The sequence below is a fragment of the Ursus maritimus genome, unplaced genomic scaffold (assembly GCF_017311325.1).
Source record: "Ursus maritimus isolate PB19 unplaced genomic scaffold, ASM1731132v1 scaffold_4, whole genome shotgun sequence".
In the NCBI taxonomy this organism is placed as follows: domain Eukaryota; kingdom Metazoa; phylum Chordata; class Mammalia; order Carnivora; family Ursidae; genus Ursus; species Ursus maritimus.
This window is the reverse complement of record NW_024426552.1, coordinates 17,124,242-17,196,330: the sequence shown is the minus strand read 5'-3', so window position 1 is coordinate 17,196,330 and position 72,089 is coordinate 17,124,242. Positions and strand designations below refer to the sequence as shown.

Here is a 72,089-nt window from a genome sequence, read left to right as displayed (position 1 = left end):
GTTTTGCAACTTTTTTGACTCCATCCTAGGAGAGTATCTGCCATAATAGCAGCTTTCTTGTTTCTTGTACAGCTTTCCATTCCTTTTGTCTTAGCTCATTTAATCAGAGAATGTTGTCCAAAATATGTGGCATATTTCCTCTTTGGCCAGCACAGGTTGGCTTAATTTATCCTTTTTTTTCCTATAAAACCAATTCTGATGGACCAGCTTATACTTCCAAGTATGCATGATGAATCAATATATAAAGTGTTATCCCACGAAATACAGAGCTTTATGAAAATCTATAGTTTTTAAAGATGTTTTTATGAGAGTTTATGGAGCACTGAGTCAATGGGAACTTCACATAAATCTAGAAAGTTTGTTTGTTGAAATAATACATTTGTTATAATTTAGGATTGGCATTTTTAGAGAGTCTTGAAGTAACAACATCTAGGTATTAGGATTTTTCCTGTGTTTATAAATAGAATGCCTGAAAATGTCTTCTATTCAGGTCTTCTCTGTTATTTGGGTTTATAAAAAAGGTTCTGTAGGCATTATTCCTGACAACATTTTATGTGTATCTAGTAAGTCAATGAAACATTTGTTGAATGCTTTCATGTGTTAGGTGTTCTACTAAGCACAGAGAATACAAAGATGAATCAGCCAGTGTTCCCAAACTCAAAGAGCAGAATCTGCCTTCTAGAAAGAAAGGCATACAAAGGAATAGAACGTTGTAGTATAGAATGCTAGTGTGTATGCTATGATATAAAGAGCTGGGGCGTGTTGGAGGGGTCACAGAGTGACAAATGGGGTCATGAAGGAGGGGTAGCTCTCCTACGCCCAGAGGGCAGGGGAGTGGGAGTCAGTTAGATGACATGAGGGCAGGGAGGGCACTGCAGGTAGAGGAGTAGCTGGTGTCCCAGCCCGGAGATGAGATGATTGTTCTGGGAAGGCCTGTACGTAGCTCAATATACTTGTGGCATGGAGTGATGAGGGAGGAAGCTGGAAAGATAAGTAGAGCCATGTCACGATAACCTTGCCTTTTTAATTGAGAAGTTACAGCTCCCTTTGTTCCAGGAGAGTTTTCAAGTGCCTTGAAGGGCTGTGAACACCACACTAAGACATTTGGAGCTTTTTGTAAGATGTTGGCCGGCCTTGGGAGAGCAACATGATAACATTTGCCCTTTAGGAAGAAAACGCTGTCTTTTTAGAGGAGAAGGAGCCATAAGGAATGAAGACAGAGGCAGAGGAGCTAGTGAGGCAGTTGCTGAAGTGAGTCAGGTGAGAAATGCATCGTGAGGGGTCGAATTAAAGCAGAGGCTTTGCCCATGGAAAGAAGTAGGAGACATAAAATCTGCACAAACCACTTGGTTTGCTAGTAAATATTTTCTCACTGAATGAATTGTGACTAATTAGATGTGTGGGGTGAGGAGGAGGGAAAAGTCAAGGATGAGTTAAAGGTTTATTTAGGCTTGCGAAACTAAGTGGGTGACATGAAAAGTCACCACTGGGAGAATGAACACCTTCCTCCTGAGGTCTTTGTGTGCCTGGGAACAGTAACTGTTGCATGGGGAACAATCTCAACTATACAGCAACCCCCCTGAGCATAAGTCAGTGTCTTCCATTTTTCTTGTCATTTTTCCAGCACCAAGAACATTACTGATTACACAAAATGTGGCCATAAGCCAACGACTCCAGTATATGTGTTACCCACCTAAGAATGAGTGACAGGTCTTAACTGAATATTGTTACTTGGGATTCATTGGTTACAGGCAGTAGAAACTGACTCTAATGTGAACCAGGCAGGAAAAAAAAAAACAGATGCAGAGAAACAAGCAAGAAGCCCAAGAAGTGTTCTATAACTTGAAGGCTCTAGTCAGGAAGCCTAGGTGGAAACAGAAGAACCACAACTTTCTGTCCCCGTGTCCCTGTGCTCAAGATTCCAATTCCAGAGGGCTCCGAGTTATTGCCCCCACCTGGAGGGACATCTCCATTGCTTAACTACGAGAGGTTTGATCCCCTAATCATAGTCCCACAAGAGAGGAAGAGGGGAATTCCTCTAATATTTGGAAATCATGGTGTTCTTGAGAAGAAGAAGGCTAGCCAGGCAAATAAAGACAATGCTGATTCTCGCCTTTATTGTTTTCTGTTTCAAAAAAATTTTAAAAACAAAAATGAAGCTTGTGACATATGGGCATGAGTAATTCGTCTTCTCGCTAAAAGGAACTTGGATGTTTTTCAACATGGCCACGCTCTTTGACAACCAAGTTAATCTCTTATTTCGTCTGTGGAAAGTAAAATGAACGTTTAGAAAATAAAATACAAGCACTACACTCAGGAGACACAATAGGAAATTCTAGACTTCGAAGGAAATATATAGATTTTGCAGGAGAAAATTGAAACAGGGAGGCGGTGCGGTGGAAAAGAAAACATGCGAGGGAAGGGAAGAGCACCCACAGAAGAAAAATATCCAGCCTGATTTGGATCAACTTCAGAACAACATTCAAACCAAATCTCTAACCCTTCAGTGTCTGGAGGAAACACCCGCCACTAATTACAGGACGCAGATATGGAAGAAGCCACTTCAGGGCTGTGGGGCCCGAACCATCATCCTGATGGAGGCTTTTAAGATGCTGCTGTGGTTGTTTGTTTGGTGGTGGGAGAGAGTTTAAATTTGCTTCCACTGGCCTTGGGAGATGTTGATATTTCTTCCATCTCTAATCTCACTCCAGAGCTAGGGAGATACCTGTGCCAGCTGTGGCGTGGTCTGCTATGCCGGACCGTCCCGGTGCTGCTGCTGAACCGCCGGGGAGGATGCTTATGTCAAAGTGGGAAGCAGGACCATAGTCCTATTGGAAGCTTTGCTTGGAGATCACTAGGAGGCGCCTAACCCCATCTCTTCTGTTGATAGAGCTGCTTTTATGGTTGTTTCCAAAAACTATGGAAGGATTTGAAACCACAATTTTGATGATGTTTGTATTTTCTTTCATTTCTAATACATTCTTTCAGATATCAACAATTGGTCTCTTTCTGCAACAGGGATGAGCTCAACCTTGAAAAAGCCTGAATTCCTTTATAGGGTCAAATGGAGATGACACGAGTAACAGTGTTTGAAAAATACTTTTGAAAACCTAATTATCATTTTCTGAGACCAACATGGCAGTATTAGACTGTTATATAGATGGGCTTAATACATCTGCACAGTTAATGTTAGTTTTTTAAAGGATTGATTGATTGATTGATTTATCAGACAGGGAGAGAGCAAGCACAAACAAGGGGAGTGGCAGGCAGAGGGAGAAGCAGGCTCCCCACTGAGCAGGGAGCCCCATGTGGGACTCGATCCCAGGATACTGGGATCACGATCTGAGCCAAAGGCAGACACTTCACCGACTAAGCCACCCAGGCATCCCTGCACAGTTGGCATTATAACTGACTCTAGCACTTTTCAGCTTCTCCTCCCCAAGCTACAGGGATGTCTTAGAAAATATATAATGAATGATAGTTCATTTATTTACATTTATTATTTTACTTCTCGTGATGTGAGTGAAACAGCAGATGGGAGGGGGTCATTCTTCAAAATTTGGAAATCAGAGAGCAGAACTGCCTAAGGAGTAGCTAAATTATTTTAATTGTCACACAGGGGAAAAAAAAACCCAAAACATACCCTTTCTGCTTCAGAAATGTTTTCCTATCCCTACTGCTAGGAGAATTATTAATACACTGTCAGGGTTGATATTGAACACATTAAACACTGATTTGTGAGTTGGACAAGGGAGCCTCTTAAATTCCAGAGATGAATATTTATGTTGCTCTTGTGGTCAAGGAAGTGATCCAGACCGCCTGGATCTGAATATCAGCTCTCAACTATGGAATGAATCAGCTACCATCTGTGAGTTACAAACAAGTGGCCTTTCGTAGAGGTGCAACTATACATACTAGTTGATGCAGAAAGTCCTGGAAATTTCACTTTATCAGTTGTTTTCACATTTGATTGTTCTGGAGATTGTTAAATGAGTTTAACTCATTTAACTGTGTGTGCCTGTGTGTTTTTGTCTACACACACATATGTATGATGCTATATGATGTATACGTATATGCATGTATGTGTACACGTAAATATGTATTTAATGAATTTTATGTACGTGTCACTAATAAAAAACTGACAGCTCTGATGAAGACAGATGTGGATACCACTAAGCTATCCTAAGAGGAATACTTGACTGATTATTATTATTTTTTAAAGATTTTATTTATTTATTTGGCAGAGAGAGAGAGAGAGAGCACAAGCTGGGGTTGGGGGGAGAGAGAGGAAGAAGTGGGCTCCCTACTGAGCAGAGAGCCTGATGTGGGGCTTGATCCAAGTACCCTGGGATCATGACCTGAGCTGAAGGCAGATGCTTAACCAACTGAGCCACCCAGGTGCCCCTTGACTGATTCTTGTAATACTGCTTTTCCAACCCATTTCACGTAGAATATGGTTGTAGCAGGGTTAAGCCACTTTGCACTAGCTCCTTTGCCTAGCACCGTCTACTTTTTTATAATACAGGTGAGACAAGTAGGTAGGTGGAGATCAAATGGAATCCAAGATAGATCCTTCTCTGTCTTGTGAGCTCCTTTTCAATCTGGGAGGGAGAGTATGATTGTTGTGATTGTTGAGATATTGTCCCATAACTAGCAATCAAGATAGCTTCTGATATGGAATATGGAGAAGCGTGTTGGGAATGAAAACCCAGTAAATCATGGTCAATTTTTTCCTAGAATTTCCTTAGTTATCTCTACCGTCCTTTCAGGTCATCATTTATTGAGAGTGATGAAACACGTATGATAATTTGGAGAAATTCCTTGAACTAAATTAATTTAGACTACTATTGGCAACAATATTGTGAGACTATCTGTTCACTTGGGGGACTATTTCAAGAGAGGTTTGAAATGGAAGTTACTGGCCCTGAGGCCATTTTGAGCTATCTATCCAAATAAAAAATTGTATTCCCTGAGAAATGCCTCCAAAATTGCATTGTATTCATGACTATATCTCTTGATCATTTTTCATGGATAGGAGGTGTCCTTGATTTTATAACATAAGAATAAATTCCCAACTATAAAAAGTTTCAAATCCAGTTGTGTTCCAGTGTGCAGTAAGTTGACTTCACATGATTCTCTCCTTCCTGCCCTGGGGGTGGGAGGAGGAGTGAAAGGGGAAGTGGGAGAAGGAATCATAATAAGTTATTATAAGAGAGTTTCAGGGGCACCTGAGTGGCTCAGTTGGTTGAGTGTCCCACTCTTGGTTTCAGCTCAGGTCATGATCTCATGGGTAGTAAGATCCAGCCCTGTCCTGTGTTGGGCACTGTGTTCAATGGGGAGTCTGATTCTTTCCTTCTGCCCCTTTCCTTCCTCCCCCCCATAAATAAATCTTTGGAAAAAAAGAGAAAGCTTTAATATTGGCCTTATTTTTAGAATTTACATTTCCTGTGTTGTTGTGTCTTGATTTGGGTAGGATAATACTAGTAGTATTTATTTGGAGTCTGAGAAGTTTACACCAAAATTTTCAGTGATACTTACATCAGAACTATTTAGAACTCTACATTCTTCTCATGGGTAGATCACAGTGAGCATATGATTAATATATGGCAACACATCTGGAAACTGAGTGGCAAGGTCAAGTTGAAATCATGGGTCATTTCAGAGAGCCCCAAATTCTAAATAAAAGCAGCTTAACTCAGAATGCTCTCCAGTAAGTGCTGGTTTTTTTGGGTTTTGCAATAGCCTCACTGATAATCCTCCAAGAAGCTTTCAATAAGTGCATTTTCTAAACATTTGCCTTCCTGAAAGAGTTGTAAGAATTTCACTGATATAAGCAATAGATAGAGATAACCATTAAATTCAGTGTTTTTCAGACAGTCTCACATTGTCATTATATTTGGTTCTAGTGCTACTTTGTCCAACATAGTAGCCGTTAGCTACAGGTGGTCATCGAACACTTGAAATACAGCTAGTGAGAAGAATTGGATCTTCAATTTAATTGAATTTTTAATTAATTTAAATTTAAAAGCTGAATATAAAATATGTCATCATATTTTTATATTGCCTGTATGTGAAGATGGTGACTTTTTGACATGTTGGGTTAAATACAGTATATTTTTAATAATAATGTTACCCATTGCTTTATACTTTTTTGTTAATGCAACTACCAAAAAATTAAAATTACTGTGTGGCTTGTATTATATTTCTATTGGACAGCCCAGTTTTGCCTTGTAATAGGTAGTGGGTCAAAAATGTCTAAATTACTTAAATGCATAATCTCTCCCCATTTTTCCCCCATAAAATGATAGCTATATATCTGTTTTTCATTAATTGATTTCATTGCTGGTTTAAGGAGAAATGACTTTGATTCTTCCATGTGATTTCCCAGTTCTGTGGAGAGTATCTTGTCTTTTCTGAGCAGTGTTATCAGATACGCAAAGTTATCTAGTGTTCTATAGTATCTTCCTTGGTCCCCTTAATTCTCTAGGCTAACTTATGCCAACAGCCATGAGCATGGCATTACAAATATTTTTTGCTTATATTTTGGATTCGGTATTGTCTACAAGATCTCTTAATTCTGTCTGCTTCAGTCCCACTAATATGTTGATTCTTGCAGCTTTTTGAACTTGGCCTTAAACCTCTGCTCTCTGGGGTGCTTGTCACATCCCAGATGCACTTGTTAATCCTGTTCTAAATGACTTTTCATGGCTTTCCTCAGAATGCTGCTTCCTAAGTAGTATCTTCCCACTTCCACACCCCAACTCTAGGGACCCAGACCAGTGCCACGCTGGGGGCAAAGTCGTTGCTGTTTTGGACGCCGCTAGGTATTGATACAGCACTGTTCAGGATGGCCTGGCTTGTGACCTCCTGTGACCCACAGTCTAGTGGGAGAGGCACAAAAACAAATACTTGTGGGTTTTGTGCCAGGTTGCTGGAACCCACCTTGCCAGCAAGCACAGAGAGGGCGAAATGCCTGCGAATTTTGTTTTCCTTAGAAACAGCTCTTAGCCAATGGCTGATGCATGAAGGAATCTAAATACTCTGTCCCCTAAGGAGCCAACTCTGAGGTGAGACCTATATGGAGGGCAGGGCATCTTTGACTTATTGACACTCTGTGGGGCTTTGCTGCTACCCCACACTTTTTTGTCCTCCTTCCTTTTCTGGTCCATATCCTTACTTTTTTACTTCCTTCCTAGACATATTTGAAATGCAGCACTTTCTCAAATATCCTCATCTCAGTATTTGCTTCTGGGGAATCCAACCCTCTGCCAGTAATCCTAGGTACTGTAAGTGGTTCTGGGAAGCTGACTCAGAATGAGAGTCAAGAATTGGATCACGCAAGCGCCAGATGGCAGTACTTTTGTGATAAAATAAAGGGGTGATAACCTCTGGCCTCTTGGTTGGATTCTGTTGATACTTTAACCTGTGGTGAATTGGGATGGGATGCAAATAGAAAGGGGTATACTGGATTGTATGACCTCTGTATAAGTTGATAGTTATGATAATGAAAAGAAAGATGGAGCTGTTTGGTTGCTGCAAATTGATGTACTATGGAAAGAAAATACTATACTTTGGCCAATTACCACTTCATGGGTAGGAGGAGATTGAGAATTCTGTTTCTGTTTTATAGATGCTGAGTTCGTATCCAAGGAAGATTTCAAGGAGGTGTTAATGTGTCTGCAGATGGAATCAAAGCTAGGAATATACATTTTCAGATCATCACTATATGCATGGTATTTGACACAATTTGTATAAATCAGAGTGCTTAGTAGCAAACAAAAATGAACAGGAACCATTTCAAGAAGAAAAGAATATTGAATGGATGTTGAGTAACTCATGGGATTGCCAGAAAAGCTGAGAACAAGGCTCAGGAAATTGTCATGAGCAAAGGAAGCTGGGAGACAGCCATAACTGCACAGACAAGGATAGTGGCCTAGATGGTGTCTCAGTTTATACAACTCCATTTCCAAATCAGACTTCCGGATGACACCAAAGGCACCACTGCTACTGGTGCTCTGGAAAATAGATGTGGTTGAAGCCAGCACTAGAATGGATTCCCTACAATCTCTGTTTCTCTATCTCGCAAGCTCCAAATCTGAAGACTGGTGGATTTTTCTGAATGGACAAGTGTAGGCCATGTGTCCATGTCTCATGCACCCGTTATGAGTATGGTATGTACCTTCTGAAACCCAGGAGAATATTTTTGACCTTCATCCGTGTTGTCGTGTGCATCATGTAAGTTCATTGCTTTCTGTTGTTGAATCCATTGTATGGGTATACAACCATTTGTTTCTATCTTTTTTTTTTTTTTTTTAAAGATTTTATTTATTTACTTGACAGAGACAGCCAGTGAGAGAGGGAACACAAACAGGGGGAGTGGGAGAGGAAGAAGCAGGCTCCCAGCAGAGGAGCCCGATGTGGGACTCGATCCCGGAACGCCGGGATCACGCCCTGAGTCGAAGGCAGACGCTTTAACGACTGCGCTACCCAGGCGCCCCATTTGTTTCTATCTTAAAACATCCTTGTCTTCATCAAGTTCTTAAAGGCTTTTTCCTATGTTTTCTTTTGGAACGTTTGTAGCTTTAGATTTTATGTTTAGGTTGATGATCCATTTGAGAAAATTGTCTCTATGGTAGTAAGTGTTGGCATTCTTTTTCGCTATATAGGTATCCAGTTGTTCTACAATCATTTGTTGAATAAACTCCTTTCCCCACTGTATTTCCTTAGCATATACATTCAAAATCAAATGATCATAGATGTGGGGAACTATTTCTAAGATTTTTATCATATTCCCTTGAGTGAAACATCTATGCATTTTGAAATACCACCTTGTCTTGATTACTGCAGCTTTATGGAAAATTTTTGACCATTCTTTCTTTATTTTTCTTTTAATCTGCCTTTTAACTTCCTTTTTTTCTGTCAGTTAAGTTGTTCCACAGGTAACGGAGGTTCAGTTTATTTATTTTCAATCTTTTTCCTTTTAGCACTTAGTTTGCATTCCCACTGCTATGTCTTCAAGTTCATTAATCTTTCACTGTCCAGTCTCTAATCTGCTATTAAGTCCATCCTGTTAATTTTTCCTCTCAGATATTATGCTTGTCAACTCTATAAATTACATTAAAAAAAAATCTTCCACTTCTTTTGTCATTATGTTTTTATTTTCATTTAAGTCTTTGAGAATATTTATGATAAATGTTTAAATATGCTTGTCTGCTAATTCCATCATCTGTCATTTCTCAGTTTATTTTTATTAACCAACTTTTCTTTTGATTATGATCTACATTTTCCTGCTTCTTTTTCTGTTCAGTATTTTTTTTAAGATTTTATTTATTTATTTATTTATTTATTTATTTATTTATTTATTTGACAGAGTGAGAGAGCACAAGCAGGGGGAGCAGTAGAAGGAGAGGGAGAAGCAGGCTCCCCCCTGAGCAGGGATCCTGATGTGGGGCTCTATCCCAGGACCCTGGGATCATGACCTGAGTTGAAGGCAGACACTTAACCAACTGAGCCACCCAGGCGCCCCTATTCAGTACTTATTTATATGATTATAGAGATTGCATATGGTATGGTGACAAGTGTATGGATTTTGCAGTCTTCATTTCAAGAGTTTTGAAGTCTATTTTGGCAGGGAATGTAGATAACTGTGGATTATTTTGAGCTTATCTTTCAGCTTGTTTGGGGTGACATGGAGTAGCCCTGCCATAAAGATTTTTCTGGGATGTCTATTGAATGCCTCAGGCACTCAGCAAGGTTTCTCCAGATTGAGTGGTCAGACAAAATAGTCTCCCACCCTTGTGTGAGTTCGGGATTTATTCAGTTTATTTTTCCCTTGTTCTTTTTTATCTCTGCCCAGTCTTACTGCATTTTACTCTACACCATGTTTAGTTTTACCCTCTGCACGTATTACTTACTGTTCAGTTAAGGTCTCAAGGGGTCCCATGCAGATTTCTAGAGCTATTTCTCTGAGCTTCCTCATCATCAGTAGTCTGCCTTCAGATCCACTGGCCTTCATCTCCAAATTCTAATCCTTGCCTCATCAACTCAGTCAGACTGCCACGCCTTGCTTGGGCTCCCCTACCCTGCTTTGAAATTGAGCAAGTGCTTCCAGGAGGAAAATTTCAGTGATCACACAGCTCCCCTCACGTGTTTCCCTTCTCTCCATTAACACTCCTAGACTATCAGCTGTCCAATGCCTGAAAATAATTGTTTTGCATATATATATATATATATATATATATATATATTTTTTTTTTTTTTTTTTTAGTTTTCTTGTTTATAATGGGAAGGCAAGTCCAGTTCCTATGACTGGGTTGCAGGGAGAAGGGACAGTCCTTTGCTAAAATTGTAATCTCCTTTTTGAAATTTACATCTGTGTCAAAACAATAATTTGTGATTGTATACTTTAAAAATTCGCATTTGTCATACACACTGGTCTTCAGTGAAAGTAGTCTTAGAAGATTTTATTATGGAATTTCTTAGATATCTCTGTCTGAATCATATGACTTCAATTTTGATGATGGCATCCAGATTAAAACCTTTTAACAAATCAATCCCCAAAAGCAGCCTCAAAGCAGCCAAATATTGTTTGTTTCTTTCAGTTTTTCATTTACAAGTTTCAGAGTAAAATTCATGTTTAGAATGAATTAGTACTACTGTAAGATTTTCATTCCTTTATCTTATTTTGCATATTAGAATCATACTCTTGCATTAAGTTCCAAAGCAAAGAAGTGAAAAGACAAAAAAAAAAAAAAAAAAAAAAGAGAGAGAGAGAGAGAGAGAGAATATCAGCATACACACACATAAAATCTTGTATTGAATGCAAACTTCTTTGTTTTCTTTTCTTAGATTCTTTTGCCATGCAAATGAACACTCACAAAAGAGACAAGGAAACATTAGCGCCCCCTGGCGTATAATATTTAAAGATGAACTTCAGTGTTTCTCTTTGGAAGTTTTAGATAGTATTCTGTCCCCAAACAGGACTTTAAAGAGGCTCCTTTCTGTTCATAGTCATTTCTACCCAATGCTTCCAACTCTGGTTACATCTCACTTTGATCCCCTTATCTACTCTCCCTTCTTATGTCCTGTCTGCTCTTGCTCTACATCAGACTGACACATCACAGAGGCAGCACAGGGCTTTGTAAGTGGGACTACTCCAGGTTCCTAGCGAGGACCACAAGTCCTGTGTACTTCCAGAATCCAAAAGAGGTCCTGGTTTGGGTCAGTGTTTTTGGTGGAGTGGTGAAAAATGAGAGAGTTACCATGCTTGCCATGGAAGAGCATCCTGAAGTGACATGGAAATATGAGGTGTTTGAGGACATGGATGTGGACCTGATCCTTTTGAGTCAATAGGTGAAAGGATGTTGTTAACAGCATTGGCAGGTAATTTGAGTTCTAGTTATGAATTATTGATCTCTTCTGTAAAAAAGCAAAAGGGCAGGTGACCACACATTTTCTTGTTAGTTTTGGCATCATCAGCTTCTGGTCATCTCTCTGTGTACGTGTTTTCTTTCACAGGTAAATAAACCAACCCCAGCTGCACTGGTGTGTCAACTCATCCAACAAGCTTGGCCCCTAGCTCTGATTTGGCTGCGCATAAACCTAGTACTGTCTCCAACCTAACATTTACTTTGACGTCTCATTCCCAGGTCCGTAACACTCATGAGAGTTTCTCGCATGATTTCTATATATTTTAATCCAATGAAGCAAGCCTTGAGTCAGCACCCATCTGGAATCAGTCAAAATATGATGCAGTATTTGAAAGCGATTATAAAACAATACACAGTACTGCTTTATGTATAAGGAATTATTATCATTTATCTAGTAGCTGGGGGTTTTAGAAGGATCTTGAGGCATTTAGAAAGTGTTAGGTGTCAGCATGACAGGATCGGGACGCACATGCTGATCGTCACCTCAGGTCTGCTCACATCCTTGAAACAAAATTCAGTAAAATTAACAATACGTAGTCGTAGGTCGAGTCAAGATGCAAAACTGTGATTTAGAGGATGGAAATGTGACCATTTTCAAGGTGTTTCCACTTATTCCACTTACAAGATGTTATTTCTTTGGTTTTTTTTTTTTCTTCTAATTTTCCTATTGGTATTAAATTATTCATCTTGGTTCCAAGCTAACCTTTTGGTACATTTTGAAAGGTAAAAAGAAAGATGCAAAAAAATTAAATGAAAACAAAAATTAAATGAAAGTGTTTAACGTGTGACCCAAAACTAAGGGAGTGAATGTAGTTGAGGGGTGGAAACTTCTCAGAAGTAAGAAAGTTTAGATCCCCGCCCCCCATTTTGTTTGCCGTTCTGGGTAAGGCTTTGCTATCATGAGGCTCTCCACTCACCTGGATATGTCTAGTTAGTATTTAAATTCAGTTAACTGTGATCTCATGTTCATTTTGTGACTTTTAACATTTATGTTATCAGTAAATTTATCAATATTTTGATGTCGTAGTTACAGAATAGATCTACATGAAAATAAAATAAGAATTTATCTACTTAAATTAGTTCTCTCAGACATTCACATATTCATATTAAATGTAGGGAAAACTATATTTTTTTAAGTTTTTATTACAGGACTCCAGAGTGAACATTCATTCTCTCTCCCAACTTTTCCTTCTCACATTCTTTCTGTTTTACTCAGTGTCTCTCTGCCTTTCTCTATTTTTACTCGTGGCTTGATTTTGTTGGTATATTCAGTCTGTCATTCATTCATTAAATGTGACTGGAAGCAAAGTTTCAGTAGAGGTCTAGCACAAACATAACTGGTTTATTTCAGTGTAAGTCCATCAACCAAAGGTGGAAAAAATTCCAAAAAATTCTATTGCTGGAAAATTTGCTAATAAGCTGTTGGTTACTCAAAGGCTTGCTCACAATGTGGGATCTGAGGGTGGGGGGCCTGGGTGGAGAGAAGACAAAATATAATAAACACAACAGAAATTCACTGGCCTCAAACTGATTGGAGTGCATTAAGAAAACAAGTTAGGAGAGAACTATGAAAACCGGCTTTGTACTTTGGAAAAGTGGAACGTTTCAGAGATGCCGATTATAAAGACTGAAACTAATAGCAGTGCCCCAAATCAAGGTTTCTGTTTCAGGCCTGTGTATGCACATTTTATTCTTCATTCATGAAGAAATCCTAGTTTGCAAACGGGATGTATACCAGACCCCTCAAGGATCTAAGAATTTCATCTACATAAAAGAATTAAGGTAAATACAGGCTCTTCTTTTAGAATGACAAAAGGTCAAGCTAAAATGAAACAAATGGTGTTTCTTTTTTTCAGGCATATTTGTTTTCTATTCCATTTGTTGACTCTACTGTGAATTTAAATAAGTTCTTGGTGTGTTCTTGGTTTATTTGACTTTTGATTTTAAAGGCAAAGGGTGAATTTCAGGCTCTAAATTTGGAAGAATTCATTTGGAGGGAGGTTCTCCTAGCTTCCTGGAGGAAGTGGCAGTTAAATTGGCCCTTAGAAAAAGAGCACAATTTCAGGAACAAAATGATGGGGTACAGTCCTCCCCTACGGAAGGGATGGGATCCTTGAATGCTAGGACACAGGTGGGGGGCCAACTTTATTAGACGAGTGAGGGTGATCTTATGGTACAGGACAAAGGCAGAGGGAGAGAAAAAGTGGGAAAATTAAGCTTGTATATGCCCCGGACTATCAACACCAGGAGTTTTGTTTGAATAATTGGCACTTGGTAGACACCAACAAGTTTAAGTAGAGCTCCATGAAGGGAAAGTGAGTACACTAGGAAAGAGAAATCAAGAATGACCAATGTTTATGGAGCTATTCCTCTGTGCTATGCATTATCTAGGCATGCCAAATTCCCCATTACACAGATAGGGCAAGTAGGGCTGAGAGGTTGAAAACTGGCCCAGAGCTGTACATTGAACATTCAGAACCAGGTTTTTTGAATGAACCAAACCTAAGCTTCAGTGGGGACAAGGCGGAAGAATGCTTCAGGACCAGAAATCTGGCATAAGGCATAGACACCAGGGTCAGGGGTCCTAGAAGGGATCCAGGTAGGGTTCCTCAACTGGTATCTAATGTTACAGAGTGTAGGCCAAACACCAGACTTCTAGCGTTATTACTTTTCTCTGATTATCGAAGTTAGTAAGATTTCTGGATTAGCACACTAGGCATGCTTAATGATATACCTCTTTTTAACTTCCCATTCAAATACATGTAATGCTACACGGAGTAGCATGATCAGACACGATAGTCAGATGTGTGGCGGGAAAAGTTGGTTGGGATTTAAATGCTCTGAGTACCCACCATCCATCATCTCCTAGATTCCAGGGCCAGGCCCTCTAAGGTGAAGAATGGACCTGTAAATATTCTTCAAAGTGTGGAGTCCCCACAAACGAGAACCCACTGTATTCCAAAAGGCAACAGCGCTTTGGAAGTTTGAGGGTCTGGCCTGGTAAACTTAGCCAAGAAGAGTTAGTTAAACATCCAGGAAAACATGCTGCTTCCAGCATTTGGCTTTGAGCTGACAACAGGAATTAGTCACCCCCTGTATAGCACATGCACAGTGACTCAGAACCAAGGTAATATGTTGCTAGGATGGTTCTCAGTTCTGAGGACTTGTGCGAGCACACCAGTCACTGTGTATCAGGTTTTGAATTGAGCCAAGATTGGCCGTTATGATTGAAAATCATTTCTGTGAGAGAAAAACAAAGCACATCAAAGAGCAATCGTTTTTCAAAAGGTACACTCGCTGCTAGAGATGTAGCGTCCTTGGCCTTGACTTGAAAGCTGTGGTGTTGAGTCTTTTAGGAGGTGGAAGGTAATGGCTTTAGACAGCAGAAATAAACGCGAACCTCAGGAATCTTTCTGGTTTGGCCGATGGAATCCAGTGGCAAGTACGCTGTATATATCTGGAAATGAATAATAGCCTCACGAAAATGTAAGCAGAATTTCATAGTGTGTCCACCCTCCCAATGCCCCGATCTTACCTGCTTTTAACCACAATGCTTGTGACCTTCTCTCTGCCCCAGCCCCACTCTGTCTCACATTCTTCTTCGTCTTTATGTGTATTGTGGTTTCTTTTTGGTTTTGAACAAATTTCCAGCTTTTGTATTGCTGGTGATTTCTTTTCAAAATTAGGAAATTGTGGTTTAAAAAAAAGAAAAAGAAAACAAAACCCCATTTTCTCCCCTCTTTGGTCAATTATAATAGCATTAGGGCTCTTCTAAACAGTCAAACTTGAGAATATATATTTTGGCATAAATCTTCCTATACAAGTCTTTATACAACTTTCATCCTTAAAAAAGATTCTTTAAAAACCCCAGTATCTAGGGGCGCCTGGGTGGTTCAGTTGTTTAAGCGTCTGCCTTCAGCTCAGGTCATGATCCCAGGGTGCTGGGATCGTGCCCCCTTCGGGCTCCCTGCTCAGTGGGGAGCCTGCTTCTCTCTGTCCCTCTGCTGCTCTCCCCCCTCTGCTGGCGCTCCATCTGTCAAATAAATAAATAAAATCTTAAAAACAAACAAAAAACCCAATATCTATAGACAGTGGCTCACATCGAAAACTGAATTGGGATTGTCTATTGTATTATTGTGTTTTTGTATTTCCTAAAGTTTTCATACTTCGAACATTCCCTAGAAACCAAGACATGCTCATTTATAGCCTCACTATTTAAAAATAGATACTATTTGCACTTAAAGTAAAATATTGTGTAAAAATACCCTTGAAGGAACAAAACTTTCATTCTTCTCAATTCTTTTCATTTGGCTATATGGAAAATATTCCACTTAGCTCATTCAGAAAATGTGCAAACCTGGCTTTGGGCACAAGACTAATTTTCTGAAATGGACAGGCCAGGGCTGGTTTCTGTACATTTCTTGCAATCAGTTGCATGTGGCTGGAAGTAAGACTAACAGTGATTTATAGCAACTGCCTGTCATCAGTCCATGCCATATTCACCTGCATAATCCATCGATTGTCCCGACAATGCCCAGGCTCCTAACCTACCTGAGATTATTTGGTTCTTACGTGACGAAATACACACCAAGTGTTCCAAGAATGAAGCACGGACCCCCAGCCCCTGCTGCTCCAACTTCCATAGCATCAAGGAGAAAAGAGTCACAGGCGTGTTGACTCCCATCTTGCTAGTAGGTAAGAAGTAGTCCTCTGAGAATGTGGATCGCACAGGCAGAGTGAGATGGGAGGGATCCACGAAAGCAGTGTGTTTCAGCCTCAACACCACCGACGTTTTGGATGGGATGATTCTTTGTCGTGGGGGGGGGGGCTATCCTGTACATTGCAGCATCCCTTGATTCTATTCACTAGAAGCCAGTAGCATCTCCCCTCCCCCCACTGTGACAATCAAAATATCTCCAAATGTTGCCAAATAACCTATGGGGGGGCAAAATTTCCCCTGAATGAGAAGCACTGTACTTGGGGAAAAGTAGAACTAAGCTTTCACAACTGGCAACATCGCATACTGAATGAATGCAAGAAGTGTACAGCAATCTATAGGACGAAAGAGATTAAGGCAAATGTCTATTAAACATATTTAAAAATAATACACCCACAAGCAGACACTGACACTTTCAGAACACTTTCATGGGGGTAGGGGAGAGGTAAAAATGAACCTTCACAGTTATGGTACTTCTGAATCAACTGTGTTTGGAAGAAAAGTTAGGGTGTAAGAATGGTAGAGACGTTTTCCTACACTGCTCCTTATTTTGACCAACTCAGTGGTTTTAAATCTACCCTCCTGGTTATATAAAATAATCATAATTTTTCCTCCCCATGATTAGCTTGTAAACTATTTGAAAATATATACTATGTTGTTCTAACGTCCCTTTCCAACTTTTTTCATCATACAAAAGAGAACATCATTTTAAGTTCCTCCATCTTTCCCATTTCTTTTCCATAACGGAGTTTCAGTCTGCTGATATAATTCCTAAATTAGGATTTCCAGGATTAAAATGAGAACTCAAATCAAGTAAAAATGCTTTTGTCTGCAAGAAAAAGAAAATCTAGTAAGGACTTGAAATCTTAAAAAAGTTCCCATTGAACAAGAATTTCACAGACGGTTGACAGTTGGCTTTGGATGAGCTGCTCAAGGACCCAGTCTCTCCCTGGCCATCTGGCCCCCCTGTGGTTAATATGGACACAGGAAGGAGGGTGGAACGGATGTTAGCGTTAGCAGTGTCTGCAACATGCAGAAGACGAAGAGGATCACTGCATAAAGTTCTAGCAATGCACTTCAGGGTCCAGCTCCTCTCTTGGCGACTATATGACATGAATGACACTGGTTTTTTTGTTTGTTTGTTTGCTTTGTTTTGTTTTTAAGATTTTACTTATTTATTTAACAGAGAGAGCACAAGGAGGAGGAGTGGCAGGCAGAGGCAGAAGCAGGCTCCTCACTGAGCAAGGAATCCAATGCAGGACTCAAACCCATCACGACCTGAGCTGAAGGTAGTTGCTTAACCCACTGAGCCACCCAGGTGTCCCAAATGACACTGTTTTTAACTGTATCATAGAACCGATTCTACTACAATATGATTTCTTTCTTTTTTTTTTTTTTAAAGATTTTATTTATTCATTCAACAGAGACAGCCAGCGAGAGAGGGAACACAAGCAGGGGGAGTGGGAGAGGAAGAAGCAGGCTCCCAGCGGAGGAGCCTGATGTGGGGCTTGATCCCAGAACGCCGGGATCACGCCCTGAGCCGAAGGCAGACGCTTAACCGCTGTGCCACCCAGGCGCCCCTACAATATGATTTCTTTGTCACCTACATACACGTCCCCCTGGTTTTACGTCCTTGAATCTTGGAACTCTGTGTTATTTGCTATCATACTCCAATATTATTGCAGACCATATTATATTAGTGATCAGTACCTATGCTTTCAAAAATTATCAATGTGTACTAAATACACTCTAAACTTCACAAAATTTTCACTTGCAAGTTGTTTATTAGAAAATTGTCATTTAGAACATATTTATTTTTCTTTCTGTTACATTGGAATTACTTTTTAGCTTCTGGAGGTCCATGAACTCTCTAGAAATTGTACATAATATTTTGTGTGCATATGCATTTATTAAGTGAACCTCAGATTTAATCAGGTTCTTAAAGTGTTATTTGGTTCAAGAAATTTAAGCTTCTTATACAATATAGATTTGTCCAAAACAAAAGGATAAATGGAAGATCAAAGGAGAAGTACTTTGAGAGGAGGATTATTTTCAGGAAAATAGGACAATCAGGAAGGATCCTTTGTTGGAGATTTCTGTTTCTTTCTATGATCCTAAAGCTAAAAAACAAACAAACAAAAACACCTTCAGTGGCAGGCCTGGATTTCATGTCAAATTCTGTGACTGAGCTCACGTACTAAAGACTAGTTAATGCTGAAATTTAAAAAAAACTTTTTTTAGGAATCTATCTTTATTGGATTATGGGCACAAAATATTGGGCTCCAGAAACACTCTACTCCAATATTAAAATGGTTTTGTTCTTTCACTAGGAGAAAGATGAAATATACAAGAGTCTAAAAGCTCCTGATCCATCTTCAACAGTGCACACCTTTCAAAATCTGTGTCGAGGCATATATATATTGATTCATCCATCCTATGACTGGCCCCCTGTAGGACCAATGGCAGAAGAGCTGGTAGGATTAGAAGCAAAGTCCATCACTTTAAAGGACTTGGAACTTGACTATTACATTAAATAGAGTTTTATTAGGTGTTATTTGTATCTCTTCAATGACACATTTTCTGAGTCCTCATCCTTTTAAGGTAGAGGGGTTTTACTTGTTTGTGAAATGACTTGTAGCTGATGGAACAATTTATTATGCTATTATATACATCTGGCTTAATATGTTTTGGAAAATAAAGATTTATTATGTGTTCAACTCCACATAGACAATTGATACCAAAACCTTTCTTTACAACATTAAATTTGGGGCCTTCTAAAGTCAGGCACTTATGGTCGACAGAATGGCAACAATTTTTAGACATGTTGAAATGTTATTTTAGGGAAAGGCAAGCAGATTGTGAAAACAAAATCAAAACAAAAAACAATAAAAATCAATTCATCTTCCCCATCCACTAGGGAGACTCCCCAGAGTCAGGGCTGGTACACCAAGTTAATTACAAGACTGTGTGACTAATTGTCTGTAGCTTGCTTGTTTTATACAAAAATAAATATAAAGGGTAATGATTTCCACTTAATTGTTAACTATTATGCCTTTGCAATTCTAAACAGTGTTGTTTCTGAAATGAAAACCTCTACTTTTATGTGTGTTGAAATGACATGTTAGCAAGAAAAATTAACTTTAAAAGTTTGATTAACCAAACTACAAAAAAAATGGCATATTGTATGGTATCAACTTTTGGAAGAACCAAGAAAAGATCTTTGAGTGTGGCCAGTTCACACATGATGAAATTCTTAATTAGTTGTGTTAAAACAGAAAGTTCTGAGACTTCCAGGTCTCAGCCATGAGAAACCCTGTAGGTTCACTTGGTTCTCTGGAAACACCTGCTCTTGCAACCCAGAGCCACCTTGTAAGAAAACTAATTATAACTTGGTGATGACAGCACAGGAAAAGACCTGAGATTAGATAAAAAGGGAAGGGCGGGGCTGACACTGGCCTTCTGACTGTCCCTGCCAATACGCGAGGCATGGGAGTGAACCAATCTTGGCCCCTCCATTCCAGTTCAGCCACCAGATGCTTCTCACCGAATGACCCTGGTTGACCTGTGGAGGAGACATGTTGTTCAACGGAGCCCTAACTCACAGAATCATGAGGTTCAATAAACCGTTGTCTTAAGCCACTAAGTTTTGGGATGGTTTGTTAATAGCAATATAGAATCAAAACATCCTTGTTAAATTTTTAACTTATTTGACGAAAACCTCTCATTTATTTTTTGCAGCAAAGGATTTGTTAGCTGCATTTTGGACAACATTGTTGCAGGTGATAGATTTTCCCATCCATCAGCTTCTGTCCCTTTTCAGCCTGTTTTTTTTGCTTGTTCTTAACACTGTGATTCTCACTTCACACCCAGCTTTTCACTAATCGTGTCCTTGAGTCCGTGTGTGCATACGGATCTCTCGTCTGGCAGCCCAAGTGACTCCATGTCAAAGTTAGTCATGTCTTCGTGCCAGTTCTAGTAACTCAGATTCTGTGTTTGTCTTAGGTTCCCCCCCTTGTCCTGTAGCCCCAATAACTGGGTCTTAATCTTGTTCATTCTGCTTAAGGGTCTAATCTGATAACCTTTCTAATATTCCATTCTAGATTGGGATCCTTCCTTGTTTTCACCTGCGTTTTCATTTTCTGTAGGTACCATAAAAATTACCACACATTTAGCAGCTTAAAACAACACCACTTTATTATTTCCCAGTTTTATAGATGTCCAGGCTCAGCATGGCTCCAGTGAGGCTCTGCTCTGGGTATCACCAGGTTGGAATTAATGTATCGCAGGGATATACCCCTTTCTGGGGGCTCTGGGGATGAATCTGATTGCAAGCTCCTTTATGTTGTTGCTCAAATCCCACGCCCCGCAGCTGTAGAATTGAGGTCCCTGTATCCTCCCTGGCTGTCAGCTGGGGCTGTTCTCAGCTTCTAGACTCTGCATTTCCTTGATTGATTGACACCTTTCTCCATCTTCAAAGCCAGCAATGGCACAGGGAATCTTTCGCATCCTTGGAATTTGTCTGACTTCCCTTTTGTTTTTCTCTTCTACTTTTAAGAATTTATGTAATTACAGCAGGCCCCCCAGTGAATCCAGAATAATCGCCTGATTTTGAGGTTTGTGGGTGGGTAACATTAATTGTGTCTGCAAAATACTTTCACATCCGTACCTGCATTAGTGTTTGATTGAATAAACAAGGTATGGGAATTGGGATATCTTTAGTAGTCTTCCCTCTACAACCTATCATCTCAGGAATTTAGGATCTGTCTTGGAATCAAGAAGCTGAGTTCTTACCACCTGCCCATCTACCTTGGCTTCTCTGCTTCCCTGGTCAAAATTGGCTTGCCTTTTGTCTATAACGTCAGTGTGACCTATTTAAAATATTTCCATTACCATATTTTGCCCCCTTACTTAGGCTCCACTGACACTTTCCTGCACCCTCGTGATCATGATTATTTGCCTGGATTGCCATCCATTCATTCATCCATTCTTCATTCATCCATTCAACAAAGACTTATTGAGTACTTATTATATGCCAAGCATCTTCCTCGAAGCTGGTGATATGGCAGTGAAAAGAACAAAAAAGTGGCCTCAAAGTATATACACATACAAATGTATGCATAATAACACCAGACATACACAATGATTACATAAGGCAATTTCAAGTGTTGATAAAGGCCATAAGGAAAAACGAAGGTGGAATGGTTCTATTTGATTTAGGGTAGTCAGGGATGGCCTCTCCGAGAGATAACATTTAAGCAGAGACTTGAAGGGAAGGAAGAAACAAGTGTCTATCTGGGGCAGAATGTTCTGGGCAAAAGGTTCTGGATGGGGTTCATGCTTGGTACGGTGAGGGTTGGCAGCTGGAGCGGTGCACCAGGGTGAGGAACTAGGAGGGGAAGTCAGGTAGAAGGCAGGAGACTTTGAAGGCCATGGAAAAGTGACTGTTTTTGACTTCGGGTATGATAGGAAGGTGTTGGAGAATTTTTAGCAAAGAAGCTAACCGATCTGACTCACCATTTCTGTATCAGTCTGGCTGCGCCGTAGGGAGCAGGGGGCACCGTTAGGAGGCATTTGCTGTTGTTCAGGGTAGAAAAGGTTGGTGGCTTGGACTGGGGGATAGCAGTGGAGCGGCTAAGAAGGAGCTGTTCTTAGCATGCTCTGGAAGGAAGGGACCTTTGTTGCTTGTCCCTGCACACTAATATCCCATCTGGCACGCCCATAGTGGTCACGGCTCCAGACACCTCCTCCAGGTTCCACCTGTGTAGCTTCTCGTGTCTTATCTTCTGCCCAGTCCTACCCAGCTCTAAAGTCTGAGCTCTTATCTTGAAATTGCCTAAAACAATACAACGAAGATCGAAGGAGCGAAAGAAAACAAACACCTTTGAGGAGGCAAAGAGATAGTAAGGAGGCTCATGAGTAAAGAAACATCTAGGTACATTCTTCCAATGCCTCTTATCTAAAACGTGAGTGGGTTAACAGTCCCCCACACTTTCGTAGATGAAGAATTTGTTTAACCTAAAACTAGTTCAGCCACTGTTCTTGGAATAAGTCTACTTCCAAGTGATTAAGAAATACACTTTCCTGCTCCCCAAGACTGAGATGCTTTCAAAAATGAAAAACTACAACAGAAGGTCTGTAACTCCAATTCAAGGCAAACCCTGACGAAGGCTGAAATAGGGAGACAAGGTGCTGCGGGCATCTAGAAGTGAAAAGAGAGATCAATATTACAGCAAAGTTTATGAATTCATGTTGGATGAGGTCCTGGGGCTGCTTCGTATCTTTCTCCATCTCCGGAAACAGCCCAGTAGTTGGTCTTCCTGAGATCTGATTCTTTTCACCTGTGAGATGGACATGGTGGGGGAACAGAGAAAGAGAAGCTACACCCCTTTGCTTGTGTCTGCATTTAGACAGGTGATCATTTCTTCTGTGGGAAAACATTAGTTTAATAGAACAACTAAAACAATAAGACATCAAGAAAGATTCCCACGGAGTCTAGGAATTATAGATGATTTGGACCTTTCCAGTGTCTGTAGTGCCATTTCTAACCATTTTGTTCACTCGACTTTTAATCTCAAAGCTCCCCTCAGGGCCATTTTTTATGCCTCTGACCTTGTCTGAACCAGCTCATTATGAGCTGTGAAGGAGTTTGCAAGGTTAAATACCGATTTTTTTTTAATTCTTCTCAGCAATTTGCTAGTTTTCTAAATCGAATTCTCTCTCCTCTCTCCTTAAACAACAGTCCTTTGTACACTCTGAGCACTTGCCTCTGTTCTCACTGCTTGTCTGATTCTCCATAGTTTCCTTGCTGTTTTTATTGGAATTTCAGGACTGCTCTTACATTTACTCAGGGGGCCCACCACACATTGGGCCATCGAAACACTTCCCCACATTTCTCCAATCTCACACAGTCCTCCATTCACTGCATGGTCGCTCCCTCAGACTCACATTCCATGTGGTTTGAAGACTCTCAGTGCTTCAAGAAGCCGAAAACTGATAATAAATATCTAATGTGCTTATCGCAGTGCCTGACACTTGGGAACAGCTAGGTCACCATTAACAGTTACGACAATGCAATCGTCATCTGCAATATCAGGATCTTCAGACCAACCTCATACGGGTCATGGGGAGAAACATATGGGGGAAAGTTTGTGAGATGTTTAGCACAGGGTGTGACCCAAAGACATGGTCAACCGATCCTAGCAGTACTATGATGATGATTAAATTTCTATACCTTATTTTAAAAGTTTAGGTGTTTCAAATTACTTCTTTAAAATCTATATATCCTACTAAGAAGGGAATTTAAAGCACATTAATTCTGAAATATTATTTGATATGAGGGAGAAATTCAGTGTTTGCAATGTATACTAAACAGTAATGATTTCAGGTTTAGAAGGAATCAATGTCCTTAGGAACTTTATTGCCATAAATTTGTTAACAAATGAATAGGCTTTTGCTAGTGAACGAATGATAATTCTTTTTGAATTTCCACGCAGGCATTAGTCTTGACTCTTTCATTTTCTATGTGGCATAAGTTTATCTTAAAAACAAGTAAAAACGAAGCAGGTAGATTATGGTGCTTGCCGTTCCTAATTTAACACTAGAATTTCAACACTAGACAGACGTAGGGCATGATAGTCTGGTAAGAAGAACTTAAAACAGTAAGTCCGAAGTCCTATAACCTACGTAGAGGAAGTATGAATTGTCTATGCCAGATGGAAGAACAGTGGAAATTACAGAGAGCCTAAGGCTTCCTTAAGACCAGGCTTGGTCCTACTGTTATGAGAAAATTAAAAATAAATGGACAATAGTTTCCAACTCTAAAACATATTATATGCAGTACATACTTTAACCTAGTTTACAATTAACATTTATTATGCCCACTGAAACCACAAAGCCAATGTTTAATTTTACAGTTTAAAGTCACACATAGGGAAATGCTTTACAAAATAGGATATTGTTCCTCAATGAAAAATATTACAGTATAGGTCCCAAACGACTCAGTTCAAGTGGTTTACCTGAATAACAGAGCTGTCGTGGAATGCAGGCTACAAGACACAGTAATGCTTTCAATAGTTGATTCAGGTTCAAAATTTGCCAGAGCTGAAGAGACATTTTAAACAAAACCCGTCTTAGTTTTCCAAGATTTTTGGTTTTTCAACTGCATTACATTTACGGAAAAATACCATCACTTCCGAAAAATTGAGGATAGTAAGCAGCTTACATTTTACTGCTTATATACGACAACATGTCAATCTTCAATGTTTTACTCTACCTTGAAAGCATGTTTCAAGATTTAAAAATGTCAGTTGTACCCACTTAGGTTGATCACCTGTCTTTCCTCACAGACTCTAATATAGGAATCAAATATTTGTGCCACTGCTTACAACACATTAAATACATTTCTGCGATCTGTTTAGCTACCCGCGGTCTATTAACAAAGCATGTGTATGATTTCTACTCATACATCATACTAAAATGTAAGCAGTATTTGTCAACTCCCACGTTTATGTCATGCCTGAACATGTAACACAAAAACACCATCCAGAGACAATGCATTTTTCTTAAGCAAAAGTCTAGTCTCACAAAGTCACACACAACATGATCTCCTATTCTTTTCTCCTGTTCTATACTCAGTCTGGGTTGAAGTGCTTCTAATATGCTGTGGATTGTTGAAGAAAAGACCAAGAAGTAGTAGCCACGTGTTTACCATGGACATAATATATTGCAGAGCTAAGTAAGTCAGGCTAAACACACACACAAGTTTGTGTATAGGAAACAAACAAGTTCTTTTGAAAGGCAGGTTTGAAAGGAATACCCATGGCTTAGGAAGTGATGAACCATGATCCTCTGAAAGTCTATTCCTCTAGCCTGACACTCTTCCAGTTTTGATGTTACTCTAAACGTCCTTGATGTACCTCTAGCTTATGTCACTGAACCCTACTGATCAGACTGACCATTAGATGCAATTTCCCGAAAACTGAGTATCAAGTCGTGCCCTGCCTTGACCAAAAACTTAAGAGCTCTCGTTTGCAAATTGAAAAATCATGTAGAATCAAATAGTAACTCAGAAATGCCACACTTGGCACTCGATTGCTGAAGATATTAGCACCTTGATAAAAATAACAATTGTTCATCGGATGTGCTAAAATAAAATAAAAAAAGAATGCTGCTTTTTTTACAAATCACAGTTTTCCTCACAGTGTTAGACTTTGGATCACTCTGATGTGGCCATGCCTTAAGATGATGGGCCGTTTGGTTTTTCATTTGACCTCTGGTGGTCCACGTGGACCAGTTGGTGGAGCTCCAGGATAAGAACCACAGGTAGCCAACTTATTGCTAAAGTGCTACTAAGGAAGGTGCAATTAACTGGGTTAACTAATATGTACATTTCAGTCTTAGTCTCTTTGAAAACAGACAACATCTAACAACATATTCTTTTATTTTTTTTTCCCACAAAATCTGCACCAGAAAGACATTTGGCAGATCGAATACTTTCGTGATCTGAACTTCATGTATATTTCCATTTTTGTCTCACTAATGCAATGGGCTCTTATTTCAAAATGTTCCCATATGTTAACAGACTAGAAGATGATTATGCGTTATAGACTGATATGTTGCGAGATCATATAACTTGAGAATTATTTCTCTGGTTCATGCTGGCAGGGAGACTATTAGGAAGATTGTTTTTTCAGTGGACTAATTAGCTAAATTGATCTGCCTGTTTGACAGTCTAAAACTACAGTTTGTTGGCAAATGAGAAAAATGATAGAGAAAATATACGAGTTCCTTGTTTGTGTGTTTAAAGTGTTAGATCACCTTGACCCTGACCTTGGTTCTATGATAGCTCCAGATGATCATTTCTGTGCTCATCATTATTATTAACTTTGAAATATTAAAAAATACAAGGGATTTTTATCGCCTCAAGTTTAATGATAAATAGATTAGTAATATTCACCAAACCTCAGCCATAAACTATTAGCAAAATTTGGCCATTATTAAATTCAATCTTATTTCTCAAAAAAAAGTGAACTCTAAGTCATACACGAGTCCTGCACTTCATTGAATCTGGTTGCTGTGCTCACCTAAACCATTACAATGACCTTGTTACTAAGGAAGGAGTCAATGGGGGAAACGTCAGAGCCAGAGATTGATCTGGTCAGTTGTATATCCAAAGGTGTTTTGCCTTATTGCTGCGACCAGACTGAAATCCCAGTCAGAGGCAAGCTGGTGTGATCAAAGGTGTCCCTGCCTGTCCCAAGTCCTATTTACTCCATGAGATTCATTAGTAGTAGTATAAAGTCACATTCTATCAATGGAGACCCCCTACTTTAGAAACATCCATGACTACTAATATTTGAATCACTTAAATTCAATTTGTTTACTCTCACTATCGAATCCTACCAATGCTAGAGACTAAATGATATTAACTTTTAAGGAGTGTTTTTAAAGCAGCAAAGGACAATGTTTGGTTTTATTCTCATCAATGTCTCTCGGAGGTTGTGTATATACAAATATCATACAATACACCAACAGCTCCTTGTCCAAGTTTATCAGTGAAATGAACTGACCTGATTCTCAACTGTGTCTTAGCTTCTATGGGAAGCTGCCAGTCTATCTCTACGTTGAGTTAGAACTTAGACCTTAGTTGCTTAAGTGTTTTTCTTACCTGTGACTTGGAAAAATTAGTATTAACGAAACCCAAAAGACCTATTAATGTAACTACAAGTAATGAACACTACTAGTCAAGAAAGAGTAAATTTAAAACTTCCTTAGAAAGGAAAACTATAATATCAGAATAAGGATACGTGAGGAATATATGCACATACGCCTGTTTCACGCAGAAAGCCTTCTGTAAAAAAATACAAAAGCAACCAGTGCTGTAGATTATGTAAACTCACAAAGTGTACTTTATGACACAAACATGAAGCATAAATTAAAAGTAGGACAACAGCAAAACATTTTAAATATAGAATTTGCACATATTTTTGTTAAATAAGAATAAATACTTTCATCACACAAATTCACATACCAGTCGCAAAAACAATAAATTACTTTTTTTTTCAGTGCTGCAACTTTATTTTTGTTCGTGATTAATCCCTTCATTCTTAGTTTAATGGGATAAAACTGTTTCCACAGGAAGGCAAAGGAAGTTGAATTGACTGAATAGATTAAAACATCGCCCTTAAACCTTTGAACAAGGCAGGGCTTAATTTGGCTTTTTCTGTTCCAGAAGAAAGACATGTTGTTTTCTTCTGGGTTTCCTTTATTCGGCGAAACTTAATCTGGAGTGTGTAGCTTTGTGGGATTAGATTCTTACTAACCTGAGCATTTTCAGACAAACTTTTTTTTTTTTTTCTTTCAAGGGAGGAACCTCGGCTTCATGGATCTCAGACTCTTTATTCACGATGCAAGTCTGGAAAGGTGGAATGCAGAGTCCGACATCCAACTGGACTGAATTAGATTTCGTTATGGAGGACTTTCTCTTGATCATCCCTTATTTCTACCGAACACTCCATTTCTCTGAATTTCAGTTTCCAGTCTATACCGTTTTTCTCAGGAGTTTAGATAGACATACATTCCTCAGTCAATCTGTTTGATACTCGTATGAAAAAACTAAAGAAAACTCCTTAAAAGCATGGAATAGTGGTTTATTCCTTTTAAGCTCTCTAGGATTGTTTCACTGAAAAGTATAAGACTTCATCATTTGGGGGAAAAATAAATGATAAATCATGCTAAAAAAACCTCTACGAATACGGTATAGAGAAGCGGAGTAGGAGACAAGCATATTTGCCCTTCAATTATTTCTTAATGTTGCTGTGAATATGACCACAAAAGATAAAAATAAACATTGTCAGAATTGAGTTAATTGATTAAAATTATTTCAAAAATTGGGAAAAAGTAATGTCGGCCTCACTATTAATTCTCTCTGAATAATCAAATGGTCGGTGGGATTTAAAATTTTGTTTCTGACTGATATGAATAGCTTTGCTCCCTCTCCCTGATATCTGGTGACCTCCATCAAATGTATGGAGGCCAAAAGTTCTAGATGGGCCTCATTTCTCTAATTAATAATTTATTAAGAATAAATGACCATGTCTAAAGCAAAGACAGTCTATGAAAAGCCAAAGGATGATTATCAGTTTTGTAAAACAATTATTTGTTTTACGAAATACTTTCCTAAGAAAATATTTAAAACAGTGAGACATCCGTTCTCCTCGCCCACTGAAATGAAGGTGACATAGCTGGAGCAGTTACATAATACTTTTCTATTAAAAATATCTTCTAATAAAAATAAACTCTTGTGAGCTTAGGGAACTCAAACAAAGGTCCCCTAACATCTTGATATGCAAATTTTTAATAGTAGGCACATTTGGTATGATTATTATAAAATTTTATAACAAACAATAGGCTTTGTAATATTTCATAAAGATAAAGAAATCCCAATGAGATTGAACACCTTGGATTTTCTGAGCTATGGGCTGGAGGGGTGCAGTTTACTGTTTAAGAAAAGATTTTTATGCATATGATTGTAAAACTTTTCCATATCTAACATCCAAACTTAACAACCTACCTATAGACAGACTACGGAAATAGAATCAACAAACTTCTCAAAAATCATCACATTTCATCACTCAGACACTTACGGGTACAACCAAATGCTTTCCAATTGGAAAAAATCTTACGTACAGTATCAGTATGCTTGGATTTAAAAAAAAATGCAAGGAATTATTGCCTGTATGGTGTGGAAACAGTCTTATTAATATTAACCACTATTTTTTTTGCACAAGCCACATAAATGATAACCATTTCTAGATGTGGCTAACTACAAAGTGATCTTTAATACTCCTATCAAACTAAGTCAACAAGAAGTACAAAACATTGCAGGTCTTACAGAACCCTTGAACAAACAGCCAAGCAAAAACAAACGCATTTTAAAGGCTTGCTGGTAAGAGGTATACCAGTGTTGAAGGTGTCGGATGTGAACAGAAAACTCTCTGCAGTGTGCTTTGTATGAATATTACACAATAATAAGGTATCAGATAAAAGCTTCTGATTGGGGAAAGTGGTGTGAAAATATAAATCGAGACTATGGTGAAATACGGTGTTTTTTTTTTTTTCCTTTTAAATTCTAACACGAGGAAACTAGTTTTTAGACTTTGAATACTCATAACAGACACACACGCAAACATTATTTCTACATCCTAATTATGCATCAGTTTAGCTGGCTGCCTGAAAAAATGCAGGCAGTCAAAAGTTTAAGGAAATGGACCCGTGTATGCATTTAAATGACGAGATACACTGAGATCCTTTTTCTTTTAAGAATTTCTCAGAAGATGCTTGCTGTCAAAATGGTTTTTGACTAAAATTTGATCTCCTGTAGTCTGAAAATATGTGAAATCTTATTAAAACAGCAGCAGTTCTTAATTTCCAGTAAAACATCCACAGCTCTTTCTGGAAACTAGAAGGAGTTGAAATAGCTGCAGACCTACTTTGGTCAAACATTTTTTATAGAAATATATACGTATGTGTGTGTGTGTGTGTGTGTGTGTGTATACACACATATTTTTTAATAGAACCAAGTGATATAAAGTGACAGACCAAGGGAGAATGTATTTACAAACAGTAAAAATAAGCTACTGTATATTGTGGATGATAATGATTCTGATGCCTTTGAAGACATTCCAGAAGAGGTAGGTGACAAGGGGGAGACTGTTGTTCTGCCATCTTCAAATGTCCCCTGATTCTACATTCATCAGTGTTTTTTCATTCTTGTAGCCCAGGGGATGATCAATAGCTCCCAAGTGTTTCTATATTCCAAGGTCACCACTGTCACACGAAACAGTGCACATTTTCATTTGGTCACCGAGAGCAGATTCTGCCCATAATTAGACTCCTGTTGACAACGCCATCGAAGCGTGACTTTCCGTGCTTTAGGTAGACCTTTGGTTCACCACGACTGATCACCACCATTGCGTGGACTGATCCGTGATGAAACATCCAGTTGTCTCTGCAGAAGATCATAACGACAGGCTAACACTTCTTGAGCAAACATTGCTTAAATGCGGAAGGCCTCTGAGAGAGAAGACATCCCTTCGCTAACTTGCGGTTTGCGTCCTGGCACTGCACCGTCCTGGTGTGCCAGCCCGTGTCACAGGTTCTAGAACAGGCGAGCCACGGGCCCGTCACCCACTGCAGCTGTGGAGCGGGTGAGCCCACTTTATTGCTGCTGTGGCTGGTGACAGAGTTGACTTTTTGGGTGGACTTCTTGGGAACAAAAAAACTGTAACGGACATCTAATGCTTTCGTGGGATCGGTTGCAAGAATCTGCACTATGAGAATTTCCTTCGTGGCTGAGTAGCCCATCCCGTGCAAGAAGTCGTCCCTTTGGCTCCATCCGCTGTAGTTCATGACGGTTCCGTTGACGTCGATGATGGTTTCTGAGGTGGAGATCATGTACTTCCCATTGATGAGGTATTCGCCGTTTTTCCTCTTCAGGGCTAAGTAGGCAGTGAATCGAGTCTGGTCTTTGGCTTTGAACTGTCGGACTTTTATGTGGGTTGCCCCTTCGGGGATCCTCACCACGTCAGTGTAACCCTTACTGGAAGCAGAAAAGTCCACAGAGGAGAGAGAAGAGGGAGAGAGAGAAGGAAAAATAAGTAAACACTTAATAAATGGATAACCAAATTAAAGTTCTCTAAAAGTCTTACCTTATCTTGACACAAAGTTTTAATGTAGTTAAGAGATTATTTTAAAATTGGCTTCAAAAATTAGTTTCCTTGTAACAAAATAAAATCGCAATTGAACTATGATTTTATTACGATGTTCAAAATTAGGAAGATGTTAGCCACCTGCCTTTGTTTTAAAAATGTACACCAACTTTAGTTAAAGATTTCCGAAAACATTTTACACCCTTATCAAATCCTATCGCTCTGGCCCAAAATGGGATGATATATGTAAACACAAACAAAAATCTGCCCTCAATCTTATAGAAAACCTTAAATTGATGTGTCTCAAACTCATTTGCATATTAAAATCATGTGGAGATCTTTTAAAAATTTAAATCCCCAGACCCCAGGCCATCTGTCAGGACCGGGCAGAGGCAGCAGGACTTTGAAAGTCGTTCCAAATGTGCAGAGTAGTTGGGGAACCATGGATTTAACTGTTGAACTAGAGACAGAGTAGAAGCTCTGCTTCTATTTCTACTAGAACACTGGATTTCTTGAGCAGAACACAAATGAAATATAAAATTCTGTAAGTGGATAACCATAGCTTACCAGTATCATCAAAAGAAAAAAAAAATGATTCTTTAATGCCATAGCAAATTTCCTCGGCTACTTGGTGTCCGTGAACGTTATGATAGATTGAGCGAGGCTATATGATGGGTGACAGATAAAGGAGGTCTCTAATGAGCCATCATCTGTTCAGGAAAATGGGCAAAAGCATCAATATTTCTAGCAGCCATAGCTTTTGAAAAAGGCTAGGACAGAAATGCTAATTAAGTGCCAAGGGACTACTATACCAGTAAGGAGTCATTTGTGAAACTCTCTGCCTCTGTAAGTGGTTTTAGAATAAGGCCACCACATGTCTTGCTTTCTTAGTTCTTTGAATATAAATAGATAAATTGTCTGTGAAGTTTGATGTGTGTGAAATTTAATTGTCTACTGCTGAATTCTTATTCCGGTTTAGAGGGATAGGGCAACTGATTCATACTCTGAAAATCCAAGTGTATTTCCCTGCCGAGCCATTCCCTCTGAATCAGAGGGGAGGCTCTGCCCCAGGGAAGCCCGCTGTCCATTGGGCATCTGCTGGACAGAGACTGGCTGCCATACAGGTGTCAGAGTTCCCCACCACACTGGGAGAGAGAAGATACAATGCTGACGATATTGCTTATCCATTCAACGTAACTCATATTTTTACAGAATTTGTTACAGGACTTTTTTTTTTTTAAATATCTAATACCAAGAGATCATATGCAAACCTATTGGCTTCAAACAAAGCTAGGAGGGATGTTGGAAAGAATATCTTGTCTTACATAGAAAACATCTAAAGCAGAGGTTTATTAAAGTATTTGAACTATTGCTCTCCAGAGCTAGTGGCAGTGTTAGACTCAAAGCCATGGCCCCCTTCCCCTAGTTTACTCCTTTCCTGACATCCCCCCTTACTTCTGCCAGTCATACTTTCTAACAGTTATGTGAAAATGTTCTGGTTATATTTGGAGTTTAAATGACACATACCAGGGTGTAAAGCAAATGAATGTAGGGTAAGGGAATCAGGTAGGAGAGCTTTTTTTTTTTTTTTTTTTTTTTTTTTTTTTTTTTTTAATGCTTATTCCTGAGTGTCTGTCTCAGATTCATGAGACTCGGCTGGGGTTGTCAGCATTGCGGGGGCTTCAGACTGAGCTACACAAGGCAACGGTCAGTAGGAGGACTGGTGCCTTGATCTCTTCGTGCCTCCGTAAAATACGATTCTCTTATTCTCCTGGTCCTTGAGCAATAGAAGGACTGAGTTGCCATTTACTGAGATGAAGAACATTGAGAGGGGGTGAATTAAGGTTATGGTCATATTTGTGAAGAGGGTTGAACTTGATGAAATATTTTAATATGCATGATCTCATTGGATCCTCACAGCAATATTAACTTGCAAGAAAATTACTATTAATGCCCTTCAACTCTCAAGAATTCTGATAGTAAAAAAAAAAAAAAAAATGAAGTAACTCTTGAGAGATCACAGTCTCTGTAAATTACTGAGCCAGAGCTTGATGACAAAGACTTCAGCCCCAAGATCAATGCCCTTTTTTATACATCACATTAGGCCGAGGTAATTTATTTGGAGTAGTGAAACAGATCATTTGTACCACATAATATAATCTTGGTCAAATCAATTTGCAAGCTGTCAGGTTGCCCATCGCTTGTGGCGATCATGAATTTCTTCATCTTTTCATGGGACCACAAATGCACAGATACTGGTTGCCAATCCAAACGACAAAATGCCAAATTCAGTATTTAAAAAAGTGGCTTATAAGTTTATGTAGGAAGAATACATGGCACATAGTACAGAAGGTATTTTATTTCCTATTTGATACCTGAATTTGTTCCTCTTGCTTCCTTCTTTCCTTTTTTTTTTTTTTTTTTTTTTTTTTTTTACCTTCTTATGACCTGGGGTGTAGCCCTTGCTTTGGCATTCATCAGCCGTGCAAAATTAGATAAGCCCTAAGCTTTCAGAGTCCCAGTTTCCTCATTTGAAAAACAAAAAGGTCGACTTCATAATTTCTACGGTGTCTTGCACCTTCGCAACATATAAAAATGCCGTATGTGATGGACATGCGGGGTATTTTACAAAGATGGCTCAATACAATTGGATGAATAATTACTAAATCACTAGCAAATAAGATTAGTAAATTCAGAATAAATTCTTCAGCCATACCATTTTTTATTATATCAAAGATAAATTTCCTGTTTTCCACAATAACATGGCATGCAATTGTTTTAATAAATCCTTATTGTTAATTTAGTTTGCATATTACCCTCCAGTTAAAGACAACACAGCACACACAGCAAGAATACGAGTGCACTGGACCAGTACCATTCAGCATAAGAAGGGTTTGGTGAAGAAGAAAGACAGTCCTGCATTCCAGAAGACTCTTTAGCCAGCTTCCTCATCTTCTCTGATAACATAGTATTTAATGTCAGGGGCGCCTGGGTGGCTCAGTCAGTTAAGTGACCAATTCTTGGTCTTGGCTCAGGGCATGATTTCATGGGTCATGGGATCGAGACCCATGTGGGGCGCTGGGTCAGGCTCCGTGGGGAGTCTGCTAGAAGATTCTCTCCCTTTGCCCTTCCCCCCACTTGCACGTGTGCACCCTCTCACTCTATCTAAAATAAATAAACAAACCTTAAAAACATTTAATTCCAGGAATTGGTACTTTATAAACTTACATATTTAAAATGAAAGCATAATCAAGGACCCCAAGAGTAAGCAGACATTACTGTACATATACTTTTTATAGAGTAGATACAGATCAGGAGAATTCACTATAAAATGATATTGTTGTCTACACTCCTGCAATTAACTTAACATTTTGCAATGAGAGATGTCTTCAAGAAAAATACAGCCTAGTGAAAATTTCTCTGTAAAACGAAATAATTATGACGGAAACCAGCCATCCTTCCCTACATGATGTTTCAGGAATAATACTGGAGATCACTCGCAGGGATATCACAGCCTTTCTGTTTTTAGTGTTCGCATGCTGCAAAATCTTGACCTCAGAGCCACTGCAGTTTATCTGCCTCCAGAGGCGCCGGGAGTTTGCACTCTGCAGCCAGAACTTTTTCACCCCCTCCTTAGTTCTCATATGTATGTGACTAGGGCCATGCTGGACCTCTTCCCACAGACAGCTTATGATGTAACACAAGTCCCCCTTTTTCGGTCATGCAAGTCTAAAGCTTGGTTTGATTGCTGTCAGGGCAACCATTCTATCACCTTACCTTTTTTTATTGAAAGTTCCAACCACCTTTGTGCAACTGGAGTTGTCTCCCCCACACACGGCACACTTGTCGTACTGCAGCTTCGAGCCGATGATGCCGTCACAGCCAGTGCGCACACACTTGCCCCGGACGCAGACGGAGTTACTGTAGGGCCTGCACTCAGTCCCATCCGTCACCTGAATGACAAGGACCCCATGAGCAGTGGGAAGATGCCCGTGCACAGGTACTTGGTTTCCATGGTAAAACAGCAAGTTCTAATTTGTGGAGGTTTGCGTTTGACTGGGATAGTGCATCGAAAAATAACCGACCAACCCAAAACCAGAGTGCCCCGGAGTACCTTTTTTTTTTTTTAATATTTTTTTAAAAAAATTTATTTATTTGACGGATTGAGAGAGCACAAGCAGGGGGAGCAGTAGAAGGAGAGGGAGAAGCAGACTCCCTGGTACAGGACCCTGGGATCATGACCTGAGCTGAAGGCAGACACCTAACCATCTAAACCACCCAGGGACCCCTACCCTGGAGTATCTAGCTGAAAAATCCTTGACGTCTTGGCAGAAAGCTGATCTGGGATTAATGTGGGTTATGTCCTTTCTCTCTTGAGCTTAATTCCAAATATGCCAGGAGACCCAAGGTATTCATCTCCCTTTCTGCCAGAGCACAGTCCCCTGGTATGATTTCACTTAGCCTGGGGGACTTGTCACTTGGGTGGAAAGCAGAAAAAGAGCAGGCTCAAGATCGCTGAGATCCTTCTTTGGGGCATAATTGTTGCTATAGTAATACATTTGAAAATCTGAACTTGACATTCAAAACCTCGTGAATGGCTGGAAAGAATTTCCTATCACGTGCTCAACTGTCAGATGCTGAAATAGAGACCCACAGATTAGTGTAGAAATAGTCTGGGGAAGCCAGAGGGAAGTACTTACTGGGAGACACTGAATGTATTTTGAGTAAAGGAATCAGTATATTCTTAGAAAGCTAGTTATAAAAGAGTACATATATGGACCCTGGTTTGTGCATATAGAAAGAAGATATGTAGGCATATGTGTAAATAAACAGACGTGTTTTGTATTTGTGTATATACAACTCTTCATATGCGTGTGCGTATGTGAGTGTGTGTGTGTGTGTGTGTGTGTGAACTGAAGTAGGGTGTATTTCAATAGGCTCACAGCTCTCCAGATGTGGCATTGCCAGGTGATAGTTCTGCTCTTATTCTTTGTCATATTTGTTAAACTAAAATGCACTATCTTGCAATAAAAAGATAAAGTATTTTAAAAATTACTTCAGTTGGACATGAAATTATTTTTCAGTCCTATTTCATACAAATCTGAAGGCCACTTTTAGAAGTGATTTGAAACGTAGCATCTGCTTACAAATTAGATAAACAGTATTTTAAATTGCTGCATAACATGGATTGTGAGAAATAAAACTGTTAGTAATTTAGAAAATGCACTCCTGTGAAAAATAAGGGATAATTTGACATGCATATATTATCACGTGTATAACGATAGGGATATTGATTCGTATTAAGGGTGCAAGACATTTAAAGGTCTGGGTCAGAGATGATGATCTTGAAACGTATCTTCATAAATCACCAAAGGAATTCTTAATTAAATGATAGAGAAGTAGAAAGCTTTTTTTGCTTTCAGTGCCCTGTACAAGCATACGTAGGAAATTCTAGTTGTTTTCACGGCTATTTTGAAGTGAAGGTCACACCTCACCTTCCCTGACACAGAGTTATGACTTTTCAAAAATAGCTTTTAAAACATTTACTTGTTTGTTTACAGAATAATTGTTGTTCTTTGTATAAGGTTTGCGAATATAGACACTACAGAGGTGAAAATAAAACCCTCCAAAATCTAGTCAGCCAAAAAATAATGACTGTTGGTATTTGGTATCTCTAGGCTTCAATCTACCAAATAATTTCTGGCAAGAACGTCTACTGCTTCTGGACAGTTGGCGTGCAGTTACCTTTGGAGAAAACACCACGTAGTAACCGGTGCCCTTAGCTCTGCAGGTCAGTTTGCACACGTCCCCCAGCAGGACCCCTGCATATTTGGGAACCCATTCCACAAACGTTTTGACTCCTTTTGCATCAGACTGATACCCATTTTTGGCCTCACACTGCTCATGACGAAAAGATTTACCTAAAAAACAAACATGTCATGTTTTTACTTTGTCTATGCTGAAACTTAGACAGAATCTTGTGCATTTAACTCATTTTAACAAGAATATGCAAACTTTTTTCAGGGCCTCTTTACACACCAGCCTTGGATTTTATCTGTACACGGGAGTTGAAAGCAACAATTATTTTCTTCCTACTCTCTAAATACCTAATTATTTTTAATAATAGTTTAAAAAAATCGCTCATGTATTTGTTATTGATTTGAACACTGGTGGAACTGTGAAGTACAAGATTAATAGGTTATTTCTCCAGCCTCCTTTATTTATTACTGCTAGAATACAAATTACACGTGGCACATGGTGGTTACTGACACTTGGGAGCATCGTACCGTTAGGTGGGCAGGGCATGACGTTGCAGGAGCGGTAGATGGCCCTCTTCCCTGTGCAGTAGCGGCCACTGTTTCTGGGTGCAGGGTTATTGCAGTGCCGATAAGCAAACTGTACTCCTCCCCCACATGAGCGAGAACACTGGCCCCAGGACCCCCAGGATCCCCAGTTGCCATGGCTTGATGTCTGAAATAGAAAATAGAAGACATTTTAATGCAGAAGGGAGAAAAAAACATTCCAAATGTACATTTGGAAATCACTTGCATTTGATGCTGTAGTGGAAACCCCATCACGGTATAAATTTTCACTGAATTGAACATGGCCACAGATATGGGACATTCTGGAATTATAGTGCAATTCCAATTCTAAGTGAGTCATCTCTTCTGCTCCCTGCCACCTCCTGGCACGAGGACCTGAATGTTTCCCTGGCAGTTCTGAGCACACTGCAAGAATGACTCCAGGTTTCTGTGCACCTTCTAATATCATACATTTCTGTTAATAACCACTTGAGCCATAGCTAACTTTCTGTCCACTCTGATTCTGCATCTTTGACAAAATACATGATGCTGAAGATTTTCCATGATGCCTGCGTAGTTGGTTGTATTTACATTTCTTCTCCCTGTTTAGCACGGACGTTCTGCAACCCTTTGTGGATCTCACACATCCCATCGGAGACAGAGCCTCCGTCCCAGGCATAAATGTATTTGACCTGAGTTTGGCTTCAGTCCTCATTAGACTAGAGTCCTTCTCTGTCTAGAGGGAATGTGACAGATGTTGAGGTGCACCTGCCCCCCATACACACACCACTTGTGCTTACGCCGCGGGGGAATAATCATTCTGGAAAACAGGGTAGCAGGAAGCGGAGAGACTTCCAGAGGGAAGAATATTATAAACTCCTTGCTGAAGGATGGGGTGAAGAACTCCTGGCTGCTGTCAGAGTATCTGAGAACGCACAGCTCTGGGATAGTCTTGATAACACGTAAGCATTGTGCCGAATGTCAGTGCTCCGCTTGGGACTTTGAAACTCAGAGGACAGCCAGCAGATGCTTTGCCTGGGCCTCTCGAGGAAAAATATTTTAACTGGGAAAGAAAGCCTTCTGGTGATAGACCCACACATGTCACAGGAATGGACCTCAGATCCTGCGTCTCCGGGCATGGCGTGACAAGCAAATCACTTACTGAGTAATATTTTTTCTTGGTTTTGTCCACACACTTGCCCTGCAGGCAGATCCTCCCTTTCCCACATGGTGTCCCTTCCACGGCGGGCAGCTTCTTGGTCAGACACACCATCTGGCCCTGGCGCACCACGGCGCACCAGAGGCGGGCGCAGACGTCCATGCCCGGGCACACGGAGTACTCGGGCCCAAATGTCAGGTTGCACTGCTGCGTGGCGTCGTACGTCTGTCCCGGGAGTTCCTCGGGGCCCAGGATCTGCTTGCGTGGTAGATCTAGCAAACAGTTACCTGAAAGAACAACCGAGATTGACCACTGCGCTCTGTTTAGGTTTCAAGCTACTAAAGTCGTGAATCTGAAAATGCAGGGCTCCAGCTGCTGTGGGAACGTCACGCGCCCACAGATGTGCAGGCTGAGGCCCTGGAGAGGGGACTCCCCCAGGGACGGAGCAGGGACTCCCCCGCGGATGGAGGAGGGCACCTCTTTGCGTTCACCAACCCCTTCCAGGCTTTTCAATGGGCTACATGCTCCGGGGCATGTCTAATGATGGCAGTGATATGATCAAATAAAATTATTTTGCAATAATTAGTTGTGAAAATAGCCATTGGGCTGAGGGACTAGGAGAAATTGGGATGGACCTAGAGGAAATAATATAATGGACATAACAGCAGCAACAACAACGATAATAGTAAATAAGCATTTACAACTCTGAGAAACAGAGTTTCTCCACATACTCTATTTATACTCTTCTCCACGTTCAGCTTTTCTCTTCTTCATGTGCCCGCCCAAGTCCCCTCCCCATTAATTCCCTAAATAATAACAAAGGGAGACCTCGTTCATTCTTGCCCTCAACAAGCATTTGGTCAGCACCTACAATGTCCTAGCAAACATACTAGATACCGGGGAAACACAAAAATGACCCAGATCCACTCCCACCCCCTGGGGTTTCCCAATAAAGTGGAGACAATAAAAGATATGAAGTATTTCTTCTAGACTTATGCGAATTTTTATAAAGAATTCAAGAGTCACAGAATAAAGGAGCAGTGGGCAAAAAACAGACATTATCTTTGATAATTTGGGATGAAGCCCATCTTTTAATCCTTCTTCTTTGTCACCATTTGGGTCTGTTCTTTACTACAACTAGTGGTTGTTGGGTGGTCCAGTATGTCGCACAAGTTAGTTGGTGATCTCCTTACATAATGTGGGGGGTATAAAGGAGTGAGCTTGGGGGATCAAGAGAAGTGGGCACACAGGCGGGCAATGCAAATTCAGAAGCTGATACGAGCCTCCCCTCCCCTCAGAAGCTTCCCTAAGAATCCCTGACCTGTAGTTAACACCATGAATTTTCTCTGGGCCTATGGGAGCATGCATGTCGCCCATCAGTTTCTGCCCATTTTTGTTTACTTGGGATTTTGGGATTTGCTTGCCAACTATTCATAGTATTAAAAATAACAAATATTTGTTACACAGTTATACCATTCTCTCTTTCTTAAATGTATTCACTCTACAGGGCAGATTCTAGTATTTTCCTTATTTTACAGATAAGGAAACTGAAAAATGAAAAAAATAGGCCACGGTCACATAGCTCTTAGGGGTTTATGCTCTGAGCCTGCCTTCCTCACCATATCCCATCTCACTTCTGCTCCCCGTGTAGATAGATTTCTTGTCTCAGTGTTGACCTGGCAGGCATGTGGAGGGATCCTTTAAATGGTGGATACTGTGCCTAATGGTAGAAACACCCAGTCCAAAGTCGAATTCTGGTGAGTGTTCTCGACCAAGTTAGTTAACCTCTCCCTAATTGATTTTCAAACTCTGTGAAATGTTTCTCTTCTCATTGTGACGCTGTTAAGGGTAAAAATAACTAACAGAGATACAAAGGGTGACCAGAAAAATACAGAACAGCAACAGTTGATACTATGCTCAGCGTATTTAACAATTTTAGATATATTGAGAGTCATTCTTTTTACTTAACAAAAGAAAATCACATTTCAGCCCTACTTTACCGAGACATGGAATAGTCAGCATGTTTTAAGTATACTGCAAATATTTTCACAGCTACGTTCAAGTTTCTTCAAAGTGAATACCTTAGAATTTGTCAATTTGTGATGGAAGCATTATATGAAAATGAATACAGAGCAGAGTTCCTATTTAATTTCAGAGCCAGAATGTTTGAAGAGGTAAAGCTTCTGAAGGCAAGCCAGAAAAAGCATTAAAAATAAGTATCCAGCCAAAAAGAACTTTGGGAGAAAAACATCGAGTTAAAAGAAAAACATCAACATGGAGTCAATAGGAAAGAATGATAGTAAACCCTCACTCAGCTTTGTTTAGGAGATGGTAAGATTAGGCACTGAGAACTCCAGGAGAAGGGTTATCTTCATTGTTACTAAAAAAAAAAAAAAAAGAAGAAGAAGAACAACAACAACAACAAAAAGAAGATTGTATAAACCAGGGAATGCTCCACAGATTGCTGATGTTACAAGACTGTCAACAAATCTCTGAGACAGCAAGAATGCTCTCCAATTCTTCAAAAGTGCTGTTTTAGGAAACTTTTATTTTACTAAAAAGCACAGAACCATTAAGACTGCGTCACTAGGGATTAGCTGGGAAGTCTTTAACATGTGTGGGTACACGTGGCCTGGGTCCACCTTGTTTGTCTGGAGTCAGAATAACTCACCACCTCTTTGTGGAAGTGGAGTCACTGACCTCTTTCTATTTCCCTAGGACATGATAAGAAGAAAGAAATGCAGAATTCAATTTGAAATCAACTTATAATGAGGAGACTTCAAGATGTGGCATTTCTTTAAAAAGCTTCATATCAAAGCATACGTTTTGTTCCGTTTTTGTTGATTCTAGCATAGCTGACTCGTGATGTTACATTAGTTTCAGGTCCAAAGTATAAGTTTTAAAAATGAATCACACATTTGCTTTGCTATTAAAGATACTGTATCTCAGCTCTATGGTTTTGCCTTAGAGGTCACCTGGCGATGACTTCCTGCTTATAATCAAATGATTTATTTCAGAACTGCCATTAATGTATTATTCCAACGTTCTCATCAGGATTTGTTGCTGCATTAGTTTCTGTTTACCCTGAAACATACAGTCTATCAATTTCATCTATACATTGAATTATGTCCTTTTGCAACAAAATAGGTATAGACAAATCTCACAAATGCAATGCTTTCCATTCTTGCACTATGGAACAACAATAAAAAAATTAATCTAGAGCCTGATTCTGAATTTCATGGTATGAAATATTTAAATCTAATGGTGGATTGAAGATACATTGTCCATTTTTTTGTTAATGTTACAGATTGGGGGAAGAGTGAAAGAGTCAATCTGTCAATCTTTCAGTATCATTTGCATTGAGCTCTGAAAGTTGCCAACCTACTGCTGACTTTCCTTAATCTGCTTGGCTCTTATTCTCAACTGCCTCTTCCTATCTAGTTCACATATTTTTCACTTGATCCCCGTCTGAAATCCTATCTGGGCTTTGCTGCCAACATTTTGCCTGTTTGTTCTTTTCCACAAATTGTCAACTTGTTTTTTCTTTTCCTCCCTGCTTCCTTCTTTTCTTTTGTTTTAACGTTTCCTATGTATAAAAATGGACAGTTCCCAAAAGAAAGACAATAGGAAACGTGTCCATATTGCGTATTTGTTTTTACCATCCGTGTTCAGTTAAATGCTTAAAGGTGAAAAATGAAAAAGTAAAAGGCAGTGGTTTGTGACGGACAAACAAAGGAAAGAAAGCGGCAGTCTCTCCACGGCCACAGAGTATGCTAAGCGTGATGGAAGTTATGCCAGGCCTTCGGGAAACGAGACAGAAAAATCGTTGGCTTTTTTGTATCTCATGGCCAGCACTCTTTGTCCTTCATTTTAATGATTAATGAAAATTATCAGATCAAAGTTAGTTCTTCTCTATTTTTTTCATATTTTCTTCTCTGTTTACACTATGGTTATTTCTGTCCTCTCTTCCTTTCCCATACACAGGCACGAAATTAGGCATCAGCCAAATAGCCACAGCGTATCAGAAATCAATTAATGTTCCTAATAAAACTCGTCCATTGCAAGCTATCCCCTTTTACGTCTAAGCGTATCTCCCTGGCCTGGCAACTCAAAGTTCTTTTAGGTCTTTATTTGAATGGCTAACATAATAGAGAAACTGATGCATTACAAGCCAGGTGGCAGAGAAAACTTAAGGGCATTGAAATGTATAGACTATGGTTGCTGACCGAAAGCCATCCAAGGGGTCTGTGTGTGAAACTGTCACAAGCTTTAAGAGCCCTGTTTAGTAAAGGTAGTACCAAGGAAATTAGATGAAAAAGAAGCATAGTGTTTTTAAAAACACAGGTCACCATGTCCTTAAAATATATGTCCTATTTGCAGACTCTTTCAAAGAACACATTGTGAAAACTGTGATACCATCATGATGGACCTTGAAGTGTATGAGTATTTTACCTTAAAAACTGAATGTTAAGATCCTATCGATTACTAGCCTATAGCCTCCACAGACAAAAGATTCAGAGAACTGGGTTTCTAATACCATTTTACCTCCAAAGTTCTGTGTTTAGTGGATGGCTGTAAACTTAGTTCTTTAAATATGCTGCCTATTACTATTTCAAAGCTGTGTCCAGATTTTCCTTAGCAGTCTGTGTCAAGACGGTTCTTGAGCTGTCTCTGTGTGGAAGGTGGCCTTTCTCATCCCCTGGCACCGTGGACTTAGGGATATAGCGGACACGGCTATCTTTCCTGGCTTCAAGGTTATTAGCCTTTGAGAAAGGAAATTCAATAACCTGCTTTCACTGCACAATTTCCCTGCCAGTGCTCACCTTTATTTCTGAGGCCTCGCCAGCTTGCCTACAGCTAACTTGTACAAACGCTGCAGAATGTCTACAAGTATCTTGGCAAGGCTAGTGGTGGGGGGGGGGGTCCCCCTGAGACATGGCTTCTCCTTTTCTGAATCACAAATATGTAGGCACAGTTATTTTAACGTGTGCACATTGACTTTTCAACCATAACCGAATTGCTACATAGTTCTTGGAACGAAATCAGGAAACACTCAGTATTAATGAATTTACATTTGGCAGTGGGAGAGTACTACAAATGTCCAGCTACTTATGGCTAATAATTTTAAAAACAAATCAAATGATTTGAATTTAATTGTGCTTTAAGACCTTATTTCTCTAGCGCTGCTGGAGGTGAGAGGGAGACGTATGAGCTATTATCCATAAATGGATTTTCCAGATAAAGAACTCTTTAGGTCCCATCGAGAAATTGTGTAAGTTTTGTGAGAGCGTCTCCTTAAACACAGCAATGACTTTGCTGTGTTTATATTACTGTCACAGTTTAATTTTCCTCGATAATTGCGAATCATTTTTTTGTGGGTATCGATGATGGTATCATGCGGGAATACAGGGGTACCTTCAGGGATCCTCGTGATGTGACACCGTTTTTGGCCGTTTGGAAAAAGGAGCCAGACCTCTGAGCTTTTAATGATTTAGGACTACACTGAACAGCTTTTCTGGTTCTCCCTTATTGTGAAATGATATCCCTTTTCGCACTTAGTCTGTCTGTCTAAAGTGCAGTCCCCAGCCCCTTGCCACGACTATTTCATTGCTTAAAATTGTTATGGCCTAGAAAATTAGTACAGAAAAAAAATAGTAGAACTATTTCTATTAACTCTGAATGAATGGGCTCGGGATGGAAGTCTGAGTCATTTCCTACGAGCAAAGTAAAAGGGTTTTACCATATGGTGTTTTGGTATCAGTCAAGTCTTCTAAGAAAGATGTGTTTGTTTGTGTTTCTTTCCTCTAGGACTTTGATGTTCTCCCCTAAGCTCTGAAGTTGAAATGCCAGAGCCTCAACCATCTCAAAATCGCGCTTACTAGTTCCTATCACCACACTTTCACTTAAACTGACTTAAGTCAGTTTTTTGGCGGCAGTGTAAACGTTGCTAAATTATTTGAGTTCACATTTAAATGACAGTGCTTAGAGCGTACCACCGTTTCAGTATCCGCGAGTGCTGTTTTGAAATGAGCATAATTGAGCTTTGCTACCCCTAACCATGGTACCTTTGCCTTCTTTGACGCTCCATATTCTGAAATGACTTTATTCATTACAGGCTACTGATAAAATCAGTGTGTGTGTGTGTGTGTGTGTGTGTGTATGTATGGATTATAACACAAGACTGCTTAACCAACATATTCAAAAGCGAGAGGGTCTAAGCTTGATGAAAGGAGTTAATGAATAAGTAGGCTTATTAAGAATTTGTTGTTCCAAGAATTTCGCTAATTTAATCAATTTATTTAACATATACATGGGAAATTCAAAAAAGATTGTATCAGTTCCAGTGAATAAAATCTACATCTACTAAATTTATGTTGCTTGGTTGTTATCTACCATGAGGATCTCTGGAATGGACATAGCCAGATGTATAAAATACGTAAGTTTGTTGCAAAAGTTTTAAAAAGCTGAATGTGGACTCTTTTAAATACAGAAGTAATGTTAAGAAATGAAGACAATACTGAAAGCATATTTACTGCACAAAAAGTAAGATCATGAATTCCACAAACATGAAATAAACGAATCATTCCAAAATTATGGCAATAAGGAACAAAATTCTGCACAGCATTGTAATTAGCTGACCTAATACTTGCACAGGAAAAAAAAATTGGTCCCATTTTAGCCATAAGTATTTGCTGCCTTAGCAACTAAATCCATTCATTTAGGGATTCAAAGTTGAGCTCAAACTTTTGGAATGTGTAATGTGTGATTCTGAAATAAAATATTAATGTTATTTCATTTTCAGAAAACCTGAAAAAAAAAAGCAGCAAAAGTGACATTAAGAGTGGAGACGAGGGTTCCACCCAAGAGGGACTTCATTAGATATTGACCTGATCAATGTGGACAGGCAAATAATTAGGTAAACATTCATCGCAGGACTTTATCAGCATTGATATTTGAGCATTGTAAATTGTATCAGCATTGAATCAGCATTGTAATTTGAGCTACACAGAAAATTAGCACTTATTATTAGTCTAAAGGAAAAGCCTAATATGTTCATTCTTAGCGTTTTTTTCTAATCTTTGAGCTATTGGGATGTCCTTTTAATGAGCAGAGAACAGCTTGTATTGAGGGAAATTTTAAACTAGGCTAGGCATGGATTGTTTTCAGGAACAGGATATTTTTAAAAGTTTTAAGTACCTAAAACATTACCGGTTCACCACTAACATAGCAAAACTGAGTTAATGAACAGATTTTTCCTCTGAGAGACCAAAGAACTATGTGGCAGAGTTCTTTTTTGTCTGCAAGGAGTTGAATTCATCAATTGTTTTGATATTACGCAGCCAAAGTTCAAGGTGGCCAGTGCACTAGGATATTACGAAACATTAGGCCATAAACTTCGTGGAACTAGGAAAAACAACTATCACAGACTCTCTTTAGCTAACTCTAAACCATACATCATGAGATAATTTTATGGACAATTATTATGATCAAAAATTTCTGTCATATTCTGTTCAACCACCAGTTTTGGAAAGAGACAAATTTTAATAGGAAAAAAAGAAAAGGAGTGAGTAATGTCCGTTGAACTACATGGTGTCTGTATTTGAACCACTTCCGCTCTAACGCACCTATCCTCCTGTGCCTCTAGTAGTTTCAAGTCATATGGGATGCTAGGGAATTAGCAATGGCTTGTTTTGAAGATTACTTAAGGGCCAGAATTTATTATTTCTAAAAAGTGCAACTTCTTTGGCATTTTTATATAATTTACGGCACTAATCCTCGATTTGCAGAATTTAATAAAGTAGGTTATGCTCTTGAACTGTATCTAGCGGATAAAGCCAAAGATTTTCTTTTGAAGTTCTTAAAGTGTTTTCCCACTCTTCAGATTGATTTTCAGTTTCTGTTCTACAGTTTTTATTCTACTTCCAGGAGAATCTGCTGTCAGGATGAAGCCAGATTCTTCCAGTGAACACAAATTTAAAGAGCTTCCTTTCCTGGTTTTCCGTTGCCATAAAGAGGATCCGACAGAATTGTCACCTACATTTTAACCACACCCCTATAATAGGCATGTAACAAATAATTCTGAGAGTCATATTAATAGCAGGGAAACAAGATGTCTGCCAACATTCTCACAGGAAGCTAGTGGTGAAAGGCGGAATAAAAGCCAGGCTTTCAGGGCACTGGCTAGGCATTCTGTGTGGTCTCCCACACTGCTTTTCTTTTGAACTTTTCAATTCCAAAGCAAAAATACCATAGCTATAATGCCACCAAGGACGTTGGCATTATACACCAACAGAATGTCCCTCTGCTCCCTTCCTGACCCTCTCTAAACAACCATTGTCTCAGGGGGCATGGTGGGCTTCATGAGGATGTCATGAAGTAACACTGGTAATAATCCCCGTAACTGTTGTTATTGAGCTTGTGTTGTCTTAAATGACACGTACCGTGGCCATCATCCAGGAATTCTGTGATGGTGGCTGAAGTGCACTTGGACCAGGGCTTGGATGCATCGATACTGGTTAGGATGGAAGACATCAAGCGCTTATCTTCCGTGGAACCAAAGTTCTCTTCACAGAATTTGGAATCATCATGGGAGAGGCCAAGGAGATGTCCTAAAGCAGAGAAGAGAGGGAATGCAATAATGGGTGATTTTGCATTTCTACTTTTCCATGACAATTACATGAGCACTTGGTTTCCCACATATTCCTCCCAATTGTACATGAGTTCATTTTAACGCCTTCTCATGCACAGACTGGACCCCCAGGGAAATTAAAGCTGCATGTAGTCAGAGCAGTCACTTTGGGTGAACATTAAGGGGAAAACTGAAAAATTACACAAAGGAGTGGATGTTCCCATAATCCATCTGGATCACACATGCTCAATGACATGTTAAACAGGCCTTATTTAGAATCCAGGATTTGCAAGGCAACTGTGGGATTATGTCATAGCCTCACTACATATTATTTTGATTACTTGTCTAATTTTCCACCTTCTCTGATCAACCATGAGCCCCATGAGATCAGAGAGCATCTCCTCCATCCACTGTTGAAATCTCTGTATTTAACTCAATGTTCCTCAAGTTGCAAACACTTAATAGATGGTTTTTGAAAATCAGCGACTTCTGTTTTCTTGGCCAAGTTAATAGGTAGCTATCCGAGAAATGACTGGGGCAAGGGGGAAGAAAGAGAAATCATGAACTTGCCGATTCCAGGCAAAGTTCACCCTTTCAATTCTTTCATTTAGAAAGTTCTGCATGTTTACTAATCCCACAAATAAATTCCATATTTTGAAAACATACCCATTTACATCGAAGAAATGCCTAAAATACCAAGATGCCCATCATGGAGTGTTAGAGCTTGAAGAGAAAACAAATACTAGAAAGATAAGTCGTTGTCCAAAAGCACTCACACCCGGTCGCTGCAATCCCACACTGCATTTCCGGTCTATCAAGCTAGATATCCTAACCACATTCTTATCACCAAAATTATTTTTTATTATATAAGATTAATTTTCACATAGTCAAAGAATAAAATGACATTCACCAGTAAATCTGAAATGCCGTTTTAAAAAAATTCCAGGACAGTAGTTTGTAGAGACTCTAAAAAAGCAGACAAATAGACCTCAGTTGGGTTTTTGTTGTTGTTGTTGTTTTTGGTATAGCTTTATAGAATCATACACAAAGCGTTAAAAAGGGTGTATAAAATACTACAGCAAAGTGATTAATGCACTCTTTTCGGGCTCCTGTATGCCAAAGGCAGGGACTTTGGCCATTCTGCCAAAAGAAAAAAAAAAAAAAAAAACAGAAAGAAAAAAGAAAAAAAAAGTCCAGCATGCAACAGTAAAACCCAGCAGAGATGAAATCTTTCATGCCACATTCCAACTACTTTTGGCCAACTTGTTAAATCACCAACACCTCATAACAAAATTGTCCACTGAGCAGCTGCTTGCTGTTGTGGCTGAAATTAAGTGGCTAGGGCTCAGTGACCCTCCAAAGATCCACATTTTTATGGTATTTATGCAGTTATTTACTTCCATAGCATTTGCCAGCCTAGCAAGTTTTCAGTGGGAAAACCCTCTTGCTCTCACGTTTTATTTGCTCGGTAGCACGAATGTGCATCAGAGTCTGTGAAGTATGTCCCAAAAGACTGGCAGGGCTTTGTCCAATTTTTGGGTGGTATGTTGATTTTTTTTCTTGCAACCCGCAGCTCAGAAAAAAACAGAACCTTTCATCATGCCCTGTTCAAAACGGCTCAAAGTTACTAAGTACATCTAACACTTGTTGAGAAGGCACTCTGTGCTGCTTGAACTTTTCCAGCATAGAATCTTTATCAGCTAACATTGTGGGATTTGTGTGGAAGCTTCACACTTGGGTTTTTTCCCCCTGGCATAGAAAGAGAGAGGGGAAGTGGCCTAAGGTGACCTCTGCCACACAACATTTATTGGAATACAGGTTTTATATTTTAGAAAAACATGTGATTTTGCATTTTAGTTCATAAGATGTTCATATTTATTTAATGAAGCAACAGTCTTTTCCTCCAAATGTGTCTAAACAAATAGAACTTTCCAGATGAATATTTTTAAGATTTTATTTGACAGAGAGGGAGAGATAGAGAGAGAGAGAAAGAGAGGGAGAATGAAAGAAAGCATTAGCAGGGGCAAGTACAGAGAGAGAAGGAGAAGCAGATTCCCCTTAGAGCAGGGAGCCTGACATGGGGCTGAGATCATGACCTGACCTGAAGGCAGATGCTTAACCAACTGAGCCACCAGGTGCCCCTAGGTGAATTTTTATTATAGCATCCGAGCGATTTTCACCTCATTAGGAGGGTAAGTTTCAGAGTTTGGATTTAAAATACAAGGCCATGTAGCAAACACGAAATTCACTTTGAGAAACCTGGCAGAGTACCTCAATTTTTCCTCTCATACCAGAATGGTGAGGCATTTAATTTTGTAAAGATTTCAATTACAAAAGCAAAACCATTTATTTGAAAATATTTTGGTATAGTTTTATGAATCTTTTGGCATGTAACTTGGCATAATATAGTGAATTTTATGCTCCCTAAATTTACTAATTTATCAGCGTAACTTAATTGCTGCCAAGGATATGTATGAGGAATTTTTATATGGCACCCAGAAAAGATTGCCATTCTGAGCATGAACAAATCTTTGTTCCACTTCAGCAAGAGCTAAAAGAAGATGTGAATTTTGCCAGACCTGCAAAAGTGAGTCAGGAATGGGTGGCTTGAGGGTCAACTGAGAGGCAGACTCTTTGGAGGAATGTTTTGTCTTCCATGAAGAAAGTCTGTCAGTTGGCTGGGAGAGGCATGCTCTCTCAAGGACAACAGGAGTCATGGTCAACGTGAAGAACATTTAAGCACCCACGGAAACTGGCAGCCGGTTCCAGTAGCTGGAACCAGGGCACAGTGAGAGAGACCCATGTGACTTCCCTTCAGGAGCTGGACAGGAATTAAAATGGAAGATCAATGTGAGGGATGTTTGGATGCTCTTCAGGAGAGACGTGACAGCCATACTAAGGGCTGGGAACAGCCAAAGAGGTGGTTATTTTCAAATGTGATCCCCCAATCATGATGCTAAGACATCTAATGTCAGTTTGGAATTTGCCCATATCTTTGAGCCCTGAAGTGGCAAGACACATATAAAGGCACAAGCTATTTTAAAAGGACACTCACATTAGAGAAAACACACCATGATACTAAAAGCTCAGGAACGGAAAAATCCAGAATCCAGGAAATTTAAAATATAATGTAGCTGACAATAATACAGATCAAGTCGGTGTTGTGAAAGGCTTCATCAGAATGTATCATGATGTCACCAGTCTCCTAGGACACCCACCTTTTCCAGTGAGAATTTGTTCATCAGTCACCCTTGGAGATGTTTAAAGTTACAGGTGTGGGTTGGAGACTAAGCATCTCCCCGACAAGCAGCCTCTAGCAAGATTAGCAGAGCTGGGATTTACACAAATTTGTTCCAGAGAATAGGACAACACATGACGAATATAAGAATTGTTGGAGAAAATGTTTCCGACCCCTAAACTAACTTGTTATATTATCAAGGTGTATCTCATGATGAGTTTTTGGGGAACAATACAGAGCAGAGTTAGTGAGGGGTGAGGTCCTTGGAGGAGGCGGGTGACAGAGTCAAGAAACCCGCAGAGAAAGGCAATTCAGAAATTTCTTTCTCGAGTCCATGTAGAAAAGAAGAGTGAAGAGGAATCAGAGAAGTTTTGAAGAGTTTTGAAGAAGGTCAACCAAGCTCAGGCAGTAACCCCTCCTGAGAAGAGACAACGCGGATACTAGATTTAAAGCGACAGTTCCCTGTCAGGGTTTCAAGTAGAGGCCCCACGGTCTCTCGCTCTAAGGAAGAATTAGTATTTGTATTTGGAAAAATTAATATTTGCATTTGTATTCGTATTTTTATTTAGAGGTATTAGTATTTTGTAATTCGCAGACATGCAAAAGATTGAAAAGCAGTTTGTTGGCTTTCAGTAATCTTGCTCACGTTGCTGTCTTTCTTAGTCAATCTTTAGTTCTTGATTGATGTAAGTGGAAACCTCTCACCTCAAATCCTGAGGCAAGGAAGGAACAAAGACACTTGAGTAGTGGGTGCACTTGTCAATGGCATTTGCAGTTACAGACAAAAATAAGAAAATTAAAGGTATAACCGGAGTCAGAGGGAAACAGAGTAATGCGCGGGTGTAATCCAATATTTTCCCATGTGAAGCAGACCTCAGAACTGTATCTTGCTTTTTGAAATCATCATTAAAAATCAAGATGTAAACTGCAAATGCTTTTGGAGAAAGTACCGATCTATTTTTTTTTTAAGATTTTATTTATGTATTTGAGAGAGAGAGGGAGAACACAGAGGGAGAAGCAGACTCCCCACTGAGCAGAGATTCCTTAGGCAGGGCTTGATCTCAGGAACTTCGGATCATGACCAGAGCCGAAGGCAGACGCTTAACTGACTGAGCCACCCAGGCGCCCAATAGTGATGTATTCTTAGTTGATATTAAATCACATCACAAATACAACATTCTTGCTAATGAATGCCCATCCCACAAAGGGACATCAGAAAGGAGTTTCTTTGGATTACATTAAGGAAATGAATTTCACAGGAAATTATGTCAAAGCCTAGTCTATAGGGTAAGAGTCTGAATTATATTGTTATCTCAGAATTAGCAAATAACTTGTCACCCTGTAATTTAAAGGCAAATGGGTGACATTTCATTAAATAAATTTCACCTCTGATATTCACAATATAGACTTAGAAAGTATCTTGCCTCCTTAAATTCACAAATGAATCTGATGTTAGAAATCTGAGATCATGTATGCGGGGTGAAAGACATGTTACTATAAAGGAAAACGTTGGTCCAACTTCTTATTCAGCTCAAGTATTACTGTACAATGAGGGCTGACTTATCACATTAACCTCAGGAAAGAAATTTGCTTGTTTTTCTAAACTTTGGTCTGAAAATTAAACAGAATTTCAAACTCTTGTCTCTTGACCCCAAACTGACCAATGAACAAGGGGACACAGCACCACATCCTAAAAAAAAAGTCACAAGAAACTCTGTAATGTGTTTACTTAAGAAAGCACTGCTCAGCTGAAGCATCTGTTTCTTAATGAGGTCATGTTTTTATTTTACCTAATTTTCCAGCTGGGATTATTGAGGTGTAGGAAGGTCTTGCCAAGGGTTGAAGAGTGAGCCAATAGCTCACATGGGATGAGAATCCAGAATCCTGGAGAAGAGAACCGGGAGCTCCAATAATTGGATCATACATGTCTATTCAAATGCAAATCCTTACGTAGAAGTGACAAAATTCTTAAACTCCCATTTCAAAACATTAAACATAAATGGTAAATGTTGCCTCAATGATATAATTTGGAAGGAAGAAAACTTAATTTTTTCACCTTACAGCTAGCTGTGTCCATCTCCTTTCGAAGCAAATTCAGGATTATCTCCTGGCAAATGAACACTAACAAACCATTATAGGATAGCAGCAAAATCTCGGGCTTTAGAGCCAGGTGAATTGGGTTCAAATCTTACCCTCGCGGTATACTAGTTGTTGACCTCAGATAGGTTTAGAAACTCTTAAAAACACTTACGTCTCTGTGTGTCAGTTTTTCCCTCTCTTGGGTGTCTCATCGAGAGTACTGACCCCATAGCATTCCGTGAGGACTGAATGACATGAAAGATGCAAAGTGCTTAGAAAATCTGCTTGACAAATATCAAAGGCCCAGGGATTGTGAGCTAACTTTACTGTTCTCACTGATTTCCTGGCTTTGTTATACTTTTACTTACGGGTACTCTAATCTCAAGTAGCTTTGATAAATTTTGATGTTACTAGACACTCTCGCTTTGGAAGAGAAGGGGAAATTGACTACTCATTAGAGGAAAAAAAAATCATGTATTATGTTTGCGTTTCCTTTTTATGCGACCTTCAACTTGGATTTCCACACGTGTGGCAGACAATCTCTAGGCCTCCCCAAGAGGAATGGAAATTGGGATAGGATTTAAAAAATACAGAACTGACGCTAAACACGAAATCTCTCTGTGCTGCTAGACATATTAGTATAGACCCATTCCCAACTTTCATCTGGGGGCCAAGAAAGACACAGTGTGGCATTGCTCCAGACTAGACAGAAAAAGTAAGGCTCAGTCCATGTTGATTAAAGCTATAGGTTTGGGAATAAATACCAAATTTAATCCTAGTTTCCTTTCACTTCACATCTCACGGTCAGTCATGACATCTGACTGGGCATTGGCTTCGGTCTACGGTGTTTCTAGGGCCTCTGCAGCTTTTCAAAACCCAGCCTTGTTTAATCTAATCATCCCCGCGAGCACAGTCACACACGAATCAGCACCACCAGAGAACTCGTTCTAACCACAGCAAAACGTGGGCAGCCACGCTGTTGCCTCTCAGCCACTTTCTTAGCTTCCAGCTGAATATTTGGCTTCAACTTAAAAAAAAAAAAAAGATTTTACGTATTTATTTCAGAGCGAGAGAAAACATCAGTGAAAGAGTGAGTGGGGGAGAATGTTAAGGGGGGAAGAGGCAGAGGAGAGGGACAAGCAGAGTCCCCACTGAGTGGGGAGCCCAATGCAGGGCTCAATCCCAGAACCCCGAGATCACGATCTGAGCCAAAGTCAGATGCTCAACTGACTGAGCCACCCAGGCACCCTTGGCTTTGACTTTCTAAGTTGCCTGACTTTAGCTTAGGAAGCATTTTGGAGTCTTTCATGGTGGAGAGATTCACTTAGCACATTTCATAATTAATGACTATAAAGCCAAGCTTCAGCAAGTTTGCAAATTATGGATTTCATCAGTCTAAATAAAATCAGATTGTTCCCCCTAGCATATTAGAAGCTGGCCCAACATCAATAAAATTATTATTTTGAAGAACCATGTGGGCAGCAGGTGAAATCTTTATTATTACAAGCCAATAATAAAAGTTTGACAAGTTAAAAATATAAACTCGAAATGTAAACTTACATTCATTTGAATACTTTCTACAGTTCACACTTGGATTGTAAAAGGGCCATAACCACATTCTCGCCTCCACTCAAGGCACAGGGATGGGGACTGTGTTCTTGATGGTTTAAAACAACTTTTTAAAATGTCCTAATGATTTAGTGAATGTTTACATATTCATAAGAGCAAGGGGGGAGACAAATTATTACTGCCTGTGTTGAGTCTGTACTTATCAAAATCTATTTTCTAGAAGCCTGTATTGGCATCAGTCGATGACATACCTACAGAGTCTAGCTCTTTTTTTATTTTTTTATTTTTTATTTTTTTAAAAGATCTTATTTATTTATTTGACAGAGAGAGAGAGCACAAGCAGGGGGAGCAGCAGAGGGAGAGCGAGAAGCAGCGCCTCTGCTACGCAGGGAGCTCCACGCTGGGCTAGGTCCCAGGACCCTGGGATCGTGACCTGAGGCGAAGGCAGACGCTTAACTGACTGAGCCACCCAGGTGCCCTATCTTTTTTTAGAAACAATTAGCAGGAAAAGAGAAGTGTTCACATTAACATGTGGTCCAGGAAGAAAGTCACTTTTCAGAACCGTTCATTGAAACCCTCCTGATTTTTACATGATGGATAGAAAAGGTGTAAGATGGTCACTTCAGATTTGCCGTTATTTATCTTACATGCTCATTTTCAAGTTAGGACATTTTTCAGATAGAGAGGGTAAAACACCAAGGGGAAATTTTGATTCAAAGACACCGACTTTGTATTTTAAACCACTATAGGTTGAAAGAAGCAGCAGCGGGCATTGCATGAGAGACTTAAAGTCCATTGATGAAAGCCTTATTCTTAAATATATCTTCTTACTCCGTATAGGACTCCGTATAGGAGAAATAAAGTAGAAAAATTATGGGAACATCCTGGAAACTCTCTCCATGGCTTACATTTCGAGCACAGTCTATATTTACGCTGTGTACATGAAGCAGATTGCACATTTGGGAATGGGCTTAAGCAGATTCAAAGCACACGGGCAAAACCGAGGTCACTTTGTCACCATCCGTGGCCTGTATGTGTAACCTCCCAATCTGGAAAGTGGTAAGTGTCTAATAAAACAGAAGGGAGGAAATTACATAAGAATGGGGTGGAATTAGAATCCAGAGCATGGTTAGCTCAGACCCATGGTTTCATGCAACAATCTAAAAATAAAGCCAGCGGCATTACCAAAGATCACACCGGCTGCAGAGGCAAGACTGTAATCATAGACAGACGATTAGGAAATATTTTGTGAGGTTATCGTCTCTAATTTCTTTAAGGTTCGTACTTTATAACACATGCTCACAATATTTAGGCAAAAAGTGAAATTAAAGAATAATAAAGCAATTAGAAAATAAAGCGAATGAAAGCCAGATCCCCTTATGAAAGGGAAATTAAGTCCATATCCCCCTATCCCCAGATCTTAAATTTCTCCGATTCGGTTATATGTAATGCAGAAAGACAAATTTAGCAGACAGTGTTTGACTGAAGAATGGATCATAGAGAATTCTAAAGAAGGAATGAGCTGACCCAACCAAGACATTAAAAGGGAACCCAGGGCATAGTCATGGATCAAAGATTCAGGTTTGATTTTTCACATAGAAGCCTACATCTCTTCTGCATCATTCCTTTGTAAAACTGTGTCCAATCCTGCACTGTTAAGAAAAGTTCTTAACGTACATATATAGTTTTAATGAAACAGTTGTTCTCATCAGCACCTGTCTTCCTACCTCTCAGAGTGCCAGGTCGGCCGGTGTCAACCCTTGGTTTGGGAATTCAGGAGGGCCAGGAAAGGGGATGCTGGAAGGTTCTTCATTTCAGCCCAGTTGCTTTGAGAGTCAGTGCAGCCCCAGAGAAGTTGCATTTACTGCCACAGAGGTACTCCTCCAGAGAAACCTCCCCCCTCCCCAGTGCTATCCATGTGGGCGAGCGGATCACTGAAGGATTGAAGGAAGAAAAAGCCTTTTCCTCAAGAAATCTGTAATCCCTTCCTGAGAAGATCAGGATTTAGCGCTCGTCATCTTATGGATGGACGAGGCCAGTTGCTCACCCAGTCCTAAATGAATCAGCCTCTGCCTACCCAGGGGTTTAGAACCTTTCTTTTGGAACTTCCATCACTCCGAATAATGGTGATTAATTACTGGTGTACTTTTGAAATCATCTCTGCTCAATTACAATCCTCTCGAGGATTTGGGCTAATTCTTCTTAGCTTCCACTGCACATTCTGAATGTTGCCTTGGGCAGCTCTTGTGTTTCTCCCACTTACTCACTCGTGCACCGACATAGGCAAGAAATACTGATTGAGGACCTATACGCAGCTGTATTATCATCAGTTTGGTAGGTATGGGTGAGAGAGAGGGGAGAGCATATTCCCAGGCCAGAAGCTCAGATGGCATCTGTTTTTTAAAAAGCTTTTCGGATATTCCAGGTCTTCTGGAGCAGCATACCAGGGAGTCACACCTCATTATTAGCCCACCTTATAGACAAGAGATAGATACCGGGTGTCTGAATCTCTTGCATGAGACAAAACAGAGACCATCGAGGCAGAGATGGGACTCCATCTTGAAGCTAAAGAAGTCTAATTAATAACATGTAAATTATTATCGGTGATGTTGTTGGATGGTTATTCATGTTAAGGCTTTATGGGTGTGTGAGTGTGTGTGTGTGTGTGTGTGTGTGTGTGCGTGTGTGTGTTTCCTTAGATGGTAAGAAGAGTGTCAGTTAAGAAAATTAAGGTCATGATTAATACTTAGGAATTGAAATTTAACTACTGATTTCTCTTTCACTCCTGCAATATATTGCCTTACACAATTACATCTTTGCTTTGAAGTTATTTTAACTTTCCAAAGAAAACATAGCAGCTAGAAATCTACCCCTTGTGAAATGTTCTCTGCCTACTACCAGGAATATGAAAAAGAAGCTTTACTTCCTGTTTAAAAATTACGGTTTTAGGTTAAAAACTAAATCTGTTTAATACAAATACAGCAAAAAAGGTATCAAACCATACTTTGCTCCCAAAAGGATGATGCTGAAAGGTGAAACATACATTTGAAATGAAATGAACTCGTTAACTAAAAAGCAAAAACAGAAGTGTATGTGGGTGTAAGTAACAGCTGGTATTTATAACCTACCCAGTTTGGTCCCTGAAATAACCCCATGAAATCGGCACCATTATTCCTGTATTTCAGATATGAAAACAAGCTTTGAGAGTTTAAATAATAAGACCAATAATAAGACGAGTAGAAATACCCTAGCAAGAATTGAGCCCAGATGTGTCTGATTCTAATGTCTCATTCTAAGTACTAAAGTACTCATATACATAGGAGCCTGGGTCATCGCCTGGGAAACACATTTCCTAACTGGTGGGATAATTTTCAACAATGAACTCAGTCCTAAATTTCTCATTTTAAGATTTAGATGTGTTTCTTATGACACACAAATCGTGTGACATTTGAAGACAAACCCTGCTGACTGCTGGTCTGGGTTTCACTGTCTTTGCTATTAGAAAGGAGATAGGACTGTTTCCCATAAGCTATTGTTTACCTTTGACAGGAGCTCTGATCACTCACAATGGAATAAACATGACAAATTTCTGTGCAAACTGATTAGCCCGGGATGAGTCAGTAGGGCCTCGAGTAACTTTTAAGAGGGATATCCCTACATTCCATAATCAACTGCGACAAATTCCATCTAAGAGTCATTGCTAGATGCTTAAAAAGACAGGAGCAGTAGCGAATTTCTTTTAAACTCCTAAATGACACCATCAAAAAGGAAACATCTACTGTGTGCCTGACTTTGCCTTCCTCCTCCCTAACTAGTTAACCCTAAAAGTGCAAATATAAACAAATACAATCCCCAATGGTCCATCTGAACCTGGAGAAATCTGGAATTAATTGCCAAGTATTTTGGTTCCTGTTGCAGCTGTTACGAGTGTTTGATTTGGCGAGGGGAGGGAAAAGGCGCTGCATACCAATTTCGTGAGCCACGGTGAATGCTGCATGGAGGCCATCATCTTCAATCACAGCACAGCTGCGCTCCGGAGAACATATGGTCCCAACGTCTGCCATTCCCAGGGTGTCACATGAATGATGCCCACATAAATCCTGCCCGGGAGAAAGAAAGAAATCATTAAAATCAATTTCCATCCAGAAGGAGCCACCTTGTAGAGCCACTTGCTCACTCGAAAAGGCAAGAGTGGGATATGTTTATGGTATCACCTGTTCAGCTCTGGAAATGTTCCAAAGACAAAGGAAGGGCATCGGCTCTTCTACGCTTCTCTGGGCCCCAGAGGCACAGAAGGATGATGGGACTCAATTACATTTAAAAAGATGTTCTAGGATTGTGGTTTGTCCCTTAACAACAACCGCCGCAGTTTCCCGAGGCTCTGCTGCTTATATGCAGGCACGTTTGTCTGGGATCGCTTTTACAGAGTGAAGCTTCCTAAAGCCCTAATATTCTGGCTTAAATTCAAGCTAAATTTATCAGAAGCCTGGCCTAGTAATTTATTTTCCAACACGGGCAAACTGCAATCACCTATTTGTGGCAAACTATCAGTGTATCAGTAATTTGAACGGGAAACTAAATTGTACTCCAAAAGCACAATACTTCGAAAGATCTCCTAATTTCTAAACAGAGCTGTAATTTCATAGGCTGTGTCTTCAAAAATGCATACCCTCTTACTCATAGGATTTCATGTAGATTGAAGATGTAGATTTCATGTAGATTTCTCAATCTGATCAATCCGCAAAAAATATATGTAATATATTGTGTTTATATAAATGAGTGTATGCATTTTTTTCTGGTGAGAAGTTGTAGAGCTCTTAAGAGATTCTCAAAGAAAAACACGGTCACACCCCCTTAAAATGATCATTAAAAGTGATCGATTTGGATGAAAGAGACATCGCAAGACAATTTTAGGTTATGAAACATAAAGAGAAAATATAAACCAAAATTTTTTACGTGATAGATTTGTAACAATCAGCTTTCCTTTCTATGCTATTTGAGCATTAAAAGACATTAGAACTTCTTGTGCTTGACTACTGTTTTCAATGAAAATTAATTAACATGTAAAAATTAACATTTTCACATCCAAAAAAACAAGATAGTAATCTAGTCAGCCATAAATGAATAATCATAGAAGGAAAGGATTTTTTTAAAAACATCAATTATTATGAAAGATGACTATTTACCAGTTGAAATAGTAAGTGTCATGTCTCTTACAGCTACCATCTTTGTATCCCCAACTACCACAATGTCTGGCTTATGCTACAAACTCAACGAACGTTTGCTTAATTGAGGTGAATTGTGACATACCTTAATATGTTACAATGTAGACCTCACACACCTTAATATGTTATATGCTAGCAAGATCTCAACAGATTCCCGGAAGTCAGTGTAAGATGTTATTACTATGTAACCAATGTCACCTACTAAATGTCAACACACTCTTCTAACTCTTCCCTATGTTGCTGCATACAAATCCAACCAAGGTAAAGAATATCTAAAAGATATACCCTGTGATCTTTTCTCTAGTACATTTTCAGGTCCTTATTGTGTTCCATATATTATGAGATCCCAGCTGTGATGAATTACATTGCTGCCACCATGTTATTATAGCTTCAGACAGTGGAAATCTTGGCCAAGTAGCCTTGGTGAATCAAGTCACCAAACCAGCAATAGCTTCCCCAAGTTTCCTGTGTACCCTCATATGTCATCCCGTGGGATCTCAAATTACAGCTGTTAAGAACAAATTAGTAGTTTTTAAAATTGAAATTGGAACACACTTTTGCATAATAATCAGTCTTTGAGATAATAATATAGTACAATACATTTTTAATCCAGTTTTTCTCCAATCATTTCAGTAACTTTAAGACGAAAGACTCAGTTGTCATTGCTAGACACTACAGGTTATTTCCGCATACATTTTTTTAAACCAAGATATATGTTTATTTTCACAATTTGGGGTTCGTTATCTTCAAATAATGAAATGCAAGAATTGTTTCCCCTTCTTACTCCATATGTCATTGAGAAGCTCAGATGAAGAGCCGCAGCTAATGGAAATGGCCCTCCTGAATAGAGTTTAAACTGGATTCTTAGCATCTCACTGTTTGCTGGTAGCAATTGCTCATTAGAGGCTATCAACTCTCCTTGTTATCCTTGAATTGCATTAAATGCATTTGGCCCTTTGCCATAGAAATGTGGGCATGTGACGAAATTATGAACAGAAGCAGTTGTTATTTTTTTAACCACACTGATTAAACCCCTTGACGACATGGCCATACTCTATATATTTTTGTAAGTATAATTATGTAAACTGGCAACCTCTCAATTTCATTCACACAATTTCAAACCTTGACAGCCTCGTTACAGTTTCATCCTCAAGATTTGCAATGAATGTATTTCTCTGGTCTCCGATATTCATTCCAATGTATTAAAACTCAACCTGTACATCCAATTATTAAGAATACAGCACATCACTCTCATGTCTATCTACTGGTGGAGATTTATAACAACATTTACAGTTACAAACCTTATTTGAAGTTTGTACAATTTTTTTTTTTTAATTCGGAACAGGAGTGACAATACTAAAGCAGCAATAGCATCTATCTATCTATCTATCTATCTATCTATCTATCATCCAACCTTCCATCCATCCATCCATCCATCCATCCATCCATCTTATGGACTGGAGGCAGGGGATACTGGAAAAATGTGAAACACAAACACTGTCTACATAAAAGGTAATTAAATTACAAGTGCTGACAAGAGTTTTTCTGCTTGGTCAGTATATATCTGAAGGTAAGTTACATCTTTGTTATGTTAAAGATGGTTCTTTTCATGCAAGATCAATATCTTATCACTATGGTGTAGATAGCAATGCAAAGGAAGATTTAGTAAAATGGAAGGGTTTCAGAAGTATGCAGAGACTTAACAGGTGGTCTTGTGGTGTTGGCCAGGATATATGATTGAACATTTTATGTAACTCAAAAGTAGAGCTGAGATGGTCAGCAAGACCAATGAAGACTTGACAAGGATATCATTGACATGGTGACCATTCACCAGACGTGGCCATTTAGAGGATTATGAATATGTCAATATCTGTGATTCATCATGGAATTTAGAAGGTCTAATAGCACCCAGATCTATTCCTTTGGATGGAGTAGGGGGCAGGGATCCAGCAAAGTACGCTACTTCGGGAGGCAGATGCCCAGAGGATAGTACAACTTAGCAAATCTTAGTGATCAGTGCTGGGTGGAGAAAATGAACCAAGCAGACATGAGAATGCACAAAGTGGAATGAGTAATAGGAGCTGTAGGATTTCTAGTCTTGACTGGGAAGTTGGTCTTTCAAGCAGCATAAACACGCTGAGGGAAGGAGCCAAAAGAAACAAGGTGAGAAGAGCAGATGTCATCACAATTGCAGCAGTGGCAGCCAAATTAACCAAGAATACCTTGTACAATGGAATCTGGAGTTAAATAACAGCAACTTCTGTTTCTATAGATATTACCATCTCATAAGGGCAAGCATGGAGCTCAAGAGAAGGACATAGAAGAGGGCTTAACGAGCCTTAGATGTCTGTCTCTCTCCCTAATTTCTATGAAGAGGGGTTAGTGATAGAAGAATTAATCTGGCATGGTACATATTTTAGTCATATGCATTATACAAACATACAGGGGTGCCTGTGTGGCTCAACTGGTTAGGCACCTGCCTTCAGCTCAGGTCATGATACCGGCGGGATCGAGCCCCACATCGGACTCCCTGTTCAGTGGGGAGTCTGCTTCTCCCTTTGTCCTTCACCCCGTTTGTGCTTTCTCTTTCTCTCAAATAAATAAAATCTTTAAAAAAATTGGGATTGCATAAAAGCATTAAAAAACCCAAAAAACATACACATATACACCTTAATTCATATTTATCCTATGCATCCAATTCTTGAGGTGTCATCTGCCTTTCTGGCTACCTATACAGTAATTCCCAATCATAGAGGTCTTGATTTAGTCTCAAGAGAAACTACATTAATCGGGTCTATTAGTCTGACTATTATAATGACCCATGTTATACAATCTCTATCCATGCTTCTGGATACAACCAGGTAATATCAAACATACAGAGCCCAGCTGGATTAGGGACCAAGGGATCCAGAGTCACCTATTCTCAACACAATTACTGTGAGCCCACAATCTGCTGACACTGTGCTAAGTGCTGACACTGTAATAAGTAAATAAATCTGATCTTGACCTTAAGAAACATCACGGTCTAGTGAGCAGAACAGAGATGCCAACAGGGAAGCAGATTATGACATACTATTACGAACAGATTTTTGAGGGAATGAAGAAGAGGAACTGACGAGCTCTCCTTGAGCGAATCAATAGAAGTGTCTCAAAGGAGGTAACTAGATACTGAGGGATGAATAGAAGTCTGACAGTCTTAGAGGAAGGGTATCCTAACTAGGAAAGACTTGTCAATACATCAGGGGGTAGTAAAGGGTAGGCTCTCTTTGGGGGAATGACAGGAAGTTTGTCACGACTGGAGAATATAGGATTTGTTGGGTGGATGGCAATCAGGGGAAGCTAGAAAGACAGTCTGGACCCAGAGTTCCAAGATGGGACGTTTTGTCTGTAAACATGAAGTAAGAAGAAGGGGAAAGGGGAGGCAGGGTGTTAGGGAGTGCGGGGAGGAGATGCTTGGAAAAGTCATTTTGGAGAACGGAAATGGAAGCCAGTTAGACACAATGAATACAAAGTAGATCACTTTTTAATTCTAACGTTATTAGTAAGAGTCATTACGTAAATTGTTTATATGCTTTGAGACAAAGTTCCCTCGTCATTAACATAAGGAATTTGGATCAGGTGATCTCTACATCTTTCCAGCTCCACCTGTGTTGGTATTAAATGAAAGCACTCTAATTTACAGGTGGAGATATGAAAACTCAGGGGCAATAGGTGTCCAAAGTTGCAAACTTGAGACTGGTGAAGTCAAAATGCAAACCTATATCTAAACATCCCAGTTCCTGAACCACCTTTACCTGGGTACTGGTGAATCATCACACATGTTTTTCTTGACATTACTGTTATCTTTTATGTTTATAATCTGTGCCTGGTCAAGTAAATTCCTTTCCTGCAACAAATATTACGGCATGGTTTTTATCTCTATGATGTGTTTGGTGAAACTCAATAATTTAGAAGCTTACTAAATTTACAAAATGTGCTGAGAAAGATACTCCAAAAAAGAAGAAAAATGAAGTGCTGAATAAGAAACCTGGACATCTTTTATTTGCACTTCTCTCTCTCTCTCCTGCCACATCTAATTGGCCACTGTAAGTCACTGATTCCATCTACCAAATGCCTCCGGTAACTGTCTAGTCCTTCTCATGTCTTTCCATTATTCCTTCCTGCTTGCGCCATCATCTGAGGCTTCTAAGTGGTCCCTTTGTCTCCTGGAACTCCCCTGCCAGTGTGCTGCAGTCAGTTACCTTCTAGACCCCAGATCTGATTAGCCTGCATCATGCATTCAAACTTGTACAATGCAACCTGGGCTTCCTGTAGGCCTCCACTGCACTGTTTCATCCCCTCTTGGTCATTATATCCTCCATATCTTATCAACATTTCAGTGTCAAACCTTAGCCCAAATGTTCCTTCTGCTGGAAAGGCTTAATGAATTCACATCCACCTCATTTTAAAATTTCTTGATTTGGTTCCTGCTTCTCAATTTCCAATGTTAATGCTTTAATTTTGACCATCTTGGATTTCCTCCTGAAGGTTACTGAAATAGCCTGCAAAGCCTTCCCCTAGGTTGAGTTCAACTACTCATGTCGGAAGGCTCATTCTGGAACATACTTCTGGTCACTGCTGTTTTCTTTCCATAGATGCCCATTGGATTTAATTTACAATTTAAACTCTTAAGCGTGGTGCTTTGGGCTGACTTGAGTCTCCCCCACCAAAACTCGAATTCATATGCTGAAGACTTAATCCCCAACGTGCCTGCATTTGGAGACAGGGACCTTAAGAACCTAAGTAAGGTTAAATGAGATTATTAAGGGTGGGGCCTGATCCAATAGGATTAGTGTCTTTAAAAGAAGAGAACTTGAGATCTCTCTCTCAGGACACAGAATTTCTTCTATAATCTAGCTGTTATCATCTTCTCTAGACTCTACTCTGTCACCATTCTGCCCTCATGTTGTCTATCATATCACTTCTAACCCCCTACATTTTACATGTTGCCTCTGGGCCATTGCACAGGATAGCTGGACACATCTGCAAGCCTATCTCCTCCTTATGGGTCCGGCTAACTCCTAGACCTTCTTCCAAATTGAACTCAGACGGGTTAGGCAACCTTCTAACGTATTTCCATGATATCTAATGACCACATGGATCATAAAAATCATCATGCTATATAACAATTATCCATTCCCTTGCCTGCTCCCTGGAACAGATTCTTACGAAAGGGGTCACATTTCAAATTTCTGAATCCCTCTCTGCTTATTATTCTGTCTGAATAAATTAGTTATAATATTTTGTTTAGAGAGCACTAGACAAGAGTACATTCTCTCTCTGCCATTGGGCAGTTATTACTCTTAGAAGACGATCTCTTTTCATGAATGTCCTTACGATGATAGTATGGGTGCAGGTTATAGAAAGGATTAACTGTAAAATGGTGTATGCTTATGGATAGTACCTACGAAATGCTCAATAAAAGCTTGCTGAATGCAAATAAAATCTATCTGTACTTCGAGGGCTAATTCAATTGTACATCTGCAGTGAAGCCTATATAAAGACCTACAGGCAGAATTGATTATTCCTCCGCTCTCTTTTCACAGACTCTGTTTATAAATCTGTCAACTTTACCCGAGTTTTCCTAACATGAGAGAGATTCCTGTGTGCATCTGCTTCCTTTCCCCTGGTGATAAGCCCAGGTGGACAGGGAGCAGGTGTATCCCACCGTGCTGCCTTCAGCTGCACAAGAGTGCCGCACACATAAGAGGCACTCCTAGCTGTGCACCAAAAGTGAGAGAGAGAGACAATAATGACATATGTCCTGTGTGTTGTGGTACATTGTCTCTAACGGACATTAGATTTTTCAGAATATTCTTCACTTTATTTATTTATTTATTTACATTTGAACTGAGATATAATTGACTTATTATATTAGCGTTAGGTACAACAACATGATGATTTGATCTATGTCTATGTCATGAAATGATCACCACAATAGCTCTATTTAACGTCCATTGCTATGCATAGTTAGAATTTTTTTTTCTTGTGATGAGAATCTTTAAGATCTATTCTCTTAGCAACTTGCAATTCACATGTGTTTTTAAGATGTCAACCAGAGCTGCTTAATTTGCTCCCATTCTTCCCATTTCTGAGTTATTTAGATTTTTATTGATTGGGATTCATCTATAGGTTAGGAATCCTGGCTAGGAGTTCACTTCAGACTTTAAATGGGATTTGAACTCAAACAGGCAATTGGATTAATCAATCCAGTCAGCAAGCAAATAAGAAGTGGTACCTCCTTCTTTCTCCTAGCTTCTGGTCTCCCCCTTCAGGGCTCCCTATTGTCACAACCTAAGAAGGGGCTGGCTGGTAGAGGAGAAATGCTCTCTGTGGGGTCCTGCCCCAGCACTGCAAGGCAGAACATAAAGCGAGGTGTTAGCTGAGAGACAATTGTCTATTAACTGTCACAGTCATAGTTAATGAAAATGAATGGACCTTGTGTATTACATAGTCTGTAGCTGGTTCATTTTCAACCCAACGCTTTTGATCTATGTGAGGTTTGGGATGACGGGACCTTAAACAACCTCTGATTTTGTCATCCACCAGGTAGGGCTTTTGTTTCTAAAGAAGAATGCGTGATCTCCAAAGTGGGTTTAGGAGTTTGTCTTTAAAGAATCTATTTTAAAATAAAAGAGGAAACCAGGGACGAGGTAAGGATTCTGGAAAGCAAAATTAAATCCTGAGGAGATCAGATTTCCACTGTTTGATGGCAGAAGTAGTGTGAATTCCAGCATGAGTGCTATTCCAGAATGAAAACGGCTCCTATGCCAGAAAATTGGCTGGTGCTAAGTTTCTCTAATTAGAGTGCCGGGGTTCAGTGAAGTGTGTTAGTTTGATAAAAGAATTACTAGCAGTATTCTGCTGACTCCCAGACACAACGTTCAAGGTGGCCTGGACTAGTAAACAGGGGTGGAAAACATATCCTCACACATTTGCTTCATGCCCGAAAAACAAGCAATTTAAGAGAAGACATCTGGACCCAAAATTTGAACAGTGCTCAGAGCCCATCAAAACATGGATTTGATGGCTTGGCGTCTGGCTGCTAAGCAACGTACTTCTTACATTCAAAACAGAGTTGTAAAAGTAGGATCCTGGTGCCAACTCAGGGTATTTCTCATTGAAAAAAAAATAGTCATGAACATTTTTCTTAGGTCTTAAGGTATCTGATTTCTATGGTAGAAGAGCTCAGATTATTTCTGCTCTAGTCCTCTCATTTTCCACCTTCTGGAGTATTAGATGGAGCTTAACTTTACATTTTGAAGTACTCTTAATGAATGCCGCATAAGGGTCTTGTAATATTTTTCTCAGCCCCCTAATTAACAGCATTCTTTTAAAGTAAGTACATATAGTCACAATACACATGCTTTTTCAAATATTTGGTTCCCCTCAAGTTAGATGTATATACCAGAGGGCCAACCACAAGCTAAACGAGATTTACTTTACCAAAAGTATGCTTCTGCTTGGCAGGGAGGCCAGGGAGGGCCCATGTAAAATATTTTCCATGTGCAGACTAGTTTGGAAAATGTATGTTATTATAATACCTATTAACATTAAGATAGACCGTTAATTTCTTTCTCTCTTGCTTTTATCTACTTGAAATGTACTGATATGTGTCAGAGCTTAGAAAATAGGAATTGCTAACTACCCAAATAAAACACAAATCCAGAAAAAGCAACAGACAGATCATTCAGAACCACCGACTAGTTTTCCTTTTTTTCTGGGAAGCAGTTAGGAAAATGATGGGGCAGGAGGTAGGGAGGAATGGGGTCTTCCATTAATTTTTGTGTGTCTTAAAAGTTGCAGAATGTGCATTTGTGTTAAAAAATGAAACTGAATATTAAAATGACCTACTCTTTGGAATACTGTGCCTACAAAAGTATTTTTTCCTCTGTCTTTAGAGAACTTCCTTCCACAAACCCTCTCAAGCCTTCTTCTTGGCAGCTTCTTGGGATGAAGCAAAGCAAGAAATCCAGACGTGGAAAATTGCTTACCAAAAAAAAAAAAAAAAAAAAAAAAAAATATAAAAAAAAAAAAAAAAAGACTTGGAAACCAAATAAGAAAGGGCTAGTTTTACAGGAGAACTTCACCTCATATGGAAGGCTACAAAACAAATGTTCTTTCGTGTCAAAGATTTTTGCAGTGCAGAGAAATTAAAGGATGGCTTTTAGATCACTTAATGAGAAGGCAGATTTTCCATCGTGCGTTGCATTGTGGGCTGCCAGGTTCTTCCTAAACTGTTGCCCTCTGGCACCTTTGTTTACATGTGGTTTACATTTACGTCCACCCATGGACCACAAGTGTTTCTCCATTCCAAATTTATCGACACTTTCCCTTAATACCAGGGGTGCCTCAGTAAAAGCAGAGAATTAGGTAGTGGAGCTGTGTGATTCTGAAGCTTTCTGCCAGCCATCAGTGCATTTCCTAACCTAGCTCTGCTTGCCCCATTTCATACCATGCTTTTGCAGGATATTTCAAAATTTCGAATCCTTCAGCTACCCTGGGTGGATCCCAAACACTTAAAGAATGAGCTTTAAAAGGCAGCTCTTACCAGGCATCTGAGAGGCATGACTTAAAGCTGCTAATCATAGGAGCGTCATGCAGGAGGCTCAGAGCTCTGAGCAAGCCAAGGCTCCCAACCAGCCCAGACTCTGTGTCTGAAAGTCACACTTAACGTGGTGATGGAATGACTGAGCAAATAGATACTTTGCTCTTCCCAGAACCTCTAGGCCTATTAAGATCAGTTTCTTTCCCTTCCTGTAACCATCTTCCTTAAAAGAGGGAAATCCTGGGCAAACATTCCTTCCTCATGCCTTGACTCTTTGCCCAGATCTTTCCACACTTGGGCTTCAGAAACATATTCATCCAAACCCCAAACATGCAAGCTGGATGTGACCCTTCGCTGGCAGCTCCGGAGGGAGAGGCAGTGCTCCTGTTGCGCTGGAAGACTAGGCAGGGGGGTTGCTAAGGAACCTGGCAGGACAGGGTTGCTCTAGCCTCTGTGCCTCCCTGCCCTCCGGAATTCCTTCCTTCCTGGAAACCGAAATTCCACCAGGTGGACAAGTAAGAACTCCTTTAAGAAGCCAGATTGGAAGAAAGAATCTTCCCTTTGGAAAGTCTACCCTCAACTTATGCCCCAGAAGTGGTTCTAGGAAGAAGGTATGGCCCTTTACAAAGGAAGGGTGTGGATAAAAGGGACTACAATGGATGAACCAACAAGACCCTTTCCATGAGGTTGGGCAAAGTTGTATATTGAGGTTCACTGGCAAGTAGAAGGTCTCCTCCACCAAAAACAAGAAAGAAAGGAAGAAAGAGAGAAAGAAAGACCCCCCCTTCCCTATTCCAAAGATAAACTTGCTTTCCCCCCCTCTTCCCATTTAGCTATGTACATTTCCCCAGGCATTCTAGTTCCTTCTTATCCTATTTATGCACCTAGGACACCATGTCTCAGACCAGAGACATCCTGCCTGATGGATGGATTGTCAATGCAGGTCTAGTCATTTAAGGCAGGAATTACTGCTGGGGAGACCCTGGCTACAGGAGCAGAGCTGAAGGCTGGCTGGGTTTCCTTCAAGGCGCAGTTAAGGACATCCATAGTGGCGGGAGGTCTGTGGGAGAAGCAGGGCCGTCACCTACCTCCTTCCACGGGCGCTGGGAGCACGCACGCAGGTTGGACCTACCTCTCTCGTAAACAGGATGGCCGCGTCGTAGTGCTCCTCATGGTCATCCCCCAGCTGGTTGTGCTGGTGCTGCCACTTGCAAAAGTTCTTGAGCGTGGTGGCCGCGTTCTTGCTCACCTCCAGGCTCTTGTCCTTGTCACCCAGCACCACCACCTTCACCACGGCCAGGCGGATGTGGTTCTCGATGCTGGCATGGCTGTACAGCCTGTTGGCGATGGAGGCCAGGGTCAGCAGGTAATGCTGCAGGCCCCGGCCGTACATGCGCGCCATGGACGCGTCAGCCACCAGGAGAAGCTCGACCTGGCGGGCCCTGGAGATGGAGCGGCGCCGCCGCCGCCACCACGTCTGGGGTCCCTGGCCCCCGTCGGAGGAGGGAGCCGACTGGTCCAGGAACTGCGGGGCCAGCGCCCAGCGTCGGTCTGGGCTGCTGTGCGCCGGGGGGCGCTCGCGAGGCCCTGGCAGAGATGCGGGAGTCTCGCAGCTAGTGCGCGGCGGCAAGGCCTCAAAGCTGAAACCCTCGCGGGTATAGATGTGCAGGATCCGCGACGACCCATCCCCGTACACTCGCCCGGCCTCTGCCTCGGCCCAGGGCCCGCGCAACAGCGGCTTCAGGGTGTAGCGCGCGTGCTTAACGGCGAAGAAGCCGTCGAGACCACCGCAGAGGTCAAAGACAGCCAGGGAGCGGGGGCTGCCGTCCACTGTACCGCGGTAGAAGCAATGGTCCCGGTGGCGGCGGGTCGCGCTCGGCCCGCTTCCTGCAGGCACAAAGCCAGCGGCGCCCACCGAACCATCTCGCTCCAGGTCCAGGAGGAACCTCCGGCCGCCCGCGTAGACGAGGTAGCCCACCTTGCCGCCGCCGGAGTAGATCTGGTCGATGTTCTGCACCAGCCCGCTGCTCCTGCTCTGCGGCGCCAGGGGGTGCGGGTGGCCCGGAGGCTCGGTCCGCTCCTGCGCCTCCTCCCCCTGCCGCCGGCGGGGCTGGGCGGCCGCTGCAGCAGCCCAAGGCTGCCCGACTTTATCCTGGGCAGGTGCCGCGGCGGGGCCGACCGCGACCAGGGGCAGGCGGAGCGCGCACAGCAGCAGGGACGCCCACCCGAGCAGCATAGTGCGCTGCCCGCAGGGAGGGGCTGCGCGACGGGGACTTTATGGGTATTTGTTATTCGCTATGGAAGTTACCGGGGCGAGAGGTGGGGGCACACACACACTTGCTTGCAAGGTTGAGTCAAGTGTCGGAAGGAGGGGGACCCGGCTGCAGCGCCAGCCTGTCCCAGCCTCAGTGCCAGCGTGCGAACTTTTCTTTGTTGGTTTGGAAAATGTTTGTATTCGTGCTCCGGAAAAAGGGGGAAAAATCAAGAAGAGAAAAGCCGGGTTGTGGAGGTTCCTCAAATACGAGGAAAGGGGGAAAAAAAAAACCCAATCCCCAAAACAACCAAATCCAACCCCAAGTGCAGCACTACCGCCGCACGAAGAAAAGTAAGGATGGTGCCGCGCACCAGGCGGGCAACTGGTGCGCGCTGCCTCCCTCCCGCTTGCTGCTCTGGACCCGCCGGCGGCGGGGGTTCCAAGCTCCGAAGCCCAGGTCCTTTCTTATTTTGTGGGGTTCCTTGACTCTACTAGAACCAGGAGGAAGGGAAAAAAGAGAGAGAAAAAGCCATAAAAATTAAAACAAAAAATGCAAGGGGCGGCCTGCGGGGAGCCAGTGAAGCGGGGCGTCCGTGTCCCTTCGGATGCAGTGTCTTCCTGCCCGCCGTCATCCCCAGTCGGCCGCTGCGAGCGCGGAGAGCAGCGCGAGCGCTGTGAAGATGCGAGGAGGTGGAACAATGAATTTATAGCGGCATGCCATCCTGCAATGGCAATTTCAACAATTCGTCACTGCAAGCTGCCTCTTAAAGGGAGAGCTTCCCCCACCCCTCCCACCCTTCCCGGTCCGCGCCTAATCAGATGGGGGAGGGCGGGCGAGGGGGGTGATCGAGGAAAGGGAGACCGAGAAGAACCCGGCGAGGTGGAAGGAGGGACGAGGGAGGGAGCAAGGGCGAGGGGGGAAAAGTATTGGGGTAAGAAAAACAGATTTCCTTGGCCTCATTTAAAGCCACAGTGGCTCGGGGTTTGTCTGATATTTCACAACCAATCGGGGTTGGCTAACCCCGGCTTACCTCATCTCCTGAAAGGGGTGTTTTGGTGTGTTTTTAGAGTTACTGAGACATTTCAAGTCTCTCCCTGCCTCCTTCTCTCCTGCTTTTCTTTCCCTGGGTAGGAAGTTCCTGCCGCAAGTTTTTCCTCTTCGCACGTCAGTGCGCTCGGGTCTCGAAGACCTTGCAACTCCATCCAACAGCTGAGGGCTTTGGGCTTCCCGTGCGCCCCCTCGCCCCGCGCTCTTCTCGCCTCCTTCCAGCCGCCCGGGTACCGGCTTTCCTCCCTCCTCATTCCCCGGCCTCTTCGCGCTGGGACGCTCGTCGGGTTCGGGCTCCGGGTGACTAACTTCTCCCCGCCACCAGCAGAGGGGCCGGGCAGCCGGAGAGCCGCAGGCGCTTCCTGGCGCGTCGCTGCGCCCTGAGTGCTGCGGTGCCCCCAGCGCCGCCCGCCGCCTGGGAACTCCGCTCCTTTGTGTGCGAGCCCAGGGCTCCCCCTTTCTCCGTGAGCCTTTCATCGATGCCCGCAATCTGTCCCTTAGTCCTGGGTGACTGGAACTTCCTTCGCTTTGCTTTAAGAAGGCAGGGCGAGAAAGAGTTAACTGTGGCAGAAAATTGAGCTTTTTTTTCCATAAAATTTAAAAAATTAGTGCCCACACTTTCTCTTCTTCTTCCTGCTTAAATGAGAATTAGATACCCAAATTTGTATTTATCTGACCTAAAACCACTGGTCTTTCCAGGCCTTGACCTACTATCATTCTCAGAAATTCCTGTTAGGAGAAAAAAAAGAAGATTGGGGCAGAGGGGGCTGCCAGTAGGTGCTTATTAGGTGAGTGGCATTGTCACTGCAACTAGGTTTCTTCTTTGTTTCCTCTAATTATCAACTCCAACAGAGGAGGAAAATCCCAGGACTTTCTAGCCACTTACCTGGTGATGGTTAGAAGATCTGCTGGAAGGACAGGAGCACCTCCCGCCCTCCTTCATTCTTTAGGCTAATTAGTGAATACATCAGTAAAAGTGAATCCAGAATGATTAGCACAGTTCTGTCTTTCTTACCTTTAATTTACAAAGATGCGGAAGACAGAGCATCAGAGGGCCCTGGGGTGACTGGAGGTTCTCAGAGTGGTGGTGAACCCCAGGTGGGAATCTCAGAATTGTCCAGCAAGGAAGCCCATTGGCCAGTGTC

The 72,089-nt window shown here is 40.6% G+C and overlaps 1 protein-coding gene across 1 annotated transcript; it reads right to left on the bottom strand.

Moving 5' to 3' along the window:
- Positions 1 to 23,542: 23,542 nt before the first annotated feature.
- Positions 23,543 to 69,962, bottom strand: ADAMTS5 (ADAM metallopeptidase with thrombospondin type 1 motif 5). The gene is made up of 8 exons (XM_008701935.2): positions 68,775 to 69,962; positions 57,798 to 57,930; positions 46,757 to 46,924; positions 38,319 to 38,602; positions 37,142 to 37,325; positions 36,600 to 36,775; positions 34,632 to 34,807; positions 23,543 to 30,745 (listed from the first exon to the last, which is right to left on the bottom strand). The coding sequence occupies exons 1-8, from the start codon at positions 69,876 to 69,878 to the stop codon at positions 30,178 to 30,180; spliced, it is 2,793 nt and encodes a 930-aa protein (XP_008700157.2). The 5' UTR covers positions 69,879 to 69,962; the 3' UTR covers positions 23,543 to 30,177.
- Positions 69,963 to 72,089: the final 2,127 nt, after the last annotated feature.

What these genes read in the sequence shown, in the direction of transcription:
- ADAMTS5 (XM_008701935.2), bottom strand. Translation starts at nt 69,878, where the DNA reads ATGCTGCTCGGGTGGGCGTCCCTGCTGCTGTGCGCGCTCCGCCTGCCC. An exon ending in ATTCCTGGATGATGGCCACG is followed by an intron (nt 38,603 to 46,756) that starts GTACGTGTCATT and finishes TTGTTCTTTCAG; the next exon opens with GTAACTGTTTGCTAGATCTA. An exon ending in CCAAGAAAAAATATTACTCA is followed by an intron (nt 37,326 to 38,318) that starts GTAAGTGATTTG and finishes TTTCTATTTCAG; the next exon opens with ACATCAAGCCATGGCAACTG.